Source organism: Callorhinus ursinus, unplaced genomic scaffold, assembly GCF_003265705.2.
Source record: "Callorhinus ursinus isolate GAN/ISIS: 27379988/994484 unplaced genomic scaffold, GSC_fseal_2.0 scaffold18, whole genome shotgun sequence".
NCBI lineage: Eukaryota > Metazoa > Chordata > Mammalia > Carnivora > Otariidae > Callorhinus > Callorhinus ursinus.
In genome coordinates this window covers 17,199,585-17,269,128 of record NW_027397080.1, presented here as the reverse complement: position 1 = coordinate 17,269,128, position 69,544 = coordinate 17,199,585, and the positions used below count along the sequence as shown (strand labels likewise).

General features: G+C 51.9%; 1 protein-coding gene, 1 long non-coding RNA gene and 1 pseudogene across 6 annotated transcripts in view; 1 reads left to right on the top strand and 2 right to left on the bottom strand.

Moving 5' to 3' along the window:
* Nucleotides 1–4,954, bottom strand: part of LOC141374438 (uncharacterized) — a 13,919-nt gene extending 8,965 nt beyond the window's left edge. For both annotated transcript variants that reach the window (XR_012381328.1, XR_012381329.1), the window contains exon 1: nucleotides 4,555–4,954. This is a non-coding gene — a long non-coding RNA (uncharacterized lncRNA). The remainder of the gene's footprint in view (nucleotides 1–4,554) is intronic.
* Nucleotides 1,653–4,555, bottom strand: LOC141374437 (cytochrome b-c1 complex subunit 8-like; annotated as a pseudogene).
* Nucleotides 4,955–22,892: 17,938 nt separating the features above from the next.
* Nucleotides 22,893–60,725, top strand: RPS6KA1 (ribosomal protein S6 kinase A1). Of its 4 annotated transcripts, XM_025855670.2 has the most exons (22): nucleotides 22,893–23,028; nucleotides 29,079–29,123; nucleotides 37,775–37,891; nucleotides 38,156–38,237; nucleotides 40,194–40,274; nucleotides 40,451–40,530; nucleotides 41,833–41,939; nucleotides 42,841–42,878; nucleotides 43,263–43,405; nucleotides 43,813–43,883; nucleotides 44,176–44,264; nucleotides 45,273–45,337; nucleotides 45,594–45,696; nucleotides 47,119–47,249; nucleotides 48,378–48,503; nucleotides 48,725–48,814; nucleotides 49,211–49,369; nucleotides 57,557–57,718; nucleotides 57,936–58,012; nucleotides 58,244–58,361; nucleotides 59,277–59,414; nucleotides 59,756–60,725. In XM_025855670.2, the coding sequence occupies exons 1-22, from the start codon at nucleotides 22,966–22,968 to the stop codon at nucleotides 59,876–59,878; spliced, it is 2,208 nt and encodes a 735-aa protein (XP_025711455.1). In that variant the 5' UTR covers nucleotides 22,893–22,965; the 3' UTR covers nucleotides 59,879–60,725. The 4 variants fall into 4 exon arrangements, with proteins under 4 accessions (XP_025711455.1, XP_025711456.1, XP_025711457.1 ...); XM_025855671.2 differs by lacking the exons at nucleotides 22,893–23,028; nucleotides 29,079–29,123 and adding an exon at nucleotides 34,941–35,088; XM_025855672.2 differs by lacking the exons at nucleotides 22,893–23,028; nucleotides 29,079–29,123 and adding an exon at nucleotides 35,525–35,613.
* The last annotated feature ends 8,819 nt before the right edge of the window (nucleotides 60,726–69,544 follow it).

Sequence of the window (69,544 nt, the reverse complement as noted above, 5' to 3'; positions counted from 1 at the left end):
AATCAGAAAGCATTTCTGCTAGATTGCCTGATGAGATCTCAGAAGAAAAGTTCCCGAGTCTCCAGGGGATTCGAAGCTCCAGGAATTTATTGATTTATCTTATAGCTAAATAAATTATACCTAATTTTGTATTCTTTTTTTTTTAAGGGCCCCCAGACTGTGTAAACTTTAAAACTTTAAACCCTACAAAATCCAGATCTTTCCCGCCCAGAATGATACCTGTTCACCAGGTGTAAACTCCTTCTCCTTCTGGGTCAGCCCCAGATGCAGAGCTGCCTTGCAAGAGAGCATCGTTCCCTGGGGCAGCCCCCACACTGTGACTGAGCCAGGCAGGGTCTAAGGGCCCAAGCATTTCAGCTGGGCTTGGGACACTCTGATGGGCAACCCTTTTTCCAAAGCTCCCTGCCAGGCTGGGGGCCTCACTGAAGTTCCTTTTCCCTCTGCCCAACCCTGCTTCCACCCAGTTTCTTTCCCAGCTGTTGATCCCTAATAAATATCTCTATCTCCCCGTCTATCTCCAGAGATACCAACCTGAGACACCTGATGCATGTGAACATTTTGGGAAGACATTTAGATAACTGGTGGAGAGTGGAATTCATAAAAACTAAGCAAGTGACAAAACAGGACAATTATTAACTCTGGGGAAAACAAACAGCTGTACAAGAAAGGAAAAATGGGGGCGCCTGGGTGGCTCAGTCGGTGCGGCATCCGACTCTTGGTTTCAGCTCAGGTCATGATCTCCGGAGTTGTGGGGTTGAGGCCCTCCTCCCCCCATCAGGCTCTGTGCTCAGTGGGGCATCTGCTTCTTTCCCTCTCTCTCCCTCTCCCTCTGCCCCTCCCCCCCACTTGCACCCTCTCTCTCTCTCAAATAAATAAATCTAAAAAAATAAAAAAGGAAAAGTAATCATAGCGTACATGTAATAATGTGCACAATGACTACTGAACCAACCAAAATTGTGTTGGCAGTTTGGGGAAGCAGGATTATGTGTATGGTGGGGCAGGCGATGGGGAAAGAGTTAAAACTTTATCTTTCTCAGTAGAAAATCAAGAGATAGTGCTTAAAATTGAAACATTAAGAAGTGGCAAAACAAGCACGCTACTTAGAGATGATGGAGATAAATGTAAAATACAGTCAGCTGAAAGAATTGAAAATGGTGCCTCTGGAAAAGTAGAAATGGGGGAAGAGGGTGATGGACAGCCTTCTGTTTTCATAGAAAACCTTATAATACTTGTTATTTCTTTAAATCATGTTTATGTATAACTTTCATTTAATAAAAGAATCTCGGGGCGCCTGGGTGGCTCAGTCGTTAAGCGTCTGCCTTCGGCTCAGGTCACGGTCCCAGGGTCCTGGGATCGAGCCCCGCATCGGGCTCCCTGCTCAGTGGGGAACCTGCTTCTCCCTCTCCCACTTCCCCTGCTGTGTTCCCTCTCTCTCGCTGTCTCTGTCAAATAAATAAATAACATCTTAAAAAAAAAATACATTGCTTAAAAAAAATCTCCCTATCTCCTGTTTCCCTCTCTTCATCAGCCTAATGGGGCCATTGTGGGACTATCCCAGGATCCCAAAGGACCTTGTAGACCACATCAAGGCATTCACTTTAAAAAATATATATATATTTCTTTCTTAGAGAGAGAGAGCACACACGGGGGGGGGGTGCGGCAGAGGGAGAGGGAGAGAGAATCTCCAGCAGACTCCCTGCTGAGCATGGAGCCTGGCGTGGGGCTCAATCTCATGACTCTGAGATCATGACCTGAGCAGAAATCAAGAGTCGGATGCTCAACTGACTGAGCCACCAGAGCCCTTCCAGGCATTTACTCTTTATGCAGAAGAGAATGAGGAGCCAGCCAAGAAAAATAAGATCAGATATGCTGGTAGGTCTGAGACTCAGAAAGAATTATGAAAAGCAGCAAGCCCCTGACTTGGGACATGTTGACCCTTGCTCAACAAAAAATGACCTCATCCTACCTCCCCAGGGCTTCTCCAATAATTTCCTATGGTCGTTTTACAGAATGGGGTATGACTAGCACTGGGGGTTCTAGGGATGATTTTAATGAGGTGTGAGCAAAATTTTTTTTCAGTCCATAAGTTTATTATGCCTTCAAGATACTATAATGTAGGGGTGCCTGGGTGGCTCAGTTAGTTAAGCATCTGCCATCAGCTCAGGTTATGATCCCAGAGTCCTGGGATGGAGCCCCACATCAGGCTCCCTGCCTTCTTCTCCCTCTGCCTCTGCCCCTCATCCCACCTTGTGTGCTCTCTCCCTCTGCTCTCTCTCAAATAAATAAAAGCTTTTAAAAAATACTATAATGTAGACTTTTCTCCCAGAGAAGGGTTTTTCCTATGCAGGAAACCATTATCCAGATGAGTGGCTCATTTATCATTTTCATAAGCAGCTGAATTCTTCCTGTTGGATTTCTCAAACTCCTGGGTCCCCCATGTGTAGACCAGATAAAACACTACAAATGGCACAATGTGATGAGTGCATGCCCGCAAGCGGAGCAGCACGTTGGGGATGCCTGGCCGAAGCAGCGCCAGAAGATGTGTCGCTCAGAGGGCAACAAGCTGTAGGTGATCACATGCCACATCCGTGTCAGATTCCCAGACTCATGTCCCATGGTCGTGGCAGTGCCTCACTCCTGCGGGGGTCACTTCGCCCTCCACCCTTGCAGGAACCATCAGCCTCCCCGTGATCAAATATGTTTTAAATAGTTACATTTTTAGGGGCACCTGGCTGGCTCAGTCCATAGAGCATGGGACTCTTAGGGTTGAGTTTGAGCCCCATGTTGGGTGTAGAGATTACTTAAAAAATAAGTTTTGTTTAAAGTTACATACTTATTTCAGTTGGCATTCAAAAAAAATAAAACCTGCATATTAAACCCATGACTCCATGGCCATTATTGCTTAGGACTAACTTCATGAGGTTGATACAACATTGACTAAAATTTGGGACCTTGTGGGGGCACCTGGGTGGCTCAGTCAGTTAAGCCGCCTACTCTTGATTTCGGGTCAGGTCATGATCTCAGGATCCAGGGATGGAGACCTGGCTCCAGTTCCATTCTCTGGCTCCCACTGGTGGAGAGTTGGCTTGAGGATTCTCTCTCTCTCCCTCTGCCCCTCCCCCTGCTCGCCCTTACTGGCGTTCTCTCTCAAATAAATAAATCTTTAAAAATAAAATAAAATTTGGGACCTCCTGCTCAAGCCAAACTGACCAAGTACCATGAGAATCCCTCCACATCTTTATATACATAGCTCTCCTGCCTGGAAGGCCCTTCCTACCCCTGCTTTGGAAATTCTTAATGATAATTCAAAGTCCCAGTTGAATCCCCCCTCAGCGAAGTGGTCTTCAATTAGGGCAGGAGACTGGCACAGTGGCTAAAAGCCAAGGTTTATCAATAGTAAAGTTTGGACTTTGGGTGATAATAATGTGTCAATGTGGGTTCATTAAATTTTTTTAAAGATTTTATTTATTTATCTGACAGTGAGAGAGACTGCACAAGGAGGGGGAGCAGCAGAGGGAGAGAGAGAGAGAAGCAGGCTCCCCGCCGAGCTCGCGGGGCTCGATCCCATGACCCCGGGATCACGATCTGAGCTGAAGGCAGACGCTTAACCGACTGAGCCACCCAGGTGCCCCTGTGGGTTCATTAATTTTAACAAATACACCACCGTGGTGTGGGATGTTGATAGTGGGTATGAATGTGTGTGGGATGGTTATACAGCCGCTCTGCACCTTTCGCTCAATTTTCTGTGAACTAAAACTGTTCTTTTTTTAAAAAAATAATAATAATTAAAAAGCCAAGTCTCCGAAATTCAATCGTTAGCTAGCTGTGTGACTTTGGACAATTTACTTGACCTCTCTGAACTTCAAATTCCCCATCTGTTAAACAGCCTACCCTAAGACGGCTGTGGTGAGAATTCAGTGTCGTCATGCATATAAAAGTACGCCGTAAATGCACAGCATACAGTAAGCCCTCCTTAAATGTTACCTGTTATTTTCATGAGAATAGGGAGCCACGAATTTGAAAAGACTTTCTCTACTTATTTTAATGATTCATTTTTGTGTGTCTTTCACATAGCAGGCGCTTAGGAGAAGCTGCTTGGTTATTGGTGGCATTGCTGCCTTTGGGAGGGATCGTTCTCATCCACACAAGCTACTAGGTGCGCATGATTGGGGGCGGATGCGGAGTGTCCACACCCACGTCCCACGCAGTCCTGAGCAGGATTCACAGTGGCCGAAAGAAGGACTGCCAGGGCGACCTCAACCCCATTTCCAGAACCCGTTTCGGGAGGGGCGGGATCTCGAAAGCCGGTGTCCCCGACGGCGGCCCGCCTCTTGGTCGCCAAGGTCCGTTTCCCCAGCCCTGAGGAGTCCCCGGGTGCTAGGCAGGCGCTGCTTCCTGCGGCCACACGGTGGCGACGCAGAGCCGAACTCCCCATACCCGGGAGGCGCTGGAGAGGCAGCGCCCCATCAGTTGGGCCTCCTGGGCCCTGCTCCCCACCCCTGCCAGCACAGGGCGTGGCATCCACGGTGAGAGAGCCGCTGGGCCGGAGCTCACCTCAATACCTCCCGTTTGCCCTGGATTCCAGATCGTGGGTCGGACATCCCCAGCTCACGTGACTCGCCCTCCAGCCGGACCAGCGCTCCGGGGGCCGCCCCGCCTCGTTGCCATCCCGCGCAGCGCACCTGGCGGGTACCGGGCCAACTCTTGCTCAGACTCGGGCTCCGAGCCAGCGGGGCCCAACTGCGCCCGCTGGAGGAAAGGAGGTGGGCGTGGGCTCGATCTCTGAGGCCCTCACTGGCCTGACCCCGGGCCTTCCCATACTCTTCCGCCTCCGGGCCTGCAACTTCCCCGAGCTTCTCAGAACGCCCTCCTAGCCAACCCTCCGAATGGGGACCCTGGGGGCAGATAGGGACAGGGACACCCTTGCAGGCCCAGAGAACCGGACGGAGCACGCGCAGGCACGTGCAGGGGCGGGGCCTTGGAGGGGGCGTGGCCTCGGGGCGGGGTCCGCGGGCCTAGGTTCCCGCGGGCCACGGAGTCCGCGAGGCGCGCGCGGGGTGCCGGGAGCGGGAACTATGCGGAAATGAGACGCGGGGTTGAGGGGAAGGCGCAGGCCCGGGGGGCGGGCAGAGGTCCTCCTGGGGCGGGGCGGGCACTGGGGCGAGGGTATTTGAGGGAGCGCGGGGCCGAGTAAACCTGGGAGCCGAATGGGCTGGCCTTGGGGCTGGCCTGGGACTTGGGGCCCACGGGTCAGAAGGGCCAGAGGGGGGCGTGGAGGGGGCAGGAACCCCGCCTACTTTCCGGGCCGGGTTCTTGGAACCAGCCAGGATATCCTGGGACTCAATCTAGGGGCTAGATCTGGAGGCGATGGTTTTATAGAGACCGCTGCTAGGGGCCCTCCGGTGTGTCATCGCACTCATTTCCCCTGCATTCCAGGAACTGCTCAGGCTTGTCCCCCAAGTATTTGAGGACTTAGCGGTTCCCTCCCTCCACACGCTGAGGGGCGGACCCTACCCTGAGAACGCAGGGAGGCCATGCTGTCCCTCCAGGATCCTTCCTCTTTTTCCAATTTCAACAAAGATTGGGGGAGGACGGAAGACTAAGGGGCCACAAGCCACATCTAGAAAGATCTCCAGGCCCCAGGGCCTTCTCTTCCCCCTTGCCTTCTTCACGGCTCCCGCAAATCTTACTCTCCGTAGCGGAGGTATTAGCGGTCCGCGGTGGGAGGGAGGAGGGAGCAACCTCAACTAGCTCCTTTATGTTGCAGCCTTTGCAAAAGAGGACTTTGCCTGGGATGGACTTTGAGGGCTGAAGACGGGGTGCGACTGTTAACCCCTCCCTCCCCACCCAGTAGCTTGCTGGAGCGGACTGCACAGCGATAGGATTGCGGAGCGTATAGTCTTGGAGTCCTTGGCTTTCTGCCATGCTCTGTTGTTGGGTCTGAGAAACACTCCGGGAAACCCCGACCATTTTCCCCCCTTAAATGTCCCTTAAATGTTTTCTTTTTTTTTTAAAAAAGATTTTATTTATTTATTTGACACAGAGAGACCAGCGAGAGAGGGAACACAAGCAGGGGGAGTGGGAGAGGGAGAAGCAGGCTTCCCGCTGAGCAGGGAGCCTGATGCGGGGCTTGATTCCAGGACCCCGGGATCATGACCTGAGCCGAAGGCAGACACTCAACAAGTGAGCCACCCAGGCGCCCTGATGTTTTCTTTTATATAAAAGTAATTCATGCGCCTTATTAAAAAATAAACCTTACAAAATACGGATTTAAAAAAATGAAAAACCCTCATCCTCACCGCTGAGATACCTATGGTGTTGAGTATCCTTACACCTTCTCTGTGTATTTACATCCTTAACGTGTGTAAAAATATACATAAAGGGGTCATGCTACACATACCGTTTTGCAATTTGCTATTCTGTGGACATTTTTTTCCATGTCATTATACTGACATTTTTAACGAGTTTGTAGTATTTCAGAATATGCGTGCCCCATAATTCATTTAGCCCTCTACTGATAAACAGTTTATGCCTGTGTTTATAATAATCTTTATGGTGTTTTATTTTAAATTACAACGTGTGCTCATTGTAAAAAATTTTATTTTTTAATTTTTGAAAGATTTTATTTAGGGGCGCCTGGGTGGCTCCATCAGTTGAGCCACTGCAACGAAGAGTCTGCCGGCTTAACGGATTGAGCCTCCCAGGCACACCTCAATGTAAAAATTTTCAAATAAAATACTGATAAAGGCAAAACATAGTGATAAAGACAAAATGAAGTTCACCATATTCCTACCAGGTAGTGGTAACGCCTTTATTTTGTAAGCTATGCTTTACAGAAAAATTACTATATGCCAGATACATGCTAAGTAATTTATGGAATAGCAATCTGAGGGTTAGAGAAATATCCCCTGTGAGGCTTGCCCAAGGTTACACAACTAAAAAGTGCCAGAGCCAGGACCTGGGCCCAACTTCACCTGATTCCAAAGCTCTGCTGGTCTCTTACTGTTAACATTCAGGTGTATTTCCTTCTAATCTTTTTTTCTATGCAACAGGACAAAAATACTCACATGTAAATATTCATGGCTTTTCCTCCTTCCCAGGCAGTTCTAAGGAGTCTTTGTAAGGAAGGCAAAGAGAGAGGAACAAACCTAAGCAAAGGAGTGGAGCGACCTGGAGAAATTTCCTCCCAGTCCCACTCAGGAAAAGCTGCTACTGAGAGATGGGGAGGGGAGTGAGCTGGCAGAATTTGGGTGGCCAGGAATTTGGAAAAAAGAAAAAGGAGGTTTGGGGAGCTACTCTGATAGCATGGAACTTTGAGGAAGAGAGATAGCCTTCCTGCCCTTGCTCCCTGGGTGCCCTCCACTTGGAATGTCCTGGCTCTCCCCCATCTTTCTCCATTTCCCTCATCTCTAAGGCCCACCCCTTTGCAAGTCCCTCATAGCCCAGGTAAGCACAGGTGACCGGCCCCCCTACTGGTGACCTGGTAGTTTGTATGTTTTTTTAAATTGTATTCATTTATTTGAGAGAGTGAGAGAGCACGAGCAGGGGGAGGGGCAGAGGGAGAGGGACAAGCCGACTCCAGAGCCCGACACAGGGCTCAATCCCAGGACCCCGAGATCATAGCCAGAGCTAAGTAAGACACTTAACCGACTGAACCACCCAGGCATCCCGACCTGGTAGTTCATATTAAGTGGCAATTTTGCCACCAGTGGAATCTCTTTGATTATAAGAAACTGTGCAGTCCAGCAATTGTACTACTAGGTATTTACCCAAAGGATACAAAATAACAGATTCAAGGGGTACATGCACCCCGAAGTTTATAGCAGCATTATCAGCAATAGTCAAACTATGGAAAGAGCCCAAATGTCCACTAACTGACGAAAATGGATAAAGAAGAGGTGGTATGTATGTACAATGGAATATTAGCCATCAAAAAGAATGAAATCTTGCTATTTGCAATGATGTGGATGGAACTAGAGTGTATTATGCTGAGTGAAATAAGTCAGAGAAAGTCAAATACCGTATGATCTCACTCATTTGTGAAATTTAAGAAGGAAAACAGATGAACATATGAGAAGTAGGGAAAAAGAGATAGGGAAACAAACGATAAGAGACTTTTCAACTATTTTTTTAAAAGATTTTTAAATTTATTTGTGAGAGAGAGAGAGAGCACAGGCAGGGGGAGTGGCAGGCAGAGGGAGAAGCAGGCTCCCCGCCGAGCAAGGAGCCCGATGTGGGACTCGATCCCAGGACCCTGGGATCATGACCCGAGCCCAAGGCAGATGCTTAACAGACTGAGCCACCCAGGCATCCCACCATAAGAGACCCTTAACGATAGAGAACAAACTGAGGGTTGATGGGGAGAGGTGGGTAGGGGATGCGCTAGATTGGTGTTGGATATTTAGGAGGGCACTTGTTATGATGAGCACTGGGTTTTGTACATAAGTAATGAGTCACTGAATTCTACTCCAGAAACCAATATTGCGCTATATGTTAAGTAACAAAATTTAAATAAATAAATAAGAGACTGTGTGGGTTTGGTGGTTTTCTATATCTCTTGGTTCAAGTGAAGTACCATGCACCAGTTATCAATCCCAAGAGAGTAGAGTACTGTGCACCTGCTACAAATCCCAGGGGAGAACTCTAAACCCTTCTAACCCATCTCGTCTTGGTATTTGAGTTGCCAAAGAAAACACATGCAGTCAAGCATTGGATGGAACGATGCTTTACTCACATAGAGAAGAGACGGAGTGAGATCACCTTCAATCTTGGGCATTGGTCCCTGATGGCCAGCAGATCTCTCCCAGTGGTGGACACAGGGCAATTTGCCTATATGTTCACTCTCCTTGTTCCATGGTGGAAAGACCTCGTCCCCTTCCAGAGAACAGATAGAGCAGTGGGGTTGGCCAGATGCCATATGATGCACGTGCTCAAAGAAGAAACAAAAGAATACTCATTGCACTTAAGACAAGGAAAGATAATACCACACAAGGTGATAAACCCAGCACAAGCTGTGTGCGCTCTTTGTCTCTTGGTTAGGAAGTGTTCCAGGCCCGGGGTGCATTCTTATGAGTGGGAATCAAATGACTATAAGCATGAGATTGCCTTTCTCAACACTTGGCTAGCATGCCTCTTATTTCCCTCTTTGCTTTGGCTGCTAAAAAGCTCAGAACTTTCCTATTTCTTCATCTGTATTTTCTCTTTGTCCCAATTTTCTTAATTATGGACTTTAAGCCTTAAAAAAACCACTCTATTGGGGCGCCTGGGTGGCTCAGTCAGTTAAGCATCTGCCTTGGGCTCAGGTTATGATCTCAGGGTCCTGCTCATCAGGGAGTCTGCTTCTCCCCCTCCTTCTGCTCTTCCCCCTCCCCCAGTTATGCTCCCTCTCTCTCCCTCAAATAAATAAATAAATAAATACATACATACATACATACATACATACATACATACATATATACATAAATAAATAAATAAATAAAGCTTTAAAAAAAAACCCCAAACCTCTCTATTATGGAATACTTCAAACATGCATAAAAGTAGAGACTATAATAAGTTGTCATGTTCCAGGGCGCCTGGGTGGCTCAGTCTTTAAGCGTCTGCCTTCGGCTCAGGTCATGATCCTGGGGTCCTGGGATCAAGCGCTGCATTGGGCCCCCTGCTTGGCGGGAAGCCTGCTGCTCCCTCTCCCACTCCCCCTGCTTGTGTTCCCTCTCTCACTGTCTCTCTCTCTCTGTCAAATAAAAAAATAAAAAATAAAATAGTCATGTTCCTATCATATATCTTCAATAATTATCAATGTTTTGCCAATCTTGTTTTAATTACCTCCCCACTTTTCCCTCTCTCTGGAGTATTATAAAGCAAATCCCAGACATCATGTCATTTCATCCAAATTATTTCAGCATATATCTTAACAGATAGGTCTGTTTCAAACATAACTATCATACCTAACAAAATTAATAAAAATTCCCTAAAATCACTCAATGCCTACTTCATGTTCAAATTTCTTTAATAGTTGGTTTGTTCCAATCAGGATTCAAATGAGGTTCACACATTTCATTTATTGATATGTCTAAGTAACTTTTAGTCTGTAACAGTTCCACCTTTCTTTCCTTTTTTTTTTTTTCATGCTATTTATTTGTAAAAGAAACCAGAGCATTGTCCTGAGAAGTTTCCCAAGTCGCAGAAGTTTTGGCTGATTGCTTCCTAATGGTGTAGTTTAACTTGTTTTTCTGTCATTTGTATTTCAGTAAACTGAAAGTTAGATCTAGCAGCTTGATTAGATTAGGTTTAATGATTTTGGCAAGAATAACTTACTTGTGTGCTTATTATTAAGTCACATCTGGAGGCACATAATATTTAGTTGTAACATTTTTATTGATTGATCTGTCGGTCAGGGCTCTTGGCTTGCTCTCTTCATTATGAAGCTCCCCATCAATGTTTTTGTCTATTAGTTTTTTTTAAAGATTTTATTTATTTATTTGAGAGAGAGAATGAGAGAGAGAGAGAGAGTGTACATGAGAGGGGGGAAGGTCAGAGGGAGAAGCAGACTCCCTGCTGAGCAGGGAGCCCGATGCGATCCTGGGACTCCAGGATCATGATCTGAGCTGAATGAAGGCAGTCGCTCAACCAACTGAGCCACCGAGGCGCCCTTGTCTATTAGTTTTAACATCCACCTATGATCCATCATTTCCTTAGATGTTACAAAAAATTTTTCTCTTTTTAAAATATTTTATTTATTTATTTTAAAAGATTTATTTATTCACCTTAGAGAAGGGGGTGGAAGGGCAGAAGGAGAGGGAGAGAGAGTCTTTTTTTTTAAGATTTTATTTATTTATTTGAGAGAGAGAGCACATGAGAGAGGGGAGGGTCAGAGGGAGAAGCAGACTCCCCGCCGAGCAGGGAGCCCGATGCAGGACTCGATCCCGGGACTCCAGGATTATGACCTGAGCCAAAGGCAGTCGCTTAACCAACTGAGCCACCCAGGCACCCAGGGAGAGGGAGTCTTAAGCAAACTCCCCACTGAGCATGACACAGGGTGGATCTCATTCCTGGGGACCATAACCTGAGCCCAAACAAAGAATCAGACACCCAACTGCCTGTACCACCCAGGAACCCCAAGTTTTTATTTATTTTTAAGTAATCTCTACACCCAACGTGGGGCTCAAACTCATGACCCAGTGATCTAGAGTCACACGCTCTATCAACTGACTCAGTCAGGCGTCCCGAAAGGTAATTTTCTCATTCTGTCATCCTTTTTTGCATTCATTACCTGAAATTCTTACATAAAGAACTTTTCCTCATTCATTATTTGATCTTCCTGAAATATAGTAGGATAAATGCTTGATTTCTCTTATGTAGGTTTAGAATTTGCATGAACTCCTTTGTGGAAAAAGATCTGAAGAGAAGGCAGGCAGAGCAATGGAGTGGAAGGAGCACTGGCCTTAGACTCAGAAAACATCCTGACTCCCATCACTTACTGCCTGTGTGACCTTGGGCAATCCCTCAGCCTCAGTTTCCTTAATTGCCGATTGGGCATACTGATTCCCAACTTCCCCAAATCTTTAGTAGACTCATTTCAAGGCCATGATCAAGCAATTCCTTGTACCAGAAGTAAAATGTATTCACTGTGGAAAATTTAGAGGATGCAGATAAACACAAAGAAGGGAATGTAAGCCTTGTGAAAAGCATCTAACACATGCCTGGCATAAAGCGGGTATTTTTTTTTTTAAGATTTTATTATGTAATTTTTTAAAAAAGATTTTGTTTATTTATTTGACACAGAGAGACACAGCAAGAGAGGGACCACAAGCAGGGGGAGGGGGAGAGGGAGAAGCAGGCTTCCCGAGGAGCAGGGAGTCCGATACCGGGCTCGATCCCAGGATCCTGGGATCAGGGCCTGAGCCGAAGGCAGACGCTTAATGACTGAGCCACCCAGGCGCCCCTTTTTAAATTTTTTTTTAAAGTAAACTCTATGCCCAAGGTGAGGCTTAAACCCATGACCCCAAGATCAAGAATTGCATGCTCTATCTACTAAGCCAGACAGGCACCCCCATATTGTTTAAAGATTGATTGATTGATTATTTTTAAAAGATTTTATTTATTTGAGAGAGTGAGAGGGAAGGGGAGGAGTAGCGGGGGAAGGAGAGGGACAAGCTGACTCTGGCTAAGCACAGAGCCCAACCAGGGGCCCAACCCCAGAATCCTGAGATCACGACCTGAGCTGAAGTCAGATGCTTAACCGACTGAGCCACCCAGGCACCGCAAGATTTATTTATTTTTTAGAGAGAATGAGAGAGAGAGAGAATGAGCCCAACTGGCAGGAGTGCAGGGAGAGGGAGAGAATCTCAAGAGACTCCCTGCTGAGCATGGAGCCCAACATGGGTTCTATCTCATGACCCTGCGATCAGGACCTGAGCCGAAACCAAGAGTCAGACACTTAGCCAACTGTGCCATCCAGGCGCCCCTAGCAGGTATTTTTGACAACTCAGTCTTGCTTCTCAGGCTGCTCTGTGTCAATATCCTCCTGGAAGAGAGTAACTTTAGTCAGGGGTGACTACAGCCTCAGCCCCAGAAAACCCCAGCAAGAGTGAGAGAGGGGGTTGCAGGGAGGGAGCAGGAGGTAGATTCCTCTGGTCTTATGTCAAGAGCTAGTAAACTAAAGTTAGGCAGCTTTGCCACAAACTTGCAGTGAGATCCTGGGAAAGTCACTTGACCTCCTGAGCCAGTTTCTCACCTGTAAGATGGAGGTTGTCAAGGGCGACCTGTCAGAGTTGCTGGGAGTTGTTCGTGTGGACATGGGCGTGCCCATCTCAGTGCCAGCCTTTGGGAGCTCAGGGAATGAGTGTTAGCTGGATCTGAGTCTAGGAGCTCCCTCTCTGAGCTTCCCTTAAAAGTAAAGTCACTCACAGTTGTCTCCTGTGACTGAGGGGCTCTGTGGGGCCTGGCTTGGAGCCCAGCTTTGTCATAGGAGTGCTAGGAGCACTGGATAAGCCTCTTCCTTTCTGGAGCCTGGATTCCGCCATTTGTGAAATGGACAGATTAGGGATCCGAATCCAGATGCCCCCAGGAGCAGGCAGGCAACAAGAGAGTAAAGCGGGGGACGAGTTGAGACAATAGAGGGTGGTGGGGCTGTGGCTACCTAACGAGCTTGCCTGATTTAAGAAGGGGTGCCACTCATCCTGCTGATGCTTACAAAACAGGAATGTGAGCCCAGGTTGCCAGACTTTTAAAGAAGCTGGGTGGTAAGTTGGTTAGGTGTCCAACTCTTGATCTCCGCTCAGGTCTTGATCTCGGAGTCTTGATTTTAGGGTCATGAGCTGGGCATGGAGCCTGTGAAAGAAAGAAAGGAAGAGAGGAAGGAAGGAAGCAAGCAAGCTAGCTAGCTAGCTGTATTTTTTATTTAAATTAAAGCAATGGCGGGCGCCTGGGTGGCTCAGTTGGTTAAGCAACTGCCTTCGGCTCAGGTCATGATCCTGGAGTCCCGGGATCGAGTCCCACATCGGGCTCCCTGCTCAGCAGGGAGTCTGCTTCTCCCTCTGACCCTCTTCCCTCTCGTGCTCTCTATCTCTCATTCTCTCTCAAATAAATAAATAAAATCTTAAAAAAAAAAAAGCAATGGCAAGTTATTTGGGTTATTTAGCAACCTGTGTGGACCAAACAAATGTAAAGTAGTGTTAAGAGCATGGGCTCTAAAGTAAGAGATGTTTGTGTGTCAGCTCTACTACTTAATAACTGTGTGTCCTTGAATAAATCATTTAGCCTCTCTGTGCCTCACTTTTCTTATCTGTAAAATGGGGATAATTATTGCACTTGCTTCACAAGATCGCTATGAGGGTTAGATGAGCAAAGATAGGACTATGGTGAGGTTAATGAGGAATCATCTTGGGTGTAAGATTTAAGGGGGCACCAAAAAACTCAACAATCAAGTAGGGATACCTGGGTGGGTCAGTCAGTTAAGCATCTGACTTTGGCTCAGGTCATGATCGCAGGGTCCTGGGATCAAGCCCCGTGTTGGGCCCCACGCTCAGAGGGGAGTCTGCTTCTCCCTCCCCCCCCAACAAATAAAATCTTTAAAAAATAAAAATTTTAAAAATAAATAAAAAGCCAAAAGTAGGGGTCCCTGGGTGGCTCAGCCGATTTGGCGTCCAACCCTTGGTTTTGGCTCAGGGCATGATCTCATGGGTCATAAGATAGAGCCCTAAGTCAGGCTCTGTACTTAATGGGGAGTCTGCTTGGGGATTCTCTCCCTTTGCCTCTCCCCTCCTCTCTTTCTCAAATAAATAAATCCTTTTTTTTTAAAGATTTTTATTTATTGAGAGAGAGAATATGGTAGAGAGAGAGCATGAGAGGGAAGGTCAGAGGGAGAAGCAGACTCCCTGCTGAGCAGAGAGCCCGATGCAGGATTCGATCCTGGGACTCCAGGATCATGACCTGAGCTGAAGGCAGTTGCTTAACCAACTGAGCACCCAGGCACCCCTCAAATAATTAAATTCTTAAAAAGAAGTCAAAAGTAATGCAATAAATATTTATGATGAACAAACTACTAATATGTTAAGTATAGACAGGATCTGAACTTGTACTGCATGACTTGGCCTCACTCACTTTACCCTAATTCCAGCCCTGTAGGAGCCTGTCTTCATTTTTTTTTTTTTTAGATTTTTTTTATTTATTTGAGAGAGAGAGAATGAGAGATAGAGAGCACGAGAGGGAAGAGGGTCAGAGGGAGAAGCAGACTCCCCGCTGAGCAGGGAGCCCGATGCGGGACTCGATCCCGGGACTCCAGGATCATGACCTGAGCCGAAGGCAGTCGCTTAACCAACTGAGCCACCCAGGCGCCCCGCCTGTCTTCATTTTTAAAGTGAGATGACACACAAGGAAACACCTCCAGGCCCAGTGGTTCAAGGGTAATAGAGAAAAAACATTTGACTTTGTTCACTGCCATATTCCCAGCACCTACAATGGTGCTCACCCAGGGTAGGATTTTTTTTTTTGGATTTTTTTTTATTTTTTATTAAATTTTTTACTGTTATGTTAACCACCATACATTACATCATTAGTTTTTGATGTAGTGTTCCATGATTCATTGTTTGTGCATAACACCCAGTGCTCCACGCAGAACGTGCCCTCTTTAATACCCATCACCAGGCTAACCCATCCCCCCACCCCCCTCCCCCCCAGGGTAGGATATTAATAAATATTTGTTGAATGTCAAAAAAAAAAGAAAGAGAGATGATACATGTCAAACCTTAGAACAGGGCCTGGCACCAAGTAGGTGTTCAAAAATATAATAATGATGATCATGATTGAGAAAATAATGCCGTTGTCTGTGGGTCTTCTTCTGTCTTCAGGTCAATGAATCTAGTGTGTATTTAACACCCAGCATGGATCATTTTTTAACCACAACATGACAGAATTAGCATTAATAATAATTGTGATATAAAACAAATAATAATGGCCAGAAAACAGTAAAAATGTCCTTTTATTGACTTCATATACACACTCAGACCAACCAAAATTTAAAAAAATAAAAATTACAACACAAAAGGGAAAAAAGTAATGGACCAATATTTTTTAGTTACATTAAAGTGTTTTTGTGGGTTTTTTGTGTTTTTTTTTTTAACAAAAAGGAACATGCACACACATATGCAAGAAAAATTGCCTCCAAAAGAGGCAACAGGGCAGGGTTCAGAGAATGATATGCACAGAGAATGAGAGAATTGCAGTAACTCAAGTTTTGTTCCTTCATTTTTTACAGTCACTGTACCATCATTGTTGATTTCAAATTTGTTTAAATACAGGGATATGGGGACCTGAACACTCCCGAAGTGAGCTCCAGTGATTCTGACCTGCTATGAACTCTCAAGTTGAAGCCATATGTTGGGGGCCAATTGTGTACCTGGGGAGCTCTCCAAATTAGCTTCCACGTAGCATATATTATTTATTCAAGGTTAAGTAACATAAATGTACTAATTTGAAGCCTACAGATATATTACATTCTTAAAACTCTTAATAATCACAGCAATTATTTAGAACTTAGACCAACAAAAAGATCTCTTCAGGAGGGAGGATTTTATCACTGACATTGTTTGGAAGTGCCAGGGCATGGTGATAATAAAAAGCAGACCTACCCAGTTGCATTCATGTTTTTAAATTCTCCATAGACAATGCACGCCTTATGTCTTGCACAGGGAGGATTTGCCACCACCCTCACCTGATTCACCTCAGCCCCAGGCCACCAGTTTTCGATGACTCGCTGACAATCCCAAAGGCCCTTTCAAAGCTGACACTCCGCTACTTTCTAATTCTGGATCTGCAAGCTGTTTCAAGCTGCGTAACACTGGGTAATTCAGGTAATTTCTCTAAGTCTCAGTTTCCTTGTCTGTGAAATGGGAACAATAACCCCAACCCATGCCCTATCCCTGTCAGGGCTCCATGAGGTAGGGTGGGAGAAGACTTTTTATAAAAAGGGAGACACTGCATGTAGGTGGCAGGCCTTGGTGACAAAGGGGATGTTCCTCTGAGGTTACCTAGAAGTTGTTCTTACATTGAGGATCTGGGGGAGGGGACAGGGGATCCAGTGGGTGCTAGACTTTGCAAATCACTGAGTGTGACTCTTTCCTTTCAGGAAAAGGCTAGCTCCTCTTGGCCCAGAGGCAGGGAGCTGATGACAATGACCCCAGTCCTCTGGGCTGTAATGTAGCCCAGCTGGATGGAGCACTTCCCTTCCAGGGGCAGGTGGCGGAGGCAGAAGCTGGGTATGAGGAAATGCTGATGTGTCTTCAGATGCATCCTGAAACTCGCTTACCTGCTTCTTTAACTGTCTCTCCAAAGAGAATGGAAGTTCCTAGAGCAGGGGTTGACAAACCTTTTTTTCTTCCTAAGAAAAAAAAACATTTCAGGCTTTCCAGGCCATATGGTTTGTGTTGCAACTACTCCGACTCTGTTGTTGTAGTGCTAAGCAGCTCTAGACCACACGTAAACGGAGCATGGCTGTGTGCCAATAAAACTTTATTTGTGGATACTGAAATTTGAATTTCATATAATTTTCACGTGTCAGGAAATATTCTTCTTTTGATTTTTTCAATCAGTGAAAGATGTAAAGACCATTCTTAGCTCACAGGTGTACAAAAATAGTAGGTCAGATTTGGCTCATGGGCCATAATTCGCCCACCCCTATCCTAGAGGGCAGAGACCCTCACTTTCTACTCCTCTGCTGTATCCCCAGTGGCCACAACAGTGCCTGGCACATAGCAGGTGCCCGATAAGTATCTACCGATGACCAAATGCTTCCTCTTTTGTCCCTCAAACTCCAATTCCTTTTCCATCCTCCCCAACTAATAGCAGCAAGCTTCTGCCTCACCCCCAGGCTCCAGGGCAGTGGGGGAGCCCCCTGGCCAGTTCTCCACCAGTCCTGCGACCATCCCACCTGCACGTTCCTGTTCCTCCTCTTCTTTTCTGATGACTCCATCTCTGGCCTCATTCTTTACCAGCCTCGTGATCACAGTCATGGCAGTGCCGTTAAACCGAAGCCTCTTCTCACATCTTCATCTCACACCAATGGAGAACCCATCCAGTGAACTCTCCAAGTCCCAGCCTCCTGCCCTCCCCTCCTTTGCAGGGGGAAGACTTAGGGGAGAAGGGCTATGGTTGTTACTTGCCATTTCTCCTGAGCACCTACCATGTGCCAGGCACCACACAGATGTTTTATTGCCCGATCTAACTTAATGCAGACACCCCTAGTTTAGAGATGCAGAAACTGAGGTTAACTAAATGCTCCAAGTCACAAAGCTAGGAGGTGGCAGAGCCTGGATTAGGGCCCAGGTTGGTGTGGCTCCATTCATCAGTATGTTTGAGGGTTTGCCATATGCCAGATGTATCCAGGGATACAAGGGTAAACAAAACAGACAAGTCCTGCCTCGTGGAACTTTATTCTACTGGGAGAAACAAACAATAGCAAACAGGTAAATAGGCAGTATGATTGCGGGTGGAGAGGCGTGCCATGAAAACAAGGTAACACGTAGGTGATGCCGCTGCCGGGGAGCTATTTTAGATAGGGCCAGTTCTCTCTGAAGAGGTAACATTTGAGCAGAGGTGTGAATGAAGTGAGGGAGTGAACTCAGAGAGCCGGAAAGAGAATGTTCCACGTGGAGGGGACAGCAAGAGTGAAAGCCTGAGGTGGGAGCCACCTGGAGTGTCAGTGAGCAGGGAGGATGCCTGGTGGCAGGAAGGCAGTGAGTGAATGATAGGAGAGGAGATGTCCCGGGCAGCGGGCAGTCCGGTCCTGTGGGGCTTTGCAGGCCCAGCAAAATCTGTGGGTTTTGTTTGAAATGTGATGGAGGAGCCACAGGAGGGTTTCAAGCAGGAGAGTGATGCCACCCCAATCCCCAGACCTGGATGGAGCAGAGGAGAGACTCCACCCTCTCGCCTGTTTACCACTACCCACTGTCTGGACCTGTGTACCCCTGCGCTCCCCTTCTGGGCTTGCAGTGTAGTGAAGTGATTAAGAGTACTGGCTTTGAGTCTGAGAGAACTGGGTTCTCAGCCCAGCTGCACTCCTTACCAGCTGTCTGACCACGGGCAGTCTTGGCCCTTTATGAGCCTCGGTTTTCTCATCTGAAAAATGGGGACAATGATTTCTATCTCATGGTGGTGTTGGGAAGATTTGATGAGCTCTTGTTTGTAAACAGCTCCAAGCAGGCCATATTGTACTCTCTCAATAAGCCTCCATAGTTGGTGATTATTATTTAAATACTTACCAAGCTCTGTCCTTTTGTAATCACTTGTGAAATACAACTGGACTGCCATTATGATGATCCCTCTCATTGTGTTCCACCTGCTGCCAGGAGACCCTCCTCTACTGAAAGGCTAAGAAAGAGTAATGACAGACCCTCTCCCTGAGGCAATGCCCTGTGCTCTTGAACATTACAGCAAGCATGTGCCCAGGCTGCATTAGAGAGACCCAAAACCCAGCCCTCAGCCCCTGTCAGTTCAGCCCCCCTGCTCCATGCCAGAAAAATCTCTTCAACAGAATACAAAATAATAACCTCACTTGTGTCCAGCAAAGCCCGTTCATGAGTCATTCATTTAACAAACACCTCAAGTGACCGCCCAGAACAGCCTGTTCTAACCCCATTATTATTATTATTATTATTAGCTAACATTTATCCACTACTCAGAGTATAGCATTTCAGAGCATGGGATTAGACTGCTCGGGTCTGAGTCCTGGATTTACCATTTCATACGTAGATGATGCTGGAATATCACTTAGCGTCTTTGAGCACCTACTATGTGCCAGGCAGTATGTCAGGTGTCAGGAAGACAATGAAGAACCAAGATGTGACCCCTACCCTCTCAGAGCTTACTAATTGAAGAGCCAGGTGTTAATCAAATAATCCCATAAACACACGGAAAGGTACAACCGTGAGAAGTATCCATTGCTATGAGTTTGTATAACAGGGAGGTAAAGGAAGATGTCCTGGAGGAAGTGATTGTGGAGATAAGCTGGTTTGAGGAAGAGGGAAGACAGTTTCAAGTACGAGGAACAGCATGTTCAAAGGCCCTTGGCAGGAGAACCAAAGGAAAGTCAGTGTGGCTGGAGTCTAGAGGGAAATGGGGAAAATTGTGAGCTGATCCTATAGCAGGGTCACTGCCGTGTAGGCGATGGTTTGGTCTCCACAGCTCTCTGCTGAGTGATGGCTGTCATTACAACCTAGATAGGCAAGCTGACCGGCCCAAGCTGCCCAGGCTGGGCCCGGGTGTCCTCTGGGCTTCCTTTTTCCAGCATGACCCACCACTGTCTTTCCAATACCTTTGGGAGAGGGGACATAGGACGGGAAACTTATTCATAGGAAAGCACAATCACTACTCAGTCCTTAAGTGGAGATGATGTACTTGATAGGGAACCTTTTCCTATAAGGGAAAGGAAGAGGGCCAGGGGCCCCAGGAAAGGGACAGACTGAAGACAAAATTACTCCTGCTTTCCCCGTACTTCCTCTACTCCTGCCCATCTACCCCATCTCCCTCACCCAGTCCTTTGCCCTAATGCTCTGGGGTCTCTTCCGGTCTCACTTCAGTGCAGCTTGCAGTCAGATATTTGGCACCTGTGTGCGATGTCTTCTATATCTGAAGTAGGATCACTAGATTTAGCAAATCAAAATACAGGATGCCCAGTTAAATTTGAATTTCAGATAGACAGCAACAGTTTTTTAGTGCAAGTAAGTCCACATATTACAATGCTAGCCCTGAGAAACAGGGGCCAGGACACTGCAAACTGGTTCCAGGCAACTGAACTGGCCGATACTAACACGGATGTTAAGAACGGCTGCCCCCTCTGGTCTGCGCTGCTTCTGGTGTAGACCTCACCCTTTCTCATCAGGGTCGTGGAGAGTGAGTGAACAAGAGAACAGAGTCTGACCACATTGCCAGGGTGGTCTCTCAGCTCGACCATTTTCCAAGCTGTGTAACTCAGAAAGACCCAGAAAATGGGATGCTTACTTTCTCTGTCCTCAGTTTCCTCATCTGTTCACTGGAGATAATAAGAGCACCTACCTCATAATGTTGTGAGGATTAAATGGGTTTATACAGGCAAAGTGCTTAGAACAGTGCTGGTCCACAGCAGGGACTGGGTGTGCGTTGGCTGTAATTATCTATGTATTCGCACCAGACTGAACGTAAACTCCGTGAGAGCAGGGGCTTGGTTTTGTTCATTGCTCTATCCTCAGGATCTAGACGCAGTCCCGGTATACAATATATGCTCAGGAAGAGGGCCTGTCATGTAATATACAGGCATAAATGTTTATTGAATTAAAATGAATGTAGGGGCACCCAGGTGGCTCAGTCGGTTGACGGCCGATTCTTGATTTCGGCTCTGGTCATGGTCCTCTGGGTCCTGGGATCAAGCCCTGCATTGGGCTCTGTGCTCAGCAAGGAGTCTGCTTGGGGATTCTCTCCTTCTCCCTGTGCCCCTCCCCCTGCTCACACTCTCTCTCAAATAAATAAATTAAAATAAATAAAATGAATATTGAGCTCAGTATACACCTAAAAGATTTGGATTATAATTCTTCACAGATAAAGAAACTGTGGTTTAGAGATATAAAGTGAGTTAATTTTCCAATGTTAAGGAGGTAATAGAGCTAAGATTTTTTGGGTTCTGGAGCACCTGGCTGGCTCAGTCCATAGAGCATACAGGTCTTGATTTTGGGGTTGTGAGTTTGAGCCCCATGCTGTGCACAGAGCCTGCTTCAAAAAAAATTTGTTGGGGGGTGCCTGGGTGGCTCAGTGGGTTAAGCATCATACTCTTGGTTTGGCTCAGGTCATGATCTCAGGGTTGTGGGATCAAGCCCTGAGTAGGGCTCTGAGCTAAAGCAGTGAGTCTGCTTGAGTCTCTCTCCCTCTGCCTACCCCCCCATAAATAAATAAGTAAATAAATAAATAAATCTTTAAAAAATTTTTTGTTGGATTCCAGTCTTTTCCACTGAAAATTCAATTCACTTGCTACCCTAGGAAAGTCGTGGAATAAGGGGAGCATCTAGATTTAGGAGAAATCCTCATACACTTTGATTTCTTAAAAATCCTAATCTGTTCTTGACCAGCTGTGTGACCTTGGATAAATCATCTCATCCTTGTGAGGCTGTTTTATGATTTGTAAACTAGGTGGTGGTGGGAATTCAAAGAAATCACAGGTTGATGGAGCTGGTTCACAGAAGGTTTTGGATAAACAATCCTCTCCATCCCCCCTGCCTTAAGACTTATTTATTTATTATAGAGAGTGGGGAGGGGTATAAGGAGGGGTGGGGGAGTCTTACCCTAGGCAGGGCTCAATGTCACAACTCTGAGATCACAACCTGAGCCAAAACCGAGTCCCATGCTTAACCCCCTGCGCCACCCGGGCACCCCAACCATACCCCTGCCTTAGAACAGCTTTGCAAATAACTGGCCATTCTTCCCCACCCATGAAAACTGCAAGCCCATCCCTCCACTCCTCCACCCGTGAATAAATCTCACCACACCTGGACCCCTCACTCCTCTTTAGATGGAAGTTGAATCTCTCCAAGAGGAACCCTTTTCCCTGGCCTTTTACTCCGCGGGCAGCCTGTGTCCCTCAACCCTGGGAGTCTGGACCCTGCTCTCCTCAGAGGGGGCACAAACATAAATCAACCCAGGGCTGAGCCTTAAGTTGGAGAGATTCTGGGGAGGCATGGCTTGAATGGGGCCCCCTCAAGGACAGATTACCAAAAAATGTGTATTAAGAAATCACTCTGGGGGCGCTGTAGGTACTGATGGTGGCAACGGAAGACTAGGAACCTACCTGGAGCTGGGGCGCTAAGATCCCCGGGGATCTCTACGGCCTCGGGAGGTGAGGGCCCGAGGGGCGTGGGGCCCAGGTTCCTTTCAAGCTTCTGCCTGGGTCAGGCCCGGAATATTCGGTGTGAGTGCTTGCCTGGGGGCGGGGGGAGGCGGGCTAGGGGAACTGGGGCTTCCCTCCCGCAGGAGGAAGAAGGAGTATCTGGGGCGTGACTCCACAGGAGCCGATGAGGGGAAATTGACGACCCCGGCGTGGTCCGCACAGGGACGACCAGGTTTGGGAGGGAGGAGCCGGGAAGGCCTCTTCCAAGCGGAGCAGAGCACCCGCCAGGGGCTCGCGGCGGAGGCGGGGCCAGCCCTCCCGCGCGCCGGGGGCGGGGGTCCACTCCGGGAAAGCCGCGCCGCGGGGGCTGGGGCGGGGCTTCGGCGGTCCCGCCCCTCGCGCAGGTAGCCAATGGGCGCGGCGGCGCCGGGTGACGGAGGGAGCCGAAGTGCGAGTGCCGCGGCGGCGGCGGCGGCGGCGGCGGTGGACGGCCCAGCCCGAGCGCGGGGGGTCTCGCGTGGGAGGGGGGGGCGCGGGGGCGCAGAGCCGGCGACCCCGGGACCCGGGAGGCGGCGCGGCACGGGCCGCCGGAGGAGCGCGGGCGGCCCGGCGGCGGCGCGATGCCGCTCGCCCAGCTCAAGGAGCCCTGGCCGCTCATGGAGCTGGTGCCGCTGGACCCGGAGGTGAGTGAGCGGGGCGGGGGACGGGGGCCAGCGGCCGGCGAGCCTGGGTCCCCACGGGGGCGGGGCGGCTCGCGGCGGCGCTGCAGCCTGGCGGGCGCCCTCGAGGGCGCGAGTGCACTCCGATCTCTTGCCCTTCTTCGGCTCCACCCCCCATGCCCCGGGTGTGTGTGTGTGCGCGCGAGGGACAGTTCCGCCAAGCGCCCAGAACCCCCTTAGCCCGGAGAGGGGATCCCGCGGGGCCCTGAGATCTGGCCCCCCTCACCCCACACACCTAGGACCTGTACCGGGAGCTGTCGGAGCTTCCTTTATCAGCGCAGATGGGCAGGGCTGAGGTGCCAGATGTCTGGGATTCTACAAGAGACAAGGGTCATGGGAACCCCACGTCTCCTTGATGCCTCCCAGCACCCTACCCCGAGAGCTGCCCGCTTCTCCGCTGCTGACCCTAGCAGGGTTACCCCTCTTGACCCTTGGCAGTTGTGGAATATGGGGTGATACCACCTGTCTAGGGCTGAAACTCTTGGTTTTCTTTGCCCCAAAGCTAGGGCCAGAGGATACCCGTGTCCCCCACCCCAGGCTGTGGAGAAGACAGTGGGGAAAAGCCCTTAGACCTTGTGAAGCTTATTCCTGGAGACAGGGAGGACCTTGGTGCCTGCCTTCTTTCTTGTGAGCCCTCCCAGAGGAAGGGCTGGGCCCCTGGGGCATTTGGTCTCTGTCACCCAGCCTCTCCCAGAAGCAGCTCCGGTCCTCCTCTGAAGATTCTGTGGTGCCAAGCCCTAGGATGCAGAACGGCCAGCTCTTCCTGTGTCCTTTGACCCCCAGGGTCAAGGTCAAGGCCCTGAACCAGCAGATTAAGAAAACTTTCCCCTTGGCCTCATGCTGGGAAGGAGGCAGATGAAACTCCATTTCCAGAGGGGATGTGGGGGGTATACTGGGAGGATGGGAAGACCTCAGTGAGCCCGGGAGCCAAGGTGATTTTCTCCTGGCTTTGGTCCCTAGCCCCTGCCTAGCTCCCCTCCTCTGCGTTCTCTTACCTGGGGCAGCCACCAAGTACCCACCAAGTACCCTGCCTCTCAGGGCCACAGGTTGTGATTAGAGTGAGGACCCTAGGTCCCCAGCATCCAGGGTGTGCTACCCCTTTAAAGGGATGGTCATAGCTGACACTGGCTATTGGAGGGTGGGCGCGGCAGGATTAGGTAACCAACCTTAAGGTGCAATTTGGAGTAAATTGCTCTGGGATCCCTGCCATGGGGTTTTTACAAGCCCTGCACGACTCTCGGAGGTTCTCTCTCGCTGACTCACTCTCTGAGGTGAGGAACACTGCCCTCTGCAGTACCCCCCCTCCGGGAGGCCTGGGGCATAAGGGCCTGGTTGGGGGGGCGCTCAGAGGTGGATTCCTTTGCCCTGGCATGCCCCTGTGACTTGGGCCTCCCTAGAGGAAGGTAGGCTGGGAAGGACTTAACCCAGGGACTTACCTTGGGTTATACTCGTAGGAAGGGCAGACACCCAGGAGCTTGATTCCCAGTGCAGGGTACTACTTCCTGCTTCCCTTTGGGGAATCCTGGGGCAGGGGACCAGGTTTGAACAGGAAACTCAACTCAGTTTTGAGTACAACTGCATCTGAGTTCCGTGAAAGGAGAAGATTAGTGTATTTTCTAGGACTGGGGACATCGTGATTTCTCAGAGCTTCAGCTTGGAAACTGTGTGTGACCCTCAGCTGATCCTTAGCCTCTCTGCACCTCTGTTCCTCCAGTGGCCAGTGCTGGGTCCTAGCTTAATGCTTCCTGGGCCTGAGAGGTGCAGGGCCCTGGGCACTGCTGCCTGTTCTCCCCCTCCCCCACTCCATGGATGTGCCAGGCGACTGGGTGTTATTGTTTGGGTAATAGGAGCCATGGGGCAGCCAGGGCGCCGGTTGGGCCGTTCTCACTGGAGAACAGGGCCTTGCTGTTCTTAGTCCAGGTGATATGTAAGCGATATAGTGGCCTGACCTGCAGGTACAGGCACTGTCACAGGCTCCTGGCCGGGAAGGAGGCAGGCAAGGGGCTGCTGGGGGCATTTGGCAGAGGCCTGGGACCTGGACAGCTCTGCCCTCCTCATGACGCTGCCGAAAATGGGCTGCTGGGAGGCAGGGCCTGGCCCAGGTGTTGGTGTGGGTGAGGATTCTGCCTGGGCCTTCCCTGGCCCTGCTGGAAGCAGGAACCTTCTCAAGGGGCCCAGTCCTGCCATGTACAGAGCTTCACTGTGTGCCCCCGGCCCTGCTTCACCGCTGTTACCTCCTTAAAATAAAATAATTCTCGAAACAGCTTCCCAAAGTAGGGATTATTGGGGTGCCTGGCTGGCTCAGTCCAGTAGAGCATGCGACTCTTGATCTCAGGGTTGTGAGTTCAAGCCCCATGTTAGGTGAGGAGCCTCTTTTAAAAAAAAAAAAAGGGATTATTACCCCTATTTTCGGATGAAACAGCTGAACTCAGAGAGGAGAACTGGCATATGAATTACTGTCAGAGTCAGGATGGGAGTCCAGATCTTCCACTGTCTTCCAACAAGTTGGGGGGAGGGTAGGGCTCAAGGATGGGGAAGGTCTGGGATCAAACTGGCCCAGGTGGAAGGTACTCCAGGAGAGGCTCCGGATGTTGGCCGAGTCTGCTTGTCCCACAGGGCCTCTGTCCAGCCTTTTCAGAGGGCCGGTGTTACCAGCCAGCCCTGGCACCTGGCCCCCAGCCTCCAGCAGCGTGCAGGGCTGCCAGTGCTGGGCTCTGACCCCAGCTCCTGGGGCTGCTTCCTGCTCGTGGGGCATGGGCTGTCTTTGTCCATCTGCTGCCTGGCTTCTCCAGACGCTGCCCTGAGCCCTGCTTCTCAAGACAGAGCTGCTTGGGCAGGAAGGAAGAATGCCTTTTGGAATCCATCTCTCACCTCTGGGGAGGGGGCACAGTGGTCTGGGGGACCTAGGCAGCTGTCCTAGCTCTCTGAAGAAGAGTGGGGAGAGTGGCAGAGGCCAGAAGGCCCTTCCTGTACCAGACTTTTTAGACAAGGTCTTTGACTTGGGATTCTGCAAGGTCAGCATCATTGTCCCCTTTCATTCATTTATTTATTCATCCATTCAGCAAATATTTATTGAGTACTTATCATACGACAAGTACTATGCCAAGCAACAGTGCAGCTGTGAACAAGACAGACCTGGCCTCATGACACGGATGAGCAAACCGAGGGTCAGAGGAGTGATGTGACAGACCCAAGGGCAGAGCAAGTGGCCGGCAGAGCTGGGATTAGCAGCTCTGTCTTTGTGGCTGCAGAACTGTGTTCTTTCCACCTGCCTGTGCAGTAGTCAGGCCAGAGGGGCACATGGACCCTGTCTTCCCAGGACCTTGGCTCTAAGGGGGATGCTCACCTGTGGTCTCTGCACTCCCAGTCCTTTCTCCAGGGCTGCCCATCCCCTTCTAGAAACATCGTGCATCAGCTCTTACAGGCAAAGGGTTTCATGAGGATGGTACCCAGGCCAGAGACCCTGGGACTGGAGGCAGCCAAACAAGACCTGTGGGGTCCCCTGAATCATCCAGATATTGCTCAGTAAGCCCACACCTCTGGGTGCATCCGAGGCCTCTTCCCCTCCCTCACTGGGGATTTAGGCTTGCAGCCATGTGATTTTGGGTTATGGCCCCATGTCCATCACCTGCTGGCTGAGGGACCTCAGGTAAGTCCCTTAACTCTGAGCCTCGTCTGAAAAATAGGAGTACTGCTCTGGTCTTCTTGCTGTCTCTGCTGAGCTGAGCTTTCATGTGACCAGCTGTGTGCCCGACCCTGAGCTGGGTGCTAGGGAAATGATGATGGACAAGCCATGGCTTCTTCCTAAGGTAACCTGTGGTTTGCTCGGTGCCATTGGGGCCCAGAGGAAGGAGGAAAGGACTTGAGACTTTGTGAACAGAGGAGAGGACACTGGGTGCTGAAAGAAGGCCAGGCTTTTGCCAAAGTGACAAGGCAGGAAGGGTTTTCTTGGTAGAAGGAGCCACCATACAGATGCTTGGGGATATGGAACAAGCTGGTCTGCCCAGGGTCCCAGGCCATTCGGTTAAAGCTCAAGAATAAGACCCAGTAATAATAATGGCTATTGTTTGTGGACTGGTTATGTGCTAGGGCTAGGTATTCATAGGCGCTATTTTGTTTGCTTCTCGTAGCCACCCAGTGAGATACATTACTTTCATCTCCCATTTCACAGATGAGGAAACTGAAGCCCTGAGAAATGAAGTAACCTCAGGGTCATGCAGTGGTAGAAGCCAGAATCTGAACCCAGAAGGTCAGGTTCTAGAACGCACATACTTACTCACCTCTGTTGGGCAGTTGGGGACTGAGCTGGGACTTTATTCTGCAGGCACTGGAAGCCATGGCAGGGTTTGGGGCCTGGTCCATTGAAGGTTCTCAATCAGTAGCGCGTGAGTGAGAGAGTTGATTGCTCAATGCAAGGATCACAGTTGAGTTTGAGGAAGGATGGGGGTTTGGAATGAGGAGGGCAGGGAGGGGGGCTGGTAGGCAAGGAGGCCGTTATGACCGTCTGCGGGAATTATAGCAAGAGTTGAGAATGCTGGGTGAACTCAATACATAAATGCCTCATGGCCCCTACTCCTGACTCCCCGGCCCTGATCAACCCAGCCCTCCCCCAGGTTGCTGAGAGATGACAGAATGTATGTGCATGTGTGTGTGGAGGGGCCTGCACAAAGCGGCCCCTGGGGAGGATTAGGGGCATTAAAGGGGCTCAGGGGGCAGGATGTTCTACGAGCAGCAGGGAGGAGCTGCTCCAGGGGCAGGGAGATTATGTAATGGGCAGAGCACAGCTGTGCCTGCTTCTGCCAGGCAAAGCCCCAGCTGCCCTGTGGACCCAGCCCCTGGCTCCAAAGTCCTGACCTGCCCTAGGCTGGGTCTCGCTACCGGTGGGAGCCTCCGGCTACCTCACCACACTCTTGCTGTGCCAGGAGGGGTGGGGACAGCTCCTTCCTTGCTTCCCCAGGCCTGGTTACTCACCTCCTATCACGCAGGAAAGGGATGGGCTGGGGTTGGTATACCCCTGAGGGCGAAGTCCAGGGGCTGGAAGAAGCTGGACTGCCTAGAAATGGGCCCCAGTGGCCGCCTCTCTGCAGGTTGTTCCTGTGCTGAGGTGTGGGCTGCTCTTGAGCAGACCTTTTTTTGGGCACCTCCTGGGTGTCAGAGACCGGATTTTGAATCCTCACTTACCAGTCGTGTGACCTTAGGTGCGCCATCACTGTGCTCCTCTGAACCTCAGTTTCTTCGTCTGCCAAATGGGGACAGGGCCTACCTCCCAGGTCAGGAGGATCTAATGGTGCTACAGGTGTGAGGCACCGAGCCCCGTGCCTGGCATGTGGCAGGGGCTCGGAAGAGAGCAGCTGTTAGCACCAAGGCCTAATCTCTGTCCCCTCCTCTACTAGGAAGGGCAGCCCTCTGTGTACATAGTCCCTACCGTGTGGCCAGGGGCACAGGGAAGGAAGCCAGGGGCGCAGGGTGGTGGCCGTGGTTCTGCCCGGCAGGGGCAGGGGAGGAGCCCCAGAATGGGGCAAGGACAGGGCAGCCACCAGTTCCAGGCTGGACACTTGCGCAGACTGGGTCTCCTTATATCCCTGAAGCAATTCTGGGAGGTGGGGTAACTAGTCCCATGTTACAGATCAGGAGACTGAGGCCTCTTTGCAGTTGGTTCTTTGGCACAGAGTCACAGTTTGTCTCCAGCAGAGCTGGGAGCCACACATGCCCTTTCCTTCTCCCTGGGAGGAGGTGACATTTGAGCTCAGTCTTCAAAGACGAGGCGTTTGCTAGGCAGAGAGCGCCAGGGAGGGAAGGGTGGGACATGCTGGCAAGGGGCTGCTGTGGGAGGCCTGACGCCTGCGCCCCCCAGTGAAAGCGGAGGTAGGGGGCCCTCGCCTACATGGCCTCCCTAGCTATCCAGGGGCAGCCCCACGGGGTGGGGGCGGGGGGGTTCTGCTAGGGTCTGTTTTTGCACTCTCCCACCCTGGTAAGTTCTGGTAAAATTCCCCAGTCTCCCTTCTCTTTTCCAGAATGGACAGGCCTCGGGGGAAGAAGCTGGACTGCAGCCGTCCAAGGTGAGGACCAAGGCAAGCACCCTGAGCAGGGGACCGTTTGCATGGTTGTGGAGGAGGAGGGAGGCCCACCCCCTCTCTGGTCCCACTGAAACCTCGAGGTGACCCTGTGCACAGAGATCACTTGCTCCAACTTTCCTATTTCTTCCTTTCTTTCTTTTTTAAGATTTTGTTTTATTTATTTATTTTTAAAAGATTTTATTTACTTATTTGAGAGAGAGAGATGTGCGCGCCGATGTGGGGCTCAGTCACGGGACCCTGAGATCACAACTGGAGCCAAAGTCAGCCACTTCACTGACTGAGCTACCCAGGCGCCCCTAAAGCTCTTTTTTTTTTTTTTAAAGATTTTTTATTTATTTATTTGAGAGAGAGAGAGAATGAGAGATAGCGCGAGAGGGAAGAGGGTCAGAGGGAGAAGCAGACTCCCTGCTGAGCAGGGAGCCCGATGCGGGACTCGATCCCGGGACTCCAGGATCATGACCTGAGCTGAAGGCAGTCGGTTAACCAACTGAGCCACCCAGGCGCCCGACCCCTAAAGCTCTTATTAAGTAATCTCACACCCAGCGTGGGGCTTGAACTTACATCCCTGAGATCAGGAGTCTCACACTGTACCCGCTGAGCCAGCCAAGTGCCCCTCAGCCTTCCTATTTCTCAGGCGAGGGGACTGAGGCCCAGAGAATGTCAGGAGCAGAATCCGGGCCAGAACTCTGGCTCCTCCTCACCCAGGCCACTTCCTTGGTTTATTTCCTAATGGCAGCTGGGCTGGCCGTAAGGAAAGGGCCGAAGGGGTGATGGGAGAGGCTCAGGTCAGCTGGGCATGATGAGGGCCTAGAATCTTGTGGGTATGTAGTGCTGGTACATGAAGGGAGGGTACCTGGTGGCCCCCCAAGTCTATCCATGGCCCAGTGCTCGGCATGTGGCACCCGGGCCGTTTCTCTGGGTTCCCACCTCCCAGCCCTGGGTGCTTCCCTCCCCGCTACTGTCTTTGCTTCCCCTTGGGCGCCTCCCTTTAGCCCATCAGTCCCCGTTGCTGGTTTTGTGTGTCGACAAAAGCACCAGGGGCTGGGTGGCAGTTGTGTGACCTGGGGTGGGTCCCTTGTTCCTTCTGGGCCTGGGCTTTTTCATCTCTCTGTTGGGAAAGAGCACACCCAGTTTTCAGGAGCTGTCAGGCCCCAGAGCTGCTGGCCGCGGGGGGCTCCGGAAGCTGCCAAGGAACGATGGAGCGTGGGTTCTGACAGTAGGTGGTGGACCTGTGTTCACGTCCTGGCTCCACCCTCACTATTTGGCCAGAGGTGTTCTCGCTTTTGAGTCTCAGTTTCCTCATCTGTAAACTGGGGATGATGGTACCTGAGTCACAGGAGTGGTGGCAAGGACAGATGAGGTAGTAACTGCCTGGCGCATGGTGACTTCAGTACCAGCTGCGCGGGTACCCCAGTGTATCGCTCTACTTCCGTGTCCTCCAGGGGCCACACCCTCTAGACCTGGGTCGGCCTGGGCACCAGACTTGCCATAAGCTTGACCTTTAAAATAGACCTGGGGCTGGTCCTGATATTTGCCTTGTCTCAGCCTCCTAAGATAAGGGAGCTGAGTTGCCTGGGGTAGGGCAAGGTGAGGTAAGTAGGCTGCTACCCCTCCTCTGACGTTACTGTGGCCACCGGGGCAACAGCGGCCAGACCAAGTGGCAGAGACTGGGCCCCTGGTCTGGAGAATCTCCTTCCATAAACTAGCTGCCTCTAGGTGCCTCGTAACAAAACGAATCAAGGAACAACCAGGATGTTCAGATCTTGGGGCTCAAGTTCTGGGGGTTGCAGAGGAGCTTGCAGCTTTGCGAGGGCAGGTGGTAAGCTACCTCAGGAGCTAGACGGGCTTGTAGGGAGAGGGCAGGTGCTTACTCGGGTGGGTAACCTACATCTGATCTCAAGCCTATGACCCCTGCTCTCGAGCAGAAGACCCTGGGATGGGAAGGGAGACAAGGCTGGAGCTGGATGGGCAAGGAAAGCCTTGAATGCCACGTTAAGGAAGAGAAAGAGCTTAACCCATACCTGGCACCACCCCAGGAGCTTTGCATTTAGTTTTCACAACACCCCTGATGTAGAGATTGTTACTATCCCCATTTTATAGATGAGAAAACGGAGGCCCAAAGTCACTCATAGCTGGTGAGCAGTGGAGTCAGGTCTTGCTTGACCACAGAGCCCATACTTCTCCCAGCCCAGAGAACACTGCATGCTGAAGAGGGGGAGTATTGAGTCCCTGTGACCCTAGGTTCCACCATTTCTAGACACCTGCTCATCTATCTTTTCTGTTGCCCCCAGAACCTCACAGTATCTCCAGGGCCTACTTCTGGGCTTGGCACACCAGGGGGCGCTCAGCCTGTGGTCAGGCCCTCATCACTTTGTGTGGTGGAAGGAGCTGGGAGCAGGCCAGTTTCTCCTTTGCTTCATCAGACAGACGTTCGGTGCACCATGCTGGAGTGCTGGGGGGCCCTAAAATGAAGTCAGTACCCCCAGCCTCAGGTTGCTCTCAGGCTTGAGGAGCGGGTGGAGACAGGCAAGCTGTGTGGTGGTGGGTGCTGTGATGGCGGGGAGCATGACTATGGGCACAGAGAATCTCCATTCTGCACCAGGCCCCATATCGGGCAGAGAAATGTACCCCTTTCCTGGTGCCCACATTTCTCCTGGTGAGATGGTAAGAGGAGAATGTCCTGGGGAACCAGCCAGGGGCACCTGCGCTCGGGGCTGAGCAGGGGCCAGATGGATGGTTACGGCTCTGTGTGGCAGGGGAGTAGGGCTGCAGGCCACCTTCCCCGCAGAACTGGCATTTGGCTGGGCCTCCGAAGGCAGGATTTGGCAGCTCCAGAGAGAAGTGGGCCTTCCAGGTGGAGAAGAGGCAGGGAGGGGCCCTTGGGAGTCAGGCGTTCTGAGTTCAGGATCCTGCCCCTTTCTCATTTGCTGTAGGACTTGGGCGGGTACTGTACTGCTCTGAGGTTTAGAGGCTTTTGCTATAGAAGAACAGGGTCCACCCCTCAGGGCCACCCGGAGGAGGAGTGTGATATGTATAAATTAAACAGTCCCACAAAGTTTGCTGTGTTTTGTTTTCTTGTTGGTTTTTTTAAAGATTTTATTTTTAAGTCATCTGTACACCCAGTGGGGAGCTCGAACTCACTACCCCCGAGACCAAGAGTCGCCTGCTCCACCGACTGAGCCCGCCGGGTGCCCCCAAAGTGTGGTGTTTAATGTTTGCTTACTTTATTCATTTTAGGCCGAAAGGGGGATTTGGGTTTTAGCAGCCGTGGCACAGATAGCAGTCCAGGGCAAGAGCTTCCCGAATCCCTTTGGCACCCCGGCACGCCTGGGGTCCTCAGGCGGACTGGGGCTCTGCTCACCCTCCCTCCCTCCATGAGGGTGGACCGCGCACCCCCGGCCCCCTCCCCTGGCTATCTCCGGAGCTGGACCCCTTTGAAGTGCCTGCAGGTCTATTTTGAGAGCTGGGCGTCTCCCCCCTCTCCTCCTCTCTTCCTGTTTATGAAACCCTGATCCATCCCGGATCCCTCATGCTCCTCTGGCTGGAGCACAAGCAGGATGTGACTGCGGACTTCGGGGAGCCTTGGAAGCCTCAGGTGTTGGGGGGAACTTCCCTTGGACTGGCCGGGGTAGGCTAGCCTGCCCTCCCAGGCCCCGGGACCATGCGGCTGGGCTGTGTCCCCTCAGCCTGCCCAGAGGAGACGGCAGCAGTAAGACTGCCCACCCAGTCCAGGGAGGAGTCCTGCTTACAACATCCCGTTGTCTCTGTGGCCTGTTGTACTTGTAGCAACAGCCTTCCGAGGGTAGAGTATTTAGTTGTAAGCTCTGTTTTACAGAGGGGGAAACTGAGGCTCAGACAGGGAGGGAAATTTGCTTGGGAGCGCCCAGCTAGTGAGTGGGCGGTTCTTACCTTCCTACCCTGCGTCCTGGCCTCAGCCCCTTCTTCATGCAGGTCTCTGCATAGAGCGTCTTTCTCTTCCTCCTTTCTGCCTGGCCAACTCCTGTTCATCCTCAGGCTCTAGCTGGACTGCAACCTCTCTGGAAGGTCTTTTGGGACCTTACCCTGGACAGATAGTTCCCGCCTCTGGGCACTTATAATACACGATTGTAGATTTGTAGCCACTTGTGTTTTGTTATCATGTATTTTCAGGAGCTGCCTGAGAACAAGGCCTGAGTCTTAACATGTGCGCCTCCTAGTGTCAGGCTCGGGCCTTGGGGGTAGAGCAGGGGGCCGGTAGCTGTGACGGATGTCCAAAGGGGAAATGGACTTGCGTGGAGGGCAATAATGAAACACTTGAGTGTAGGCTTTGGAAGCAAACACTGTTTGATTTTGCTCTTCGCTGTCCCCCTTTCTAGCCATGTGGCCTTGGGCAAGTCACTTTCTGTCCGAGTCTGGTTTTCGTGTCTCTGGAATGGGATGACAGGATCTCTCGCGAAGCTAAGACACAGGGCCTGGCAGAAGCCACACCAGTAGAGGTTGAAGGAAAGAACGGCCTTGTGCAATACATGCTCCGTTTATAAGGGGCACAGTTCTGGTTGTCACTCACAGCCCAGTCCTGGCCTAGTGCAGCAGGGACGCCTGGGACCTCTCCTCACCTGCCCCATCAGGAGCGATCTGTCCCACCGGAAGGGGCAGGCCCGGGAGGCCCTGCAAATACTGCCAACTGGGGAAGGGGCTGTTGGTGTCCGTTACCGTGGGGATTGGCAGCTGGGTTTGGGCTGCAGCTGGTGGAAGGACCCTAGGGACCAGGGATCAGGCTGGGGGGCTCTGGGGTTCTCTCCCAGCTGCCCTGTGGGGGGAAGTAAGTAAGAGGAAGTATCTATGGTGGGGAATGGGGCAGGGACCAAGAGGTGTGGTCTGGTGTCTGTCCTCCCCTACTCCGGCCACCAGAGGCCTCCCAGCCCCAGCATAGACCCTCCAGCAAAGGCAGGTCTGAGACTGGTTCCTTCCTGTTGCCCCTTCCTGCACCCTGCTAGCCAGGGTCTTCCTTTGCTTTGGGATTTGAGGATTGGTGGGGGGCCCCACTGGGTCCGGAACGGAGAGCTTTGGGGCTCCCCGGGCTGTCCCGGCCTCCACAGCCCTGCTTGCAGGAGCTGGGTGCAGTGAGCAGTCTAAGGAGGTCCCTTTCACAACTGCCAGCAGGCCCTCACCAGACTGTCGTTGGAGGCCCTCTGAGGACTGGAAGGGGAAGTCCGTGTGTACGTGGGGGCGTGTGTTTCCACATGTCTGTGGAAATGGTTTCCGATCATCGGCCTGTGTGTATTTGTGGGCGTGCCAGTTCCTGTGGGGGTACTGGTAGGACTGATGCGGCCAGGCCACGTGGAAGGGGGCTGGGCCTGGTCAGCCCCTGCCCCACCGCTACCTTCTCCTCCTCTCAGACTTCTGTGAGGTCCTTGCTAGGCCCTTTGGCTCCCTTGCCCATCCCAGGCGGGGCCGGCTCGGTGGGTTGCCATTTTGGGTGGGCCCAGCCATAGGAAGGTCACTTTCCAGGGAAGGAGCTTCTGCACTCTGTCCTGGGGCACTCAGAGACCGTGGCCTCGCTGACTTCTGCCCCATATTCCCTCAAGGGGATGTTGGCAGGTGGTGGGATGCCCAGTGTGTCATCGCCTTGTCATCTTGTGACTTTTGTCTGTCTTCTAGTCTCCCCTCCTTAGGATCAGAGGAGATGAGGAGGGCGTATCCCTGGGCCCCCCTGCGGAGTGATGGGTGTGGGGTCTACAGTGTCCCCTCTTCGGCAGGGGAGCCTGACCCATCTTCTGTCCCTCCTCCCTGCAGAGGGGGAAGTGAGAAGGAGGGGGTCAGGGACCCTGCCTTCTGGGCCGGGAAGGCTGAAAAAGCAGAAGTAGAGGAGTAACGGGGCCCTTTGGCCACCAGCTTGAGTCCCACCATGCAGACCCCGGCAGATTTCCCCAGGGGTGAGAGAGACTCACTCCCCTGTCCCAGAAAGGTGAGCAGAGGGTTGGTCTGCCTCCAGCAATATCTGTCACCATGGCCCTGGGCAAGGAATGGGTTTGGGAAGTGGCTCTGTCCCCTGGGGTTTCCGGGTGACTGCTTCTGTCCCCAGGGAGTGTTCTCAGAGAGCGGAGTCTCAAACCTCAGGGCGGGGGGTGGGCAAGGGTTGCTGTGTGGCCTTGGCTCACCTCAGCCCCTCTCTGAGCCAGGATTTCTGCCTGTCCCGCCCAGGGTTATACTCAGGGGCCTGCAGAGCCTGCAGCTTCTGATGGTTGCAGCTTTTGTGGCTGTTCCAGGTCCCCTGAAGATAGGGCTGTGTCTGTCAGGTCCTAGACCTAGAATGGGAAGTCCCTGTGCTGACCCCAGTATTGAGGGAGGTGGTGGGGCGGGGCAGGGCTCTGGCTGACTTACCTGCTCACCCTTTCCTGGCACTGGAGGCCTGCTGACCCCAAGCCAGGCAGTAACTAGGGGAAGGATTTGAGTGTAAGCCGGCTCTGCCGCTGGTCCACTTTCAGCCTGGGTGAGTCACTGGCCTCTGGGCCTTGGTTCCCTGTATCTGCAATGGGGATAACAGATTTGGGAAATTTGGATCAGAGTCAAAGCCATCAGATTGCATTCAGGCGATGTTCCTCTCAGCCCACTGTCTTGGTCATGGGCCCTCTGCAGGCCCTGGCAGGGATGAAACCTCAGAGGTGTGTCTGCCACAAATACCGGACTCTTCCCCCAGATGCGGGGTGTTTGCAGGTGATGTCCCCTCAACTCTTCCCCCAGCCCCTGGCAGGCCAGCAAGAACCCGGAGTTCTGCCCTTGAGTCCTGGGTCTGGCTTTCTGTGTGTCAGATCCGGGTCTCTGTCAGTTTCCTTGGGCCTCACGGACTGGCTTTCCCTTTCTGCGGCCCACCTGCCTCTCTTTCGGCTTCTTGTCTCTGTCTCCACCTGATGAGTGCCAGTCCTCACTTGTTGGGTACATGTCACATGTTGGGTGCCTGTTGGGTTGTGTCCCCTTCTGTCTCTCCCTGTTGAGTGTGTGTCCCCATCTGTCTCCACCTGTTGGATGCCAGCCCCCATCTGCTTCTGCCTGTTGGGTCCCCATCTGTCTCTGCCTGTTGAGTTCATGTCCCCTTCTGTCGCTGCCTGTTGGATATATGTCCCGTGCACTTCTGCCTGTTAGGTATGGGTCCCCTCCTGCCTCTGCTTTGTTGGGTACATGTCCCCATCTGTCTCTGCTTGTTGGGTGTGTGTTCTTCCTAGGTCCCCTTGCTGGATGTGTGTCCCTCTCCATCCCTGCCTGTTGGGCCTGTGTGCCCTCCCACCTCTGCCTGATAGATGCCCACCTTCATCTGTCTTTACCTGTGGATGCCTGCCTCTGCCTGTCGGGTGTCCCTCTTTTTCCACCTGTACACATTAGACACCTGTCTTTGCCCGTTGGGTACCTGTTGCCCCTCAGCAGCTGCGTTGGCATGGGGCTTTCCCTTTGCAGGCCCACGGGGAGGATGAAGGGGGAAAGGGCCAGAGGGCAGCCCGCAGGCAATGGGGGGTGGGGGAAGAGAGGAAGGGAACGTGGTAAGATTGTAGGCCTGGAGCTGGGAAACCACAGGCCCCGAGTGATTGGCGGCCCTGAGCTGGGCCCAGCCCCCGCCCTCACCCTGCACATCCGCCTTGGGCCCGGCCACCTCCGAGGCAGCCCCGGACGCTGCCTGCTCCTGCCATGGTGCCTCGGCCCTGCCGGGCGAATGGAGCAGGATCCCAAGCCGCCCCGCCTGCGGCTCTGGGCCCTGCTCCCCTGGCTGCCCAGGAAGCAGCGGCCCAGGACCAGCCAGACCTCTCTGCCTGCCCCTGGCCCTGGCTCTGGCCCCAGGCGGGACTCGGTGAGTGTGCCCAGATGTCTGGTCCTGGCCTGGCTGTGGCCCTTGGAGCAGGTGCCTGGGCAGCGAACTTGGCCTCAGATGGCTCTCAGCTCTCCTGGCCCCAGCCTGACCCTGCCGGACAATTGGACCCTGCCCAGACTTGCTTCCTGGGGAAGTGAGGAGGCGCTTCAGGGCTCCAGGGCAATAGCAGCCAATTGGAGGGAGGGCAGAAGGGTCCCAGAACAGCTAGGGCCTGGCAAGGGGTTTTTAGTAGACTCCTATGAAGGAAGTTTCAAAGGGTGGATCATGGAGTCTCTGGCCTTAGCTCCCGTCCACCCCAGACTGGCACTTAGTGGGTTGGTGGGGGTAGTCTCTGCCGACTCTTGGGTCCATGTGCATCTGAGCCCTGCCCTTTTGGCCAGAAGGATCCTATCATCCACTCTGACCAGGAACAAAAGCCTGGCTCTGCCTCCCCGGTATGAGAACAAACTCTACTTCCTATTGTGGCAAAACCAAAACCTTTGCAGCAGGGGGAGGGGAGTCCCACAGGCAGGACCTGCACCGGGCCTGGGCATCCCTCTGGGCCTCATCGGGCCAGAAGAGTAGGAGCAGTGGGAGCCGAGCCTCACCTGACTCGGCACCTTGGTAGTTTGACCCTCCCTGGCCCTTAAACCCCTCTTGGGATTGATGAACCAGGAGGCTGGCCCCATCAGTATAGCTGTCTGGTGTGGCCAGCAGGGCCCTGTCTCCAGGGGGAGTGGGCTTGGATGGGGACCATGTCCCCTGCTGGCCTGGATGGGCCCCACCATGCTCATCAGCTCTATCCCTCCATCAGGATGAGGGCATCCTCAAGGAGATCTCCATCACGCACCACGTCAAGGCTGGCTCTGAGAAGGCCGACCCATCCCATTTTGAGCTGCTCAAGGTTCTGGGCCAGGGGTCCTTTGGCAAAGTGAGTCCTGAGCCCACAGCTGGGAGGGCAGCACTGGTCGTGTCAGAGGTGGGGGTGAAGGGTCACCTTGGGGTTCAGGATCCGAGGGCAAGGGTTGATGGGTCTGAGGGGAGGACAGGAGGTCACCTTGGTACCCAGGGAGGGCAAAAGGTCAACCTGGGGCTCAGAGAAGTTAGAGGTCAGCCTGGGACCTGGAGAATGGGAGCTAACAGGCTTGGCCCCCTCCCCAGCTTCTCCTCTGCCATTTCCCCATTGCCTTCTCAGGTCTTCCTCGTGCGGAAGGTCACCCGGCCTGATAGTGGGCACCTGTATGCCATGAAGGTACTAAAGAAGGCAACGCTGAAAGGTGAGTGAAGGTCACCTCCCCGTGCAGAGCCCAGGCTAGGCACAGGATTGAGGGAGACAGCCTGGTTCTCCGGAGTGTTGTGTCTGAGGGAGGAGCACCTGGTCTGAAGGTAGAGAAACAGGCCTGTCCTTAGCCTCCTCCTTCGCCCCTCCTACCTCATGGCAGAGACAGGGTCCGTTTTGAAGAAAAGACTTCTGGGGATTAATCTCACCCTTCCCCTCCCCCCCAAGCCAAGCACCAAGTACCATAGCTGAAGGTGAATGGAAGGAAGGCAAGGGGTGAGTGCAGTGTGCTTGTGGCAGGGGCCTTCACATGCCTGATATTGAGGTTAGTTGGGCAGAGTTGCTTCACGATGCTTGGAGAGTCTGAGGGAGACCCTCTCGGGGTGGAGAAAGGTGTGAGGGAAGGGGCAGGGAGTCCAGGGAGGCAGCTAGGGAGGGTAGGAGAGGGGGACTGGAGGCAGGGCCCCAGAGATGGATCGCAGGGAGGTTCAGAAGGGAGCCCAAGGCCAGGTCTAGAATTCCCAGGCTCACAAAGGGCATGACAGTGGTTGGTAGTGGACTTTGGGCTGGGCAGTGACCCTTGGAGCAGTCTGGGAACCAGTGTAGCCACTGACCAGGGGGAGTGGGCCCTGGCTGGGGTGAGGCAGGGAGGATCAGAAGTGTCGGCCTTGGGCGCCTGGGTGGCTCAGTCGGTTAAGCGACTGCCTTCGGCTCAGGTCATGATCCTGGGGTCCCGGGATCGAGTCCCGCATCAGGCTCCCTGCTCAGCGGGGAGTCTGCTTCTCCCTCTGACCCTCCCCCCTCTCGTGTGCTCTCTCTCTCTCTCTCAAATAAATAAATAAAATCTTAAAAAAAAAAAAAAAAGAAGTGTCGGCCTTGTCGACTTTAGGGGTCCTGTGGCCCGTGAAGGGTTGTTTGTGGGGTGCTGTAGCTTTGATGCTCTCAGGCCAACCTGGTAGGGGTAGAAGTCATTCCCCAGGAGGGATGATGGGAGCCGTGGAGGGGGAGGATGGAGGACTTGGGCACTGCTGTGAAGGTCTCCCAGGCCAGGGCAGGAGTGGCCAAGCCACGGCTGCAGTCTGGAGCAGCTGGGGCTGTGAGCGGGGAGCCCGGGGGATGGCGAGTTGCAGCCTCACAGAGGCTGGGCTCACATAAGGAGGGGCCACTTGAGCTGTGCCTTGAAGGAGGAGTTAGGAGTTCTCCAGACTAAAAATAGTAGAGGCAGAGTACCCCAGGAAGGAGAAGCTGTTTGCCTGAGCAGAAGTGTAAAAATGTAAGGTATATTTGGGAAACAGTGGCTGGAATAGTCCAACTCCAGCATGGTCCAGGCCGCATCTGGTGAGGGAAACGAAAAAATTAAAAGAGAAGGTGAAAAGTACTCTGAAGGGGCAAGCACGAGCACTGTAGGAGAGAGGGCCCTAATTCAGCTTAGCAGTTTAAGGAAGACTTCCTGGAGGAGGTGAGGCCTGAGCTGAGTCAAAGAAGAACCTGCTGGTGATCAGAATGCCTAGGGACTTTTATTCTTAAAAAAAAAAAAGGATGTGAGGGTGGCCGCTAAGACCCATGAGTCTGAATTTTAGGCCCAAGGAAAGAATCTGCCTAACTAGCTCCCGGGTGACTATACTCTCCATCCCCCAGACCGGCATTAGGGACTTTTGTGCCAGGTGGGGCGGAGGCTGGTAAAAGCGTTCCGGGGGAGCCTCGGGGGCAAAGGCTAAGGGCACGCAGAGGACAGGGCAGGTTGCTTGGACAGACTGGGTTGAATGGCCTCTGATGGGGCACAGCAGGAGATGGGGCTCGAGGGATGGGCAGGGCGCCCAGGGCTCAGCCCTGGGCACTGCCATGAGGTGTGAAGAACACTTGGAAAAGAGAGCAGCCCTTCTTAGCCAGGGCCTGGGGAATGACTGTTTTGCGGGGGCTAGATTCTCCGTGACTGCCTTTCTCTTCTGGCCAGTGCGTGACCGCGTTCGGACCAAGATGGAGAGAGACATCCTAGCTGATGTAAACCACCCGTTTGTGGTGAAGCTGCACTATGGTGAGACCACAGACCCTACTTGAATTCCCACCCTGCCTGCCAGGCTTTGCCCTACCTGTGGGCTGCTGCCTTCCCCCGGTGTTGCCCCCACCCCCAGCAGGCCAAGGGAGCTTAGGGTAGAGGGGCAGGGCCCAGGGCCCAGCTGGCTCCACCATTGCCTTTTCCCCTCTCCCCAGCCTTCCAGACTGAGGGAAAGCTCTATCTTATTCTGGACTTCCTGCGTGGCGGGGACCTCTTCACACGGCTCTCCAAAGAGGTGAGCTGACACCCCACCGCCATAGGGCCCCGGGATGGAGCTGGAGAGACAACGAGGCGTCTCATCCCAGAGCTCTGTGAAGAACGTGACCAGTGTGGCTTGGACCTGGGACCACCCAGGCCTGCCTAGCAGACCCTGACCTAGGAACCCACCCTGGGACAGAGGGTACACCCCGGCCAAGCCTCAGAGTTTCTCCCAGGATGGGTGAGGAGGATCAGGGCCTGCGTCTGACGCCACCCTGATTCCCAGGAGCTAAGGGGTCTTTCACCTCTCCACCTCCATTCTTCCAAGGCTGCCCCGGGCAAGGCTTTGAGGATGGGAAGAAGCGCAAATCCTCCCAGAAATCTGGGTATTTTAACATTATGTCCTATGTGTTAACCAAAAGGATTTTCTTTTTTAAGATTTTATTTATTTATTTGAGAGAGAGAGAGAGAGCAAGCATGAGTGGGAGGGACAGAGGCTGAGGGAGAGGGAGAAGCAGACTCCCCACTGAGCAGGGAGCCTGACGTGGGGCTCAGTCGCAGGACCCCGAGACCACGAGCTGAGCTGAAGGCAAGACGCCCAACTGATTGAGCCACCCAGGCGCCCCTAACCAAAAAGATTTTAACTGACGTAAAAGAATTTGAGCCAGATATAAAAATGGGACCATTAATACAAGTCAACCTTCAGAAGAGAAACAAACTTTAAAAAAATTTTTTAAATGTTATTTTAATGTTTGAATAGGTAATACGTTTACATGATTGAAAAGAAAAATCTCATTGAGAAGTCTTCCTCCCACCCCAGTCCCTCTACCCCCCATAGGTAAACATTTTTATTGATTTCTTGTTTAAGCACCCCATGTTTCTTTAGTAATACAAACCATTCTCATACACGTTCTGAATTCCAACCCCCATTTTCTTACAGAAAAAGCACTACCCTGTATATACCGTTCTGTATCTTGCCTTGCTCAAGACAGTGTATCTTAGAGATCGATCCGTGTCAGAACATGGAGAGATTCCTTGTGCCTTTATGGCTACATAGCTCTCCATCATGCATGGGAGAGACAGTTCATTTCAGTCTTCTGCTCAACCCTTGGGCTCTTTGCAACCCTTTTGTTACTTCCAAACAATGCCACAATGAGTGACTTGTGTGTTGGTCATTTCATACTCAACCCCCTTTATAAAGAGAAGAGAGTATGGCCTGGGGGTGTCTAAGGGTCCTCCCCAGGGTGGGCCCTGAGGACCAGGAAGCTGCTGATTGCCTAGTGCCCTAGCTCCTGACGAAGAGGCGCTCCCAGCTGACGCCCTCTCCCGCCTCTTGTAGGTGATGTTCACAGAGGAGGACGTGAAGTTTTACCTGGCTGAGCTGGCTTTGGGCCTGGACCACCTGCACAGCCTGGGCATCATTTACAGAGACCTCAAGCCTGAAAAGTGAGTGAAGCCCGAGCTCCATACCAGCCTCCCTAGGGAGTGCAGAGGCAGGCCCTGGGGTCTCTCCTGACGGGTGGCTGTGACTCCCCAACAAAGTCTCCCTCTCTATGGCTGCCCCCCGAATAGGTGGGTGGAGTGGGGTGGTGGTGGCAGCAGGCCTACCTTGGGGGGCTGCCTAATCACCATTGCTGCCGTTGACAAGGCTGAGGCTCCTCCGTGCAGGTGATTGCCTACATTTTTTGCTAATCCAGTGTGATGTCTGAGATGCCATCACTAAAGGTTGTTCCTTGATATGGTCCTCTCTAGAATTTTCCTTAATAGCTAAATATCCTCAAATGGTAACTCGGGGGAGCCCAGGGGAGTAGGTGCTGGGCTGGAAAGAGATCTGGCTTTAGAGTTAGGCAGACCTGAATTCAAATCTTATCTCCACCACCTATTAGCTCTGTGACCGTGTGGAGTTACTTAACTTCCCTGAGCTTTAGTTTCCCCATTGGTTGTTTTATCTTATTTATTTATTTGACAGAGAGAGACACAATGAGAGAGGGAACACAAGCAAGGGGATTGGGAGAGGGAGAAGCGGGCTTCCCGCTGAGCAGGGAGCCCGATGCGGGGCTCGATCCCAGGACCCTGAGATCATGACCTGAGCCGAAGGCAGACGCCTAACGACTGAGCCACCCAGGTGCCCCTAGATTCCCCATTGTTAAAATAGGGCCATTATAGTCCCTACCTCAGCCCGTTGTTTCAAGGATTAGCAAAGAAGGCAGGCAACACATCTGCATGGCAGCACCAGTCTACGCTACCTGCCTCTCATTAGATGGATCTGGGTGGATCACCTTCTCTGGGCTAGGCCCAACCCCCCACAATCCCCACGGTGTCACCAGAACCCATCTCTCCATTACAGCATCCTTCTGGATGAGGAGGGCCACATCAAACTCACTGGTGAGTAGAGGGCCCCTGTTCCCACCCATCAAGTCCCAGGGGAGGGCAGGATGGGCTCTTGATAGGCCTGGGCTGAGTGCCAGGAGATCCATTCTACCTGAGAGGCTGTGCCAGGCACTCGGAAGTCGTCAGAAATCCAGGCCCTAGACTTGGGATGGCCTGGGTGTGAACCCTAGCTTCTCCACTAGGTAACCTTGAGCCAGTCACCTAACCTCTCTGGGCCTTAGCCTCCTCCTGAGTGTCACGGGGGTGATTCCCTCAGGCCTGTGGGCAGGGGCGTTGGGTGTGCAGGGGGCCTGGGTGTGCAGGGGTTGGCAGCAAGGAAGGCAGGGGGCTTCCTAAAGGACGCTCCACTCACGTGTCCTCCTGCCCTTCTTGCCACAGACTTCGGCCTGAGCAAGGAGGCCATTGACCATGAGAAAAAAGCCTATTCCTTCTGTGGGACGGTGGAGTACATGGCCCCCGAGGTCGTCAACCGCCAGGGCCACACCCACAGTGCCGACTGGTGGTCCTACGGGGTGCTGATGGTGAGTGCCCAGACGGCGGTAAAGCATTCAGCCCATGCTTTGGGCCCCAGTTTTCTCCTCTGTACAGTGAGGGGCTTGATAATCTCTAAGACTTCCTCCTGTATTTTTGCAGCCAGGCTGCCTCACCCTCTACCCAGCTGCAGGTTCCTTCCTTGGGAGGATTCCAGGCTTGGCCCCACGTGGGCTGCCCCCAGCCCGGGATTGGGCCTCTCCTCAGCCGCAGCCCCTAGTACTGCTCTGGGTGTTCTGACTGGCAGAGGAGAGAGAGGCAGTCACAATTCTCGATCCGGGTGGACCTGCCACAGTCCAGCAAGAGTCCTGGGAATGGAGCTGAGTGGCCTGGGTGGGACGAGGTGGGGGACATGGGAGATGGAGACCAGAGCCTCATAGACCCTTGTCCTTTGCAGTTTGAGATGCTGACGGGCTCCCTGCCCTTCCAGGGGAAGGACCGGAAAGAGACCATGACGCTGATTCTGAAGTAAGCACCAGCCCTGCCCTGATACTTTAGGGTTTCCGCCGATGCTGGCCCCAGCTTGGGGGCCAGAATAATACCCTGTTCCTGCCTCAGATTTCTCCATTAATGAGACCCTCCTCTGGGTTAAGCATTATGCTTTCCCGGGCTTGGGTGGGGAATCCCTGAAGTCTTTGGGAGGTGAGTTCGTGGATGGTTTGTCTGGATTGAGCTGGAAATTCGACCTGGACAGAGTGGGGAGGGGAGACAGGGCCTCTGGGGCGGGCTCAGCCCTGATGAGACCTGGGGGCTATTTTAGGGCGAAGCTAGGCATGCCCCAGTTTCTGAGCACGGAAGCCCAGAGCCTCCTGCGGGCCCTGTTCAAGCGGAATCCTGCCAACCGGCTCGGTAAGCAGCCCCAGCTCGGGAGGGGAGCGGGGTACAGCTGCAGCCTAGGCCACAGAGCCACATCTGGGGCTGAAAGGGGCCGTTGTTGTCCTTTGTGTGGGCAGACAATGCCGCGGGCCACCCTGCTTTCTGGCTCCATGTGTGGTGTTTTGGGGGGGGTGACCTGTGTGTAGGGGGAAGGCAGGAACTGAGTCATCCCCACTCCCCCTGGGGACAAGGACAGAGGCCCCCACACAGCTCCTTCGCCAAGGCTGCTGGCACAACAGAAAGAGCATGAGCTCAAGAATCAGGAGGCACAGGTCCCAATCCTGGCACTGTGTCAGGTCCTCACTGCCCCCACACAGTGGTCCCTCCGTAAATATTTGTTGAATGAGGGCCATTTATGAGCTAAGTGACCCAAGGCAGTTGACTTCACCTCCCCGAGCCCTGGGTCCCCGTCTCCATGGGAGATGATGCTCTCGAACCCCGTTGACCAAACGAAGTTGCATGAACATGCCTGCTGTGTAGAAGATGTTCACTGTGTCTTGGCTCCTTGGCCCCTGGGTTCCTCTGGACCATGACCAGCTTTGTAAGGTCCAGTCCGGGTCCCTGGGGTTGAATGGAGTGAGAGTCTGCCTGGTGGCTGACAAGGACATGGGATAAGAGCAATAGAGGGGAGGCCTGGGCTGGGAGGGAGATGGGGGCCTCTGCAGATCTCAGAACGAGACCAGTTTCTGTTCTGTGTGGCCTTGGGCAAATTGCCTGACCTCTCTGGGACTTTCTTCTTCCATCAGTACATTGGAGCTTGATCATAAGGGTCTCCAGAAAGTAGAAAATGCTGAGTGGGCAGTAGGCCTTTGGGGTGATGGCTGGGTGGATTGGGGACAGGGGGAGCCCATTGTCCCCCATGCTCCCAGTAGACTGCTGCAGCCGCTGGTCCCAGACCATAGTGCGGTCACACAGCAGACAGGGTGGGTGTCTGGGGGCTTGGACCGTCCAGGGACAGACCCCTCATCTGGGCTCTTTCAGGCTCCGGCCCTGATGGGGCAGAGGAAATCAAGCGGCATGCCTTCTACTCTACCATTGACTGGAATGTGAGTGTGTCTGTCCACCCCAGAGCCCCCATCAGGGCTTCACCTGTGGCGGAAGGGGGCTTCTACCAACAAGGGCCCCAGATGTGGAGCAGAGGGTGACGGCATGGCCTTGGAGGCGAGGTTGGCCTCCCAGGGTGCCAGCAGTTATGCCCTGTCTGCATGGCCTGCACTCCAGGCCAATTACCTTCTCCTGCCCGAGGCTCCTGATGGGCTGTGGGGGCGCCATGGTAACTGGAGTGCCCACCCCACCTTGCAGAAGCTGTACCGTCGTGAGATCAAGCCACCCTTCAAGCCGGCCGTGGCTCAACCTGACGACACCTTCTACTTTGATACCGAGTTCACGTCCCGCACACCCAAGGGTGCGTCTGTGGTCTGGCTTATCTTGGGCGGGTACAGGAAGGAAGCAGGGAGTCGGGGGCCCCTTGGGATGTAGGGGTGGTCAGGCCCAGGTGTGTGGGCAGACTGCAGGATAGGTCTCCGACTCTTTGTCCCCATCTCATTCAGCCTGACTCTCCCACTCCAGGGCTCTACGGGCCTCTTTGTGTCTGGGTGAGGGGGTGGGGGAGTGGGTGGTTAAGGCCACAGCAGAAAAGTCAGGCCCCCTTCCCCGGGGCATCTTCCAGCCCACTGGGAAGACCGAACACATGAGGCTCACATTCACGTCAGGACTAAAGAATCCGACCCAGCAGAAACATGAGGTGGAGACAGTCTGGCAGAGCAGAGGTGGCAGCGCCCGCAGGTCAGGGGCAAGTGTGGGAATCGCCTTTGGCTGCTCTGATCACTGGACCTCAGTGTACTCATCTAGAACACGGGCTCAGCCACAGACCCTCTCAGTTCCTGGGGTTACTGCGAGAAGCCAAGGAGGGGGCTTCTGGGAGGGAGTTTGATAAATCCCAATATTTTGGCCAGATATTGGGGGGTAGTGTTAATTCTGGAAGGATTCCCAGATGGATGGGTTTTAGCAGAGGGGGTGCTCTTCTCACTGGGCTTGCACATCTCTGATGACAGGGAGCTCAGCACTTGTCCAACAGTTTGTCTTATCTTGATTCACTTATCTGACCCGTATGTACCAGGTTCCTGCTGTGTGCCAGTGATCAGCCACAGGGGGCTGGCCCTGCCTTCATATGGCTCAGACTCTAGTTGGGGGAGAGACATGAAAACTGGGCAGTGTGACGAGTGCAGCTGCACAGGGGTGAGGAGCTGGAGGAGCAGCTTCAGGCAGAGTTTCTCAGAGGGGAGCGTGACAGCCGAGCCTTGAAGGACAGAAGAGCTGTGGAGTACCCGGTTACAGGGAATAGCATGTGCGGGGGCTCAGGGGCTCCTTTAAGGACCTGGGGAGTCCAGTGAGGCTGAGCTGCAGAATGGGGACAGAGGGAGCTAAGATCGTAAGGACCTCAGTTGCCCAGCTGAGGAGTTGGGCTTTCTTCTGAGGGCAGAGGGGAGCACTTGAAGTGTTCGGGCAGGGGGTAGATTTGTAGTTGGGACCATCCCTCCTGGTGCTGCACAGAAGATGGGCCCGAAGGGGCAGACCTGAGGCAGGAAGCCTCCAGAAAGAGATGAAGTGTCTTGGCTTGGGCCAGACGCCCAGTATGGGGGGGTCTTCTATGTTTCTTATGTGTCAGGGCTGGGCTGGTCTAAAGACACATGAACAGATGGGCTGACTGAGGCCTGGCATGAGGGGCCTACCCAAGCCACCTCCACAGCCAGCCGCTGAGGCAGGCCTGGAAGCCCCATGGTCAAGGGCGCCTTCTCAGGGTGACATCTCCCTCCCACCCCCACAGACTCCCCAGGCATCCCCCCCAGCGCTGGCGCCCATCAGCTGTTCCGTGGCTTCAGCTTTGTGGCCACTGGCCTGATGGAGGATGACGGCAAGCCTCGGGCCACACAAGCACCACTGCACTCAGTGGTACAGGTGAGGCGGGCAGGAGACTGCTACTCTGTTGTCTTTCCTACCCGGGAGCCACCAAGGCAGAACAGCTGAGGGCACAGGCTCTGGGGTTCAAACCCTGACTGTCACCGTGTAGTCCATTGGACCTCCCAACCTCCTTGGGCCCCAGTTTCTCTGCTTGGTTGGCGACATGGATAGAAATTTCCGAGCACAGAGCCGGGGACGTTGTAAAGCCTAGATAAATAAATGTGAGGGGGTGTCCAGGGTGGTAGTGCTGTGGGGTGGCTGACAGATCCCTGACGGGGATGGGGCTGCAGAGGGCTCATGTTTCCTCACATTTGTCCCCCATGAATGCGCTTTCCCAGCTCCGTGGGAAATTTAGAAGTGAGAGGCCTGAGTGTAGACTCTGGAGCTCATTGCCCGCGTTCAGAGCTTCTAAGGTAAAGGACTTTGAGTGAGACACATGTCTTCCCAGGGCCTCGGTGCCCTCAGCTGTAAATGGGGATGATGATAGAATCTTCCTCCATAGGTGGTTGTGTGTGAAAGTTAAGGTGACCATGTAATTTATTATACAGCTGAGACACCTTTGTCCAGGACAAACAGTAAACCAGACTGGGTATAAGGACAACAGGCATGAACCAGGGCTGTCACAGGGCATGTGGTCACTGCTGAAAAGTGCTGAGAAGAGTTCCTGCCGCACACTAAGTACCACAGAAGCATTTGCTATTGTTAATGGCTCAGAACCTTAAGACACCTCACGACATGGGCTCTGACACCCCAGAAGGGGGAGGCAACTCACCCACATTCACAGGAAGTGGCAGCGCCAGGACGCAGTTCAGGGCTCCTACGTCCCTCAGGCCTGCCCAGCTTTCTCAGAGCCACAGACCTCTTGATGTGTGTGTGGTGGCTCTGTTGCCTGCCCTTGTCACTCCCATCTGACCACAGCCTGGAGCCATTGCGTGTGCCCACATAGAGTAGAAAACCGAGGCCCAGAGGGAGCAGATGTTTGCTCGAGGTTACGGGACCAAGATTCTGCCCCAGGCCTCCAGCTCCTGCCTGGTGCCGCCTTCACTGAGCTAAGGCCTTGGGCACTGGGGGACGACCCCTGCATTTTAGAGCAGAGGGTCAGCCCCACCTGTTGGTCTCCTGCAGCAACTCCACGGGAAAAACCTGGTTTTTAGCGATGGCTACGTCGTAAAGGAGACGATTGGTGTGGGCTCCTACTCCGTGTGCAAGCGCTGTGTCCACAAGGCCACCAATATGGAGTATGCTGTCAAGGTGGGCCTCTTGACCATGTCTCAGCCAAGGCTGCTGGGCTGGGGGGAGGCCAGTGTAGCCCTGGCCCTTTGGCAGAGGAGGGTGGGTGCCTTAGGCTCTGTGGGTGGGTGAAAGGAATGCGGCTGGAGACCCCCCCCCCAAGCCCTGCAGTGTGGGCTCCGTGGCAGGGAGGGACTCTGGAGAATGTCCCCCGATATCGACCATGTACCCCCTTTCCTTAGGTCATCGACAAGAGCAAGCGGGATCCCTCAGAAGAGATTGAGATTCTTCTGCGGTATGGGCAGCACCCCAACATCATCACTCTGAAAGATGTGAGTGGGAGGGTCCTTGAGACCAGGATGGGGCCTGGGGCACTCAACTCTGGGATTTGTCTCAGGACTGCCATTCCTTTGACTTCTGATTTTCCTCTGCTCATGGGAGGGAAGGATCTTTGTGCCTCCAGTCTGGCTGGCGCCCCAAGGCTCTCCACTTCAGACTCGGGCCTTCTCTGACTACTTTCCTGCCCCTTGGGGGGGACCAGGGCCAATATCCTCCTGTCTAGGGAGGACAGAGGCCCAGAGAAGTGAAGGCCCCACGAGGGCCACTGGAGCACGGAGCAGAACACATATCCGAGGCTCATGTCCTTCTTTCCTGGCCTGGTGAACGGGTAACCAAGGGGCCCAGGCCTGGCATGGAGGGGTGGGCCCTGACTGTGAGATCTCTGACAGGTGTACGATGATGGCAAACACGTGTACCTGGTGACAGAGCTGATGAGGGGTGGGGAGCTGCTAGACAAGATCTTGCGGCAGAAGTTCTTCTCAGAGCGGGAGGCCAGCTTTGTCCTGCACACCATCAGCAAAACCGTGGAGTACCTGCACTCCCAGGGGGTAAGTCTGGGGTAGGGGGCACCCAGTGGGGATGGCCAGCTACTGAGGGTCTTACCATCAGCAGAGTGCGTGAGCCACGACTGGCCCAGGCGGGAGCTGTCTTCAGGCAGCCAGCCAGAGGGGAGATGACGGGTGGTGGGTGGGTAAGGAGAGGGATGGAAGGAAGGGAAGGAGGGAGACATGAGGCCAGATGGTGAAAAGGAATGTTTACACAGTGCTTGCTGTGTGCCAGGCACCATGCTAAGTTCTTTCCTTACGTCATCTCAACTGATTTTCACAACAGACCTATGAGGTAGGTACTGTTATTGGCCCCACTTTACAGGTAAGAAGACCAAGGCTCAGGGATGTGAGGTGACTTGCCCAAGGTCACACAGCCAGAGAAGAATAGAGCCAGAATGTCTGACTGAGGAACGTGGTTGAGGGGGTGCAGATCGGGTGTGGGTCTGTGAGTTAGGAAGCTTGCAGGGGCTGCAGATCAGGTGTGGGTCTGTGAGTTAGGAAGCTGCAGGGGCTGCAGATCGGGGGTGGGTCTTTGAGTTAGGAAGCTGCAGGGGCTGCAGGGAGTTGAATCTGGTTGTGGGTTTGGCTGCTAGGACAGAGGAAGTGGATGCAGGAGGAAATGCTGCTGGAAAGACAGCAGGTGCTAGAGAAGAGGTGCTTGTCCAAACCATACGACTTGGCCTTTATCATTGCATGGGATGGAGGTGGAAAATTTCCTGTGGTGTGTATAGAAGCTGAAAATAGAGTTAGCATGAGTTTCTCTCTGGACGAGACGATGTTTTCGGGTGCTCGCAGTCAGACAACGTGGGGGTTAAGAATGCAGGTTCTGGAATCCAGTGATTGGCCATGTCCAAGTCCTGCGTGTACTGCTGGGAAGGCCTCTCGCCTCTGAGCCGTTTCCTCATCTGCAAACTCAGGATAGCAGGAGCTGCCACATTGCTGCCCTTGGAAGGCTCCACGGGCCATGGCAGCCCCGTGGAAAATGCTGCATAGGGAGGAATAGGGCCAGATCATTGCTGTGCCTTTTTTTTTTTAATTAACTTTCTATTGTCAAAATTTTTAAATCTATACAAAACTATGAGAAGAGTATAATGAACCTCCAGATACCCATCACCCAGATTCAAGAATTGTTGAGATTTTTATCTCCCTCCTACCCTCTCTCCTTCCCTCTCTTTCTTTTTTTGTTGTTGCTGGGGTATTTCTCCCAACCTTTTATTGAGGAAAACATTCAAATCTATAGAGAAGTTAAAAGAATCTTATGAAAACCATTGCTCTTCTAGATTCACCAAATCTTAACAGTCTGCCACATTTTCTTTATCTCTGTTTGTCTTTGTCTCTACCTCTATATCCTTATCTCTGCACATAAACATATATTTTTACAGGTGCATTTGAAAGGAAGTTACAGACATTATGACACTTGACCCTATAATTAAAGTTTTTTTTAAAAGATTTTATTTATTTATTTGACAGAGAGAGACACAGTGAGAGAGGGAACACAAGCAGGGGGAGTGGGAGAGGGAGAAGCAGGCTTCCCGCTGAGCAGGGAGCCCGATGCGGGGCTCGATCCCAGGACCCTGGGATCAGGACCTGAGCCGAAGGCAGACGCTTAACGACTGAGCCACCCAGGCGCCCCTATAATTAAAGTATTTTAAAGCATATCTCAGACCTCACACAATCTTAGTTGTATATCTGTAACCCTAAAAAAGACATTGTCTTTCATAACAACTCTCAAAATTAACAATTACTTGTGTTCACGTAGTACCTATCAATAGATACATTTCCCTGTTGTCCTTTCAAAAAATCTTTTTGCCATTAGTATATTGGAATCACAATCTCTGTAAGATTTACACCTTTCCTTCACTTGTTAAATCCCTTAAGTCTCTTTTCAAAAATGGAGATAAAATTTGCATACGGTAGAGCTTAAGTGTATAACCTGAAGAGTTTTGTTAAATGTATACATCCACATAACCTCCATAGTAAAACCTCCCTTTTTTATGCCGCTGACTAGTTGAAGAGATCAGTTCTGTGGAATGTCCCACATTCTGAATGTGTCTGTTTGCTTCCTTATGGCATCATTTTTAAAAAAGTATTACCTTTTGTTTTTAAGATTTTATTTATTTTTGAGAGAGAGAGAGAGAGAGAGAGAGAGCATGAGCGGGGGGAGGGGCAGAGGGAGAAGCAGACCCTACTGAGCAGGGAGCCCAACTGGGGACTCAATCCCAGGACCCTGGGATCATGACCTGGGCCGAAGGCAGACGCTTAACCGACTGAACCACCCAGGTGCCCTATGGCATCATTTTAATTGTTTCTCTATTGCCTGTATTTCTAAAATCTTCATTATATTCTGCTTCAACTTCTTTTCAGAAGCAAGGAGTTAGAAAACACTTCATGGGAGGTGTGGTGTACTTCATACGGCGTCACATCCCCAAGCACAGCATCACTTTGCCCCCATTAGTCATTGGTCCCCTCAGGTGGTAACAGTCTAGGGATGGGTGAATGGGTGGCAGGCAGTGGGTGAGCCCAACAGTGTACTGTAAAGACTGTCACCAACCTCTCATGCAGTGGTTTCATCCTTTCAGGATCTTTGCCTGCATCAATCATTTCATTAGGGTTTGCAAAAATGGCAGTGTCTCATTCTGTCTAATTTATGAGGGGGATTCTTTTGTAAAAAAGAATCAGAGTGGGATGCCTGGGTGGCTCAGTCATTAAGTGTCTGCCTTCGGCTCAGGTCATGATCCCAGGGTCCTGGGATCGAGCCCCGCATCGGGCTCCTTGCTTGGCAGAGAGCCTGCTTCTCCCTCTCCCTCTGCCTGCTGCTCCCCCTGCTTGTGCTCTCTCTCTCTATCTGACAAAAAATAAATAAATAAAATCTTAAAAAAAAAAAAAGAATCAGAACTTCAGTCTGCTTACCACATGTACCATTTTAATGGTCATGTTCGAAGTGGTTTTGGCTTTTGAAATGGCCAGTGCAAATAGACTAATATTTAAATATGTCAGGTCAGGTAGTAAATGTTTCCTTTTCCTGTTTTGTTCTCAAGTGAGTCCTAGTTAGAGTTACCCCCAAGAAGGTTTAGAAGACAGAGCCAAAGCAGTGAGTTTCCAATGGGTCAAGCTCAAAGCAAGGAAGGGCTTTGTAGAGTGAGAGCTGCCTCCTCTCTATGTCCCCCCCTAGGGACATATAAACTCCAAGTACAGACAACCACGTGCGGGGGAGTGTTATGGGAGAAAGTGGTCTCTTTCCCAGTGTTGCGAGTCTGTGGGTCTCTGAAGTTTCTGGCCCTTTCCAAATACCAAGGGAGATGATGAGGAAATGGGAAACTCTCATTGAGGTATTTGGAGGGAGATTCTTTGAGCTGATTATGAATTGGCAGTATCTCTGGTTTAGAAGCTGAGACTCTCCTAAGAGGGTTGGGAAGGGGATGACCAGCAAGAGGGTCCACTGGGACTTTCTATTTGTTTTAATGTTATCTTTTTACTGAAGTATGACATAAACACGAATCCTAACGTACAAGTCAGTAAATTTTCAGAAAGTGAATACACCCACGTAACCAGCACCCAGATCAAGAATCAAAGATTTTGGGGCGCCTGGGTGGCTCAGTCGTTAGGCGTCTGCCTTCGGCTCAGGTCATGATCCCAGGGTGTGGGATCGAGCCCCGCGTCGGGCTCCCTGCTCAGCGGGAAGCCAGCTTCTGCCTCCCCCACCCCCCCTGCCTGTGTTCCCTCTCTCGCTGTGTCTCTGTCAAACGAATAAATAAAATCTTAAAAAAAAAAAAATCAAGGCTTTTCCAGTTTCCCCAAATTCTGTCATATCCCTGCCAGTCCCTGCCCCCTTCCCAAGGATGACCATTCTAAGCTAACTGCTAACAGCTTCGATTGGTTTTGCTCATCTTTGAATTTTACAAACACCTTCTCTGTTGCCTCTGGCTCTGTGAATCCTCCATGTCATAGTGCGGCTGTCGCTCCCTCATCCTCACTGCAGTGTAACTTCTGCTGTATGAACAGACAGTGCTTCTGTGGTCCCTTCTGCTGTTAAGGGACTTTGGGTTGTTACCAGTTTTCGACGATGACAAGTACATAATGCTGCCGTGACATTCTAGCGCTTGTCTTTTGGTGACCACCCCTGGGTATTGTGATGTTGTGTGCACACCGAGCAGTGGACCCTCCGGGTTGCAGTGTGTGTGTGTGTGTGTGTGTCTGTGTCTGGTCCCAGGCGCCTAAATGCACTCCTCCAGTGATGAGGACAACAGAGGTGTGGCTGCTAATGGTAGCTGGCGCTACACAGCAGTTCCCACAGGCCAGACAGATTTCTAAGCACTTTACATATCAACTCACCTAATGGTTCCAACAGACAGTGGAAGTCGTTATGCCCATTGTAGAGGTGAGGGAGCTGAGGCTCTGGGGGTAAGTAAAAGTCTCCTCGCTAATCTGCCTTCCCAGTCCTCTAGTTTGCCCATCTTTGTTGTCTTCTAATCTTTAAGTGCTTCTTTTTTAAAAGATTTTATTTATTTGGGGCGCCTGGGTGACTTAGTCGGTTAATCGCCTGCCTTCGGCTCAGGTCATGATCCCAGGGTCCTGGGGTCGAGCCCTACATCGGGCTCCTTGCTCAACGGAGAGTCCATTTCTCCCTCTCCCTCTGCTCCTCCCGCCTGCTCATGCTCTCTCACTCTCTCTCTCCCTCAAATAAATAAAATCTTAAAAAAAAAGATTTTATTTATTTGACGGAGAGAGAGCGCGCACGAGTACATGAGCAGGGGGAGCAGCAGAGGGAGAGGGAGAAGCAGGCTCCCCACGAAGCAGGGAGCCCAATGCGGGGTTTGACCCCAGGACCCTGGGATCATGACGTGAGCCAAAGGCAGCTACCCAAACGACCACGCCAGCCAGGCGCCCCTTTGAGTGCTTCTTAACAAGCGCGCTCTGTAGCTTAAGATCCAGCACGGCGGTGGGGTCAGCCCGGGGAGTGCTGGAGTCACTGTGACCACAGCTGCCATTTCCCAAGCCCGGGGCTAAATGGTCCTGGTACATAACTCATATACTCATCTGTTCCTTCTGGCCTCAACACTGTCACCAGTCCCATTTCCCAGGTGAGAAAACCGAGGGCTAGAGAGGGGAAGTGACACGCCCAAGATCACACAAGCTGCTAAAGTCAGGATTCACACTCTGGCCCGACCGAAATCACAGCTCTGCCAGAGGCCGCAGCCTACCACTCACTGGCTGCATTTGACCTGCGTGCGTATTTTGTTTGGCCTGCAGGCTGTGGGGTGGTTTCTTTGCTTTGGGTTTGGTTGAGTTGGGTAATTAGGCTCCTTTTGAAACCTGGGCCTGAGTTGCTGTGCGGGGACTGTCCGCTGGAGTAGGGTAGGTCGCAGCTGCCCCTTAGACTGGTTGGCCTGGCTCCCTCTCAGCCTGGTGTCCCTCCTCGCTTGCCCCGCCTGTTGTGGTCTTTAGTGCAGGGGGATGGGAGCCTCCCCCCCCCCCACAGAACCAGGGTGGGGGGGGGACAGGTATTAGAATCACTGGGGCGGAGGGGGTGCTTCCTGCTGTAGTGAGCCACAGTACCTGGAGGAGTTTGTCATTTCTCTGTGTTGTGTGAGGGCAGGATCAAGCTCGAAAACTTCCATATCCCAAAAGTGTCATCTGTGTCACACCAAACTGCAGACTGTGGAATTAAGGTCATAGCTGGGTTCAAGCCCCACCTCTGCTTCTTATTTACATGAACAAGTCCATTCTCTTCTCATAGCCCTGGTTTCCTTCTCTGGAGAACAGAGCCGGCAGTCCCTGCCCTGCCCACTGACCTAGGTGTCGCGGCAGCCCCCATGAGACCATGGAGAGTACTTTGGAAACCAGGAAGATCACTCATACACTCAGCCAGGCTGAGCATCCCTGACCTCTGGAAAGCTTGGCTGGGCCCACATTCTTGGGGTCTGGCCTTGTCTTTGGGGCCATATGATTGTATTAGGAAAGACAGAGCCCTAGGAGCTGGTCAGGCACAGCCCAGGAAGGGGCTTCCAAGAGTATGGATACAATTCGCAGGTGTCACCCAGACCACCCTGCCGATGTAGCCCTCTCCTCATTGGGCACTGTTCCCTCTGTGGAGGTGGACTGTCAGGGCCATGTCTACCCTCCAACCTACCTGCCCCACTGGCACCTGCTAGAGGGCTTGGGGCTCAACTGGGGCTATGAAAGGATCATCTCATAAAGCCAACTAACCTGTGAGAGTCAACTAGCCTCACCTGTAAGATCTCTATGTGTTTCAGAGGTGGATTTGTTCATTCATTGCACAGAGTTCACTTAGCATTTGCTCTGTGCTGGGGTGCTGGAGGCGAGCAGCCATTTCACAGACATATGGTTATGGTCGAAGGAGCCTCCATTGGCCTGAGCTCAGGACACTTGAGGGGTTGTGGTGCACAGTGAGGCTGGAATGGGTAACTGAGCCTCCCACAACCAGGATGGGGACTTTGGGCTTTATCTTGCAGGTAGTAGGGATCCATGGAAGGTTTTTGACAACACCCTATTAGCTTATGGGAGGAAGAGCAAGAGGGTGAGACCGAGTTTAGCCTGGGATGCGTTGGGTTCGAGGGTCTGTGGAACATTCAGTGGTTGATCTCTGGCAAGCAGCTATATGATTCTGGACTCAGGAAAGTTCTGGGCTAGGGTTGGCAATCTGAGAGTTGTTGATAATGAGGTCATGGGGGATTGGCTCTACATAGAACCCTACAGAGGGACGGGGGGAGGATGGAAAGTGGAGTGGTTCAGCCCTCAGATTACAGAGGAGCAGAGGGGGGCCAGAGGAGTCATTTGCTTCAGGCCTCAGTAGTGAGTGTCATTCAGGCATTGGACAGATGCTCCTTGAATACCTGCTCTGTGCTAGGAACTATTTTAACTGTTGAGATACAGCAGTGAACAAAACACTCATGGAACTTACATTCCAGTGGGTGGATTCAGAAAAACAATTAAGTAAATATTATGTCAAATGGAGGTAAATGCTATGGATAAAAATAAAGCAGGGTGAGGAGCCTAAGGAGTACTGGTTGGTATTTGCTATTTTATATGGAGTGGTCTAGGGAAGTCCTCACTGATAAGGTAACATTTGAGCTGAGACCTGAAAGAAACAAGAGAATGAGCCAGGCAGATGCTTGAGGGAAGAATGTTCCTAAAAGTGGGACCAGTGAGTGCAAAGGCCCTGAGGCAGGAGTGTGCTTGGCATGTTGAAGGAAAGTGCAAAGAGGCTGGTGTGGTTGAAGCTGATTGAGCAAGGAGGAGGGTGCTAGAGGACAACAGAGTACAAGAGATGTGGGTGAGGGGCAGGGGAAAGATCAGGTGGGGCCATGTAGGCCTTTGGAAGGACTCTGCCTCTTAAAAGGGGAAACCTTGGAGGGGTTCCAGCCAGGATGACATGATCTAACTTAATTTAACAGGATCCCTCTGGCTGCTGTGTGTATGTATGTATATATTTTTAAAAAAGATTATTTGAAAGAGAGAGAGAGCGTGCACACAAGCAAGAGGAGCTGCAGAGGGAGAGGGAGAAGCAGGCTCCCCTCCAAGCAGGGAGCCCGATGCGGGACTCGATCCCAGGACCCCGGGATCATGACCTGAGCTGAAGGCAGATGCTTAACGACTGAGCCACCCAGGCGCCCTGGCTGCTGTATTTAGGACTGTAGGAGGCAGGGCGGAAGCAGGGAGACCAGTTAGGAGGTGGTTGCTGTAATACAGGTGAGGGATGATCCCGTCCCTGGTTGGAATCAGTGCTGCCAGTAGAGGGGTTGAAAAGTGGTTGGGCTCTGGATATATTTCAGTGGTAGAGACGGCAGAGCTTACTGATGCCTTGATTGAGGAATATAAGAAAAAAAGAGGAATTGAGGAGGACTCAGGATTTTGACCCAAGCAATGGGAAGCATCGGTGGAGTTGTCTTTAGGAAAAACTGTGATGAGCAGATTTGAGGGGAGAAATAAGTAGAGTTTGGTGTGGACAGGTGAAATTAGGGCTGCCTCGCAGACATCCACACGAAATTCAAGTCGGCAGGAGCAGCAGCACTAAGGGCCCCATTTCAGCCCCTTCCCTTCCTTTCAGATTCTGGGTCCTTCTGTCCCTCTCTGGGCCCGTCTTCCTAACTGTCTCATCCCTGGCAATTGACCTGGGCCACTAGCAGCCTGCCCACATTGAGAACTGACCGGACCCCCTGCCCCTAGGTTGTTCATAGGGACCTCAAGCCCAGCAACATCCTGTACGTGGACGAGTCTGGGAACCCCGAGTGCCTGCGAATCTGCGACTTTGGCTTTGCCAAGCAGCTGCGGGCTGAGAATGGGCTCCTCATGACACCTTGCTACACTGCCAACTTTGTGGCCCCCGAGGTGAGTGCTCTGGCCTCCTCACCTGCGAGAGTAAGGGAGCCTGGCACAGGAGGCCTTGTGCCCTTTTACAGAGGCCCCACGTGGTCCAGGATTCCAGTCTGTATGGTCTTGGCTTCGGTACCTTGTCCTGCCCTTTGGGGAGCAGCACGCAAGCATATGGGGCCACTTGCCGCTGCCCCTCAGACTAACCACCCTCCCCTGCCTTCCTTCCTGCCAGGTGCTGAAACGCCAGGGCTACGATGAAGGCTGCGACATCTGGAGCCTGGGCATTCTCCTGTACACCATGCTGGCGGGGTGAGCGGCCCCTCCTCCCCGGTCCCTCCCTCCAGCCCTAGTGCACAGGCGGGGCCGGTGCTTGGCCAAGGCGAGGGACTCAGCCCTGCTTTTGGGAGCCCCACATGGAAGGGCAAGACACTGCCCTGGGGAGGACTCAGTCTGAAGGGAGAAACACAGCTCCCGACCCCCACCCCTAACCCCAGGATGGAGGCCAGAGGCTATACCCCAACTGGGTGGACTTTTCTCCAGATACACTCCATTTGCCAATGGACCCAGTGACACACCGGAGGAAATCCTGACCCGGATCGGCAGTGGGAAGTTCACCCTGAGTGGGGGAAATTGGAACACAGTTTCAGAGACAGCCAAGGTGAGTCTGTGAGGCCCAGCTCATTTGGGATGGGGAGGCAGGGTCCCATCCCAGGGCTCTTTAGCAGTTCATGAAGAGGTAACCTGCAACCTCCTTTCTGCAAGTGGAATGTTCCACAAATCGCTGTTGCTATATTTCTCCAAGCGGAAGGTTCCCAGGCAGACTGCTGTCCTACCTTGTTTGGACAACTTGGTGATCATTCACAGCCCTTCCCATGTTCTGAGCTCTGCAGGGGGACAGAAGGCTGCGTAATCACAGCCCTTGCCTTGAGGGAAATGGGTGTAGGGAGAGATAGAGGCTTGCATACAAGGAACAGAGATGCCAGGCAGCAGAGAAAGGCAAGTCCTCCTCCAGGGGTGCAGGCACTGGAGGCATGGAGTAGAGCTACTGATCACGTCAAGCAGAGAGGCCTTCTCAGAGGAGGGAACATTTGAGCTCTCAGTATTAGCAAGCTTCCAGTTATGGGAGCCTCTGTGCCAGACAACAGGTCGAGCCCTTAATAAATAGTACCTCATATCAGCCTTATGAGGCAGATATTGTTGTTCTCCCTCCTTCTCAGAGGGGAAACTGAGGCTCGGAGTGTTGAAGTAATTTGCCCAGGATACTCACTTGATCAGCAGAAGAGTCAAGTTTTGAACTTGAGTCTGCCTGATCTCAATCTTAGGTTCTCCCCACCTCCCTGCCTGGCTTCTAGAAGGTGAACGAGAAAGGAAAGGACATTCCAGGAGGAAGTCCCAAAGAAGGGCATGTGCTTGGGGAGGCCTTGGAGCAATGTGGAGAATGGATTACAGGGGCGACTGGGAGGGTTCAGGCGGGAGACAGCGGGAGACGGCCGCTTGCCCATTTCTCATCAGTGGGTGCAGCTTTGTGCTCCGCTGCCAACTCCACCAACCGTCTTGTCTGCCACGTTCCCAGGACCTGGTGTCCAAGATGCTGCATGTGGACCCCCACCAGCGCCTCACAGCCAAGCAGGTCCTGCAGCACCCATGGATCACCCAGAAGGACAAGCTCCCTCAGAGCCAGCTGTCCCACCAGGACCTGCAGCTTGTGAAGGTACGGCCACTCCCGGCTGCTGGGGTTCTGGTGGCCCAGGCCAGGGTTCCAAGGGCAAGAACTTGGGCGGCATAGCCTGCAGATGCCGTATCTGTCTGGCCTCGGGGAGCTCCTTTCTAATATGCAAGGGTGTCCATGGTCCTCTGGGGAACCGAGGCTCTGACCTGTGAAGCCTCCAGTCTGATGGAGGAGGCAGGACTACTGACCATGAAGGACCGCCGAGGCTGGATTAACAGGGGGCCGGGCGGGTGTAGAACACTGAGAGCGGCAGGGGTGCGCATGTCCCCGCTCCCGCCTGCACCGCCTGCCGTTGTGGTCTGACCTCCCCTCTTCTCTCCCAGGGGGCCATGGCAGCCACCTACTCTGCACTCAACAGCTCCAAGCCCACCCCTCAGCTGAAGCCCATCGAGTCATCGATCCTGGCCCAGCGGCGGGTGAGGAAGCTGCCGTCCACCACCCTGTGAGAAGCCAGAGCGTCCAGGCCACAGGGCGGTGCTGGCTTGATAGAGGCAGCATACTTCCCAGAGGGAGCAGGCCTGAGTCACGGGGCCAGCGGGAGCAGAGCCCCGAGGGGCCCAGGAAGCAGCCAGCCCAGATCACCCCCACTGAGGGTGTGAGAAGTGCCTTCTCCTTCCCCGGGATGGACTCTTCTCGGCTCATGCTCTGCTGGTTGAAATCAATTCACTGTACAAACTCATCTTTTTTTAAGGAAAAAAATGGCAAAAACCGCCATGGATTTTTTTACAAGATCCATTTGCCTTTCTGGGAGCAGAAATAGCCACTGCAGCCCCAGGAGGGGCACTGAGTCACACCAAGGCTCTCTGCGGCTGAGAATCCTTTGAGCTTTGGTATCCTACCCCGGGGCACCCCACGATGGGCCATCTGTAGCCATCTGCACATACCTCCAAGGCAGTCCGGCACCACCTTCCAGAGCCCTCGGCTGTTTAGCAGAACTTGCTCTATTCGCAGTCAGCTCCTTTTCCGTTCTGTTCTCCTGGAGGGTGGCGGGGTTGGTCTAAACCTCTTCCTGCTGGAAGAGAGGACCAGGACCCCGTGGCCCCCAGCTCAGGCACCAGCATCTACACCGGCTCCGCCAGTGGGTTCCCTGCAGGGAGATTGGGCAGCCCCAGGAGGAGGATCCCGGAAGCACTTTTGGGCTGACTTGTGTTGGAGTCTGCTCCAGGACAGAGTTCACAAGAGGCCTGTGGGGCGGGCCAAGAGAGGCAGGGGCTCTTTTTCATTTCTTCCTCAGCTGGTTACTCAGGGTTCATCTGTCCATGGCCTTTCTAATAAATTTGCAGTTGAGTTGAAGCACGCTCGCCTCCGCTTTTCATCCCTGAGTTTCCCCTCTCTGCTACTGGGTGTTGAGGACTTTGGCAGCAACAAGAAATGGACTAGGGCCAATGAGCCCAGCTGCCTGGAGCTCAGGTCATTTGGGGAGCATGTGGGAGTCCCACCGGCCCTTCCTGCACATTCCTGCCAGAGGATTCCATTATGGTATTAATAAGAGTCATGGTATTATTAGCCACCAATGACCAAGTGCCAGGCACTGTGCCTGGGCCTTACATGTATATCTCATTTAATGCTAGTCTATTATCAACTCTGTTTATAGATGGGGAAACAGGACATTTTGTCCACACTAAGTATTTTCTGAGCACCCACCTTGGCCCTACTCCAGATACTGGGGAAGCAAGTAGAAAACAAGGTCACTGTTTTCATGGGTCTTTCCTCCTAATAGGGGAAATGGACAATTAACAAACTGAGGTCAGCTATGGATAAGACATATGCAGAATTAAATTGGGATGGGAGATGGCATGATCAGGAAGACCTCTTTGGGGAGGTGACCCAGAAGCTGAGATTGAATGAATAAGGGGCTCTCCAAGACTGGGAGGCCGGGCAGAGTCGACTGCAAAGGAGGTGGGCGTGGAAACACTGTTTCCAAGGAGGAAACAGCCTGGGCATGCTCAGGGAGGGACTAAAGAGAAGCCGATGTGGTTGTGGTATCAGGGCTAGGGGGCTTGCATGAGATGAGGTTGGAAAGGAAGGTGGGGCTGGTCATGCTGGGCTTTGTGGCCCAGGGTAAGGGATTAGGGTTTAATTCCAAGTAAAATGTAAGCTCCTAGAAGAATTTAAGCAGAAGAGTGACATGATTTGATTTACATTTTTAAAAGATGGCTCTGACTCATGTGTAGAGAGTTAATGGGGGGACGGGGGAGGCAGGAAGCAGAGTGACAGATCTGTGGCTACTGCAGTGGCTCAGATGGGAGATGCGGTGGCCTGGACTAGGAAAGTGGGGGGGCGCATGGGGAGGGAGTGAACAGGCAGGTTATGCTTTATAAGTAAAGTAGACAGCATTTATTGGCAGTTTGGATAGAGAGACTAAGGGAGAAAGGAGATTCTTATGATATCTTCAGATTTTTGACTTGAGCAGTTGAACACGGAGCGAAATGTGGAGGAACAGGTTTGAGAATTCTGTGGGAGATACCTTTTAAATACCCAAGTAGAGATGTCAACTAAGAGTTGTAACAAGAAGTTGGAGTTCTGGAGAGAGGTCTGGATTGGAAGTATAAATCTGGGAGTCACTAGCTGGGAGGAAGTTCATACAGCCAAGAGGCTGAGCTTTTCCAAGTGTGGCCCACAGACCAGCAGCAGCAGCACCTGGGAACTTGGTAGAAATACAGAATCTCAGCCCCATCCCCAGACCTACTCAGTCAGATTCTACATTTGAACAAGATTGGCATACGGTTTGTGTGCACACTGAGCTTTGAGAAGTGCTGTTGTAGGGACTGAGAGCAGAGAAGAAAAGGGACTGCCATTGAACCTTGGAGCCTGCTAGCACTTCAAGGTGGCACTGAACACCTACTGAGACACAGTGCTGAGCCCCTGACCTGGGTATGTTCCACTCCCCTGAGATTCAGTTTCTCCATCTGTGCAGTGAAACCAACATGTCTTGCCCTGCCCACTGCCCAAGGTTGTCCATCCTGGACCTCTTCACCACAGCTGGAATCCTGAGCATCATTCCTGACCCCTTCCCCCACTTCCCGCATCCCATCTGCATCCTGGCCCCATCAATTCTGTCTCCTAGAATATTTGGGGGATTTATCCCCTCCTCTCCACCCTCCCTATCCTCATATTTTTGTTCTTTGTCACAGCCTACTAATTCCCTCCAGTCTTTTGGGTCCCCAACATCCTCCATTTAGAATTACAAATCTGACCCAGCATCTGCCCTGGAGTGGCTCCTCATAGTCCACAAGACAGAGCTCAGGCTGACAGTATCCTGTATGATCTGGCCCGTGCTGAGCATCAGCTCTCATAACTTATCCTCATACTGCTCACAAAACCTGAACTGCCATGCTTCTGCCTTCCTTGGATTCTGCTGCAATGTGTGTTCTGGTTGACTTTTACTCATTCTTTAGGAAAATTTGAATGACACTTCCAAGAAACCAACTAGCACATCCCACACAGACTTTGGCAGTCCTCCTTTGGGATCCCCAGATACCCTCATGTTCCATTTCTTTGTACATCACACTGTTTGGAAACAGCTGATGATGTCTTCCTCCCCTCCCCAACACCAGACTGAACTTGAGGATATGGACTATGCTTTGTTCATTTTGTACCCCAAGCACCTAGCACCAGGCCTGGCACACAATATTTTGGTCCTTAGCTAGCATTTGTTGAATGGGTCAGCACAAGAGAAAGCAGGAACTGTGGACTTGATGGTGGGTGGTACTGGAGGAAGCATAGAAACTACATCCTCAGAGTTGCAGGACCCTGGAAAGGCATCTGGGGAGGAGGAAGAGAAGCTGGTACTCTGAGGCCCAGAGCAGTTAATGTCTTGTCCCAGGCACCAAAGGGAAGATTCAAGAACCAGGAATTGGTGATGGGTAGGGTGGGAGCGATAGGGGTTTTCTCAGCAGCTAAACTCTAAAGCATAAAATACTTCACCTCTCTGAGGCTTGGTTTCCCTACTTGCTAAATGGGATCATTATTTCACATCCATCTCACAGCATACCTGAAGATCAATGAGCAAGTGAATATGAACATGCTTAGGAAGTTAAAAGAGCAGCTTGTACCATTAAGCTTGTTCTAATTTTCACAAAGTCAAGACAACTCCCCAAGAACTCAATGGTCTCCAGAAAGAGTTCCCAGCTGCCAGCATCTCAGCTTGGAACTTCCTTCTCAGAGTGCTGACTCCCTGAGTAAAACCCACAAATAGAAATAACCTGGCTTGGGGAAACAAATTGTCAATCCATGTGTCCCTAAATTCTAGAGTCACTTTTCCCTTTAATGCTCAATAAAAATCCCTGAGCTCCTACCCTGTAGGACACCCCTTCCCATGAGATATTGGCTCCCATCCATTAAACAAATACTAGGGGTGCCTGGGTGGCTTAGTCAGTTAAGCATCCGACTCTTGGATATCGGCTCAGGTCATGATCTCAGGGTTGTGTGAGTGTGCAGCCTGCTTAAGATCCTCTCTCTCCCGGGGTGCCTGTGTGGCTGAGTTGGTTGGGCATCCGACCCTTGGTTTCAACTCAGGTCTTGATCTCATGGGTCGTGGGATGGAGCCCCACGTTGGGCTCTGAGCTCAGATTCTCTCTCTCTCTGCCCCTCCTCCCCTCTCTCGCTCTCTAAAAAATAACTAAATAAAGGAATACTATGTGGAAGTGCTGGGCACCAAGTGTTTTCCTTGCTTTACTTCATTTGATCCTCATGTGAAGGAGAAATTATTTTTTTAAAGATTTTATTTATTTATTTGAGAGAGAGAGAATGAGAGATAGAGAGCACGAGAGGGAGGAGGGTCAGAGGGAGAAGCAGACTCCCCGCTGAGCAGGGAGCCCGACGCCGAACTCGATCCCAGGACTCCAGGATCATGACCCGAGCCGAAGGCAGTCGCTCAACCAGCTGAGCCACCCAGGCGCCCCTGAAGGAGAAATTATTAATTCCACTTCATACATGAGAAAACTGAGGCTTGGAGGTTGATTTACGCAAGGACATGGGTGGGTGGCAGAGCAGAACTCAAAACGAAGTCTGTGTGATTCTGAAACTCACTCAACGAATGTGCTGTCCCATCTCTCTGCTTCCGAGAATGCCCCAAATCTACTTAAATGTTCCACAGATCTGTCTCGTGTGGTCATCAACGTTTCTATAGTATTGGGGTCTGGTCTCCATTAGAGGATGTAGTTGTTAGGCAGTTACATTTCCCAGCTGGCAAACAACAGAGAATATGCTGGGAAATGTGGGGAGTTTCCTATGCACAGTCTCATAAGGTAGTGCGTTCCCCATTGCCTGGGCTGCACTCACACAGAACTAATGAGCCTTGTCCGGATCTTAGAAGAGATTCTAAGTCCCCAGTCCGGGACTGTTTAAATGGTCTTACACGTCTCCTCTGAGTCAGAGACTCAGATTCTCAATTGTTGGCACAGGCATCAAAGTCCCTGAGCATTTCTTGCATTTTACCTACTACGTACCATGTTCTCCATGATCGTTTCTAAGACAGGCAACCTCAGAAAAAAGGCTGGTTTCCTACATATGTTAGATATCCAAACATTTGGTACTTTGGTTAACACTTGGATTTCTCTCACCCAACCCTATAATAAAAGGCCACCAAAGGACCTGCCAATCTGTGTCTTGGCCATTCATTTAATGGCCATAATAGCAGGCCTGATTTGGCGAGTTCCTTCTTTACACTGAGCGCAATATACACATCATCCCTAATGCAGTTATCCTCCGTTTTTCAAAAGTTTGCAATAGGCCATTTCGCTTTTACGAAAGACCTACATTAGCATCTGTTTCTGCTACCTGAAAGAAATCTAAAGAGGATTTTCACTTATGCGAAAAAGGCAAAAAGGGAAAATAAAGAGCATTCAGCGTCTGTTTTGCGGTGAGCTCTTATAGAGGCAGCACTTGCCCCAGGCAGCCCTGCCAAGCTCCTCCCTGGGGAGACCCATTCAGCATCAAGCCACCACAGCTTTTCTTTCTTTCCTTTTTTTTTTTTTTTTTTTTTAAGTAAGCTCTACACCCAACCAGGGCTTGAACTCAGGACCCCAAGCTCAAGAGTCGCATGCTCTACCAACTGAGCCAGCTACTCGACCTTTGAACTGTGTCTGGGAGCATCTGTGCTTTATCTCGGTTTATTCTGTGCATCCATTAGCAAGATGGGTTCTAAGGTATCAGAAAAGCCTGAGAGGTAATTTTTGGGGTCTTAGGAAAGCTAAAAAAATTTCCATATAAATTAATGTTAATTGCTTCTTCGTTTTATGTCATTTCAGCTTATAGAAATTTTCGTAGGAACGCTGTGCTTTTAGACATTGGAGGAAACCTGTACTCAAAGCAACCTCATGGTGTAGGTATTATAATTTCCATCTTATGAGGCTTAGAGAGAAAACCTGCCTACAGTCCCCCAGCAAGTTGGTGACGTGAGTCATATTTTGAACCCAGGTCTATTTGGCCCCAAAGCTCATAGTATGCACAGGCTGGACTTCATGCCACAGTGACACACAAAAATCTCACAGTCAAAAGGGCTCTAAAAGACTTAGAGCCAATCTCCACCCACTACAGGAATCGCCCATATATGGTTATCGAGTTCTGCTCAAATACCGCCAATGACGGAGACTCCACCACATCACAAGGCAGTCCCCGCGCAGCTGGAAAGTTCCTCCACTTTGAGGTCTTCTGAGCAGCTTGTATTTCTTGGGGGGTTCCCACTAACTCCAAGGGACTCAAGGGGGAAATCACACAACAGTAGTAGGGAGAAATCTAAAGGAGCCCTCCCCTCCCCCGCAGGGAAGGTAGCTGCCACGGCAGGCAAAGGGTTGGTGCTAAGGTTGTGCTGCCTCGTGGCCCTCCCCTGCCACCACCTCCGCCCCCAGGCCCATGCAGGGGGCCCCCTACCTGTTCCCTCCTGCCTTGACTCCTGCCCAGCTCATCTGTGAAGGCAGCAGTGGGTTCGTAGTGGGAATAGCACTGGACGTGGAGTCAGACCTGGGATCACACTCCAGCCCCAACACCGACCTGTTATGTGACATTGGGCAAGTCATTGCACTGCTCTGAGGTTCCCTCAACCGTCAAACAGGGCTATTGTGAACATTAAAAGAGAGGGTGTGTGTGTGTGCAGTGTCTACAGAGCTTTTCAGTTACAAGCTAACAGCACCCAGGATGTAGGAAGCTGTCTAGAGTTGGGGTTAAGTGCAGACTCTGAGGTTAGGCTATCCTGGTTTTGTTTAACTGTTTTCTTGACATACGAGCAGTCCTGGGTTAGAATCCAGTTTTGACCACTTGTCTGTGTGACTTTGGGCAAGTCCTTTAAAACTTTTTTTTTTTATTGCTAGAGAGAGAGCGCGCGTGTACATGCACACGTAAGCAGAGCGGGGAGGGGTTGGTGGAGTGGTGGGGGAGGGGAGAGAGAGAATCCTAAGCAGTCTCCAGGCCCAGCACAAAGTTGTACATGTCATTTAACCTCTCTGCCTTGATTTTCTCTTTTTTAAGATGGGGGTTAATAGTGGTGTCTACTCCTTGGTGAAGGTGAAACAAGGTAATGCGTCAGAGACATATAGCCCAGGGCCTGACACATATGAAGTACTTAGCCCACTTAGCCCGTTTTGACTACCCATTCCCTCCTCCCAGAGCACAGACTCCAACCTCTCAATTCCCTCCCTCTCCCTCTCCCCACCCCCCTTTTAAGTAGAGGGAGTCACATCCAAGGCCTGGAGAGAGGTCCATGCATCTGAGCATCTTTGCCCCACAGGGAGAGCCCTCTCTTAAGGACCACTCTTTCTTTGCCCCTCCTACCCCAGAACCTCTCTCTGAGTTACACTTCATGTTTATGACTCAGTCTGAAACTTCTTATTATAAATAATTTCCTGTTTCTCTTCCCTTCTTTTGTTCCACACCCACTGCCCAGACTGTGGGCCAAATTGAAATTGAGAGACATGTGACACATCTTTGAATGGGATGTGAGGGTTGTACGCGATGAACCTGGAGTCACTCACCCACCTCAAAATCTTCTGACCAGGGCTGGATTTGGTCAAAGTCATTCCTGCCGTCATGACAGAACTTTAGAGTTATCAGACCCTTTGCATGGACTTCAGAGAGCGCCTGAAGGGGCTAAATTCTCGCTTGGAGGAATGAGTAGGGGTTGGAATCAGAAGGCACGAGATTGGAGTCAAAACTCAACCCCAGCCATGACTAGCTATGTGATCTTGGGCAAGTCGATTGGCCTCTGAGCCTCATTTTCCTCATCTGCAAACCATCCTCACGGGGTTATAAGAACAAAGGCTCTGGCAGAGATTAGGTGCAGAGAAAAAGGGTAGCTAAATTGCAAGAATGCTTGATAGAACCGTCAGAGCTAGGTGAGACCCTCCAGAACCACAGGAGCTTAACTCGAGGTCCATAGGCTTCCCAGGAATATGGAAATTATATGTATCTGTAAAATAGTGTATATATGTGTATTTTTCTGGAGGAGAGGGTACAAGGTTGTCATCAGATTTTGAAAGGGGTTTGTGATCCCCTAAAATGTTAAGAACTATTGTCTCCAGGAGAGCGGATAACCAGCACTTTTCCTTTCAAAGTGTATAGGACAGACTTTCTGTCCCAGCTCTGGGCATTAGTTCATTCAGAAGACATGTATGTTCAGGCACTGAAGATACAAAGATAAAAGCCTCCTCGCTTTTCTGGAGCACTGTGCATCAGAGAGGTTATTAAGTCATTTAGCCAAGGTCACATACTTCTTTTTTTTTTTAAGATTTTATTTATTTATTTGAGAGAGAGAGAAAATGAGAGATAGAGAGCACGAGAGGGAAGAGGGTCAGGGAGAAGCAGATTCCCTGCTGAGCAAGGAGCCCGATGCGGGACTCGATCCCGGGACTCCAGGATCATGACCTGAGCCGAAGGCAGTCGCTTAACCAACTGAGCCACCCAGGCGCCCTAAGGTCACATACTTCTAAAGGAAGCCTACTGTTAGGATTGGAACCCCAAATCTCTGACTGTGAAGCCAGCCACTGTGTCTCAATTCAGGGACCCTCTCAGGTCTGCGGCTTGCCAAAGTTCCCTCTGGTCCCAAGACCAGCAGGATCAGCTTCCATAAGAAGGCCCTGGAGTCATCATGAAGGAGCCAGATTTAGGCAATGGGCACACATCCTCCCCAGTGGTGCTGATGAGCTGCCTGTGGGTGGCAGGTCATTGACTGTGAATAGCCCTTTCGTGAGGTGACTCAGAGAGGGCAAGGACGGTTTCCCTTCCTAAACTCCAACTTACGCTGACAGACCAAGAGGGAATTCCACATGTATTTCTATCAACCATATTGAGGTTTGATTTACATACAATAAAAATGCATACACTTTGTACAGTTGAATGACTTTTGACAAATGCATACACTGGTGAAACTCATAACACTCTCAAGATACAGAACTGCTTCATAACCCAGAGAATTCCCTTGTGTTCCTTTCTCAATCTCCCCCAATATTAGACAGCCACAGTTCTGATTTTTTTCTTAAAGATTTTATTTATTTATTTGAGAGAGAGAGAATGAGAGATAGAGAGCACGAGAGGGAAGAGGGTCAGAGGGAGAAGCAGACTCCCTGCTGAGCAGGGAGCCTGATGTGGGACTCGATCCCAGGACTCCAGGATCATGACCTGAGCCGAAGGCAGTCGCTTAACCAACTGAACCACCCAGGCGCCCCCACAATTCTAATTTTTGTCACCACAGATTAGTGTTGCCTGTTCTAGGACTGGTATAAATGGAATCAAAACAGTGTGTGCTCTTCTGTGTCTGACTTCTTTTGTTCAACATAATGTCTGAAGATTCATCCGTGTGGTTGCATGTATCAGGGGTTCATGCCCTTTTGCTGCTGAGTCATATTCCACTGAGTGAATATATCACAATTTGTTGAATCCATTCATCTGTTGATGGCCATTTCTTTTCCCCCCAGCTTTTGGCTAAAAGTAATATTCGTGTTGGATCTTTGTCTGGACATATGTTTTTATTTGTCTTGGGTAAATATATAGAAGTGGCATTGCTACATCACAGGTTAGGTGTACGTTTAACTGTATAAAAATTACTATTTTCCAAAATACATTTTACACTCTGACCAGCAATGTTTGAAAGTTTGTGACGCCTGGGTGGCTCAGTCAGT

Coding starts and splice junctions, on each gene's coding strand:
- RPS6KA1 (XM_025855669.2), top strand. CDS start 36,826: ATGGAGCAGGATCCCAAGCCGCCCCGCCTGCGGCTCTGGGCCCTGCTC. Junction 45,697..47,118: donor CACGTCCCGCACACCCAAGG/GTGCGTCTGTGG, acceptor CCACCCCCACAG/ACTCCCCAGGCATCCCCCCC. Junction 49,370..57,556: donor AGTACCTGCACTCCCAGGGG/GTAAGTCTGGGG, acceptor CCCTGCCCCTAG/GTTGTTCATAGGGACCTCAA.